The sequence below is a fragment of the Urocitellus parryii genome, chromosome X, assembly GCF_045843805.1.
Source record: "Urocitellus parryii isolate mUroPar1 chromosome X, mUroPar1.hap1, whole genome shotgun sequence".
In the NCBI taxonomy this organism is placed as follows: domain Eukaryota; kingdom Metazoa; phylum Chordata; class Mammalia; order Rodentia; family Sciuridae; genus Urocitellus; species Urocitellus parryii.
Genome location: NC_135547.1, coordinates 17,032,652 through 17,104,740, shown reverse-complemented (window position 1 = coordinate 17,104,740; position 72,089 = coordinate 17,032,652). Strand labels below are relative to the sequence as shown.

Here is a 72,089-nt window from a genome sequence, read left to right as displayed (position 1 = left end):
TTTGTGTAAATTTTAGATCTTTATTTTATCTGTGGATCTATTTCCTTGTGTTTTTTCTATGTGAAATTCATTCTGCTACCAAATAAGTAGAGGCCTCCATATGACCTGAAGAGCCTGGATGGCTTTGTGTGTGATAGACATAATGTTTGTTTCTTGTGCCTATTTGCTGCATGCCCTCCAGTGACACAGATTTCTTGTTTTGTAATACTTGAAATTTTTCTTGGGATGTGAAATCTTTTTTTTTTTCAAGAAATCACTTAGAATCATCAGTGTGTTCCTTCCTGGATATGCACATTAATGTTTTTCAATGTTTGAGATCATTTTTTCTTGTAATATATTTTGCTGCCCTAATATCTATCATTCCAGAGAGACTGTGCATAGCTAAGGATGTGCTCCAGGAAGAGTGATGTCAGGTTAATATTGCTTAATAATACTTAGTATTGCAGGGGGATAGACTTCACTAAAATTACCCAGTCATTTGATAATAAATAAGCAAATAACAATGAAAGACCTTGGGGAGTGGTATAGAGTTGCTACAGTATATTATATAAAATGTCCAGTACCAACAAAAATTTATGAGACATGCATGTTGATACAAAACTATTGGGGCAGGGGAAATCAGGCAACAGAGTCCATTTATGAGAGTGACTAGAGATCATATTTATCAGAAAAACACTTCAAAGTAACCATTATGACTGTATTCTAAGAACTTGAGAAAACCACAATTAAATAAAGGAAGTTATGATGACAATATTATATCTCATAGAGATTAGCAATAAAGAGATAGAAATTAGAAAAATCAAATGGAAATTTTAGAGTTGAAAAATATAAAAGCTGTATTTGTTGGCTTTCCATTACTGTAACAAATACCTGAGATAATCAACTTTTTGGAGATTTCAGCATGATCAAAGCTTTTGGGCCTATGGCCAGGCAGCACATATGGTGCAGAATACATGGTGGAACAACTGTTCACTTCATGGCCAGGAATAAAAAAGAAAGGGGAAGAGACCAGGGTTCCACAATTCCTCTCAAGGGCACACCTCCCAATAACTTAAAATTTCCTACTGGGTCCTGCACCTTTAATTTCTACCACCTCCCAACAGCATCTAGCTGGGGACCAAACCTTTAACACATGGACCTCTTGGAGACACATATAAAATCTCAGAAAAAAAAAAAAAAAGCTCGGGGATGTAACTCAGTGGTAAAGTGCCCCTGGATTCAATTCCTGGTTACTGCTCCTCCACCAAAAAATAGACATAGAAGTAATTTAGTGCACTGATGTCAGCACACAGATTGTTCATTTACCTCCCATAGATTAGAGAACCTCCTTGAAGTGAGCACAAAAGAATGTTTCCATTTTTCTTTTGTTCTTATCATAAAAAAAAAAAAAACTTCCTATGACTCCAGATGAAGTAGTCTTAACCGAGGAGGAAGTAGATATCAAGAGGCCCTGTGTCCAAGAAATCAGCCCAAATTCTGGAACAACCAATGATGAATCAAACTATCATGCTTTCCTTCTTTGACCAGGATATCCATTACCAAAGCTTGATGTGACCTTCCCACTGGAGCATAGAGAAGAGCCATGGGTGAAAGAATTACAGGATTCCAAAGAAATGAAACAATTACTTGATTCTAAGATAGGTAAGTAAATGTTCATTAATGTACTAGGGAAGAAGGGAAAGAAAATTTCAACTTAATTGGGGTAAAGAGCTAGGAATTCTATTTAGGAATTTCTGTATTTCTGTTAATGGTTTAATATGACTCTTTTTTTTTTAAGAGAGAGAGAGGAGAGAGAGAGAATTTTGTAATATTTATTTTTTAGTTCTCGGTGGACACAACATCCTTGTTTGTATGTGGGGCTGAGGATTGAACCTGGGCCGCACACATGCCAGGCGAGCGGGCTACCACTTGAGCCACATCCCCAGCCCAACTATTTTCCTTCAGTTTTTTTCCCTCTCTTGGAACACGATAACATTGGCAATTTTCCATCTCTTCTCTTAGGTTTTGAGATTGGGTTAGAAAATGAAGAAGATGCTTCAAAACAGAAAAAAATGGAGAATATGTATCCATTTGTTGTAACATTAGAGGGGAATGCTCTACATGGTCCCATTTTGCAAAAAGACTATGTACAGTTAGAAAATCAGTGGGAACCACCCCCAGAGGATTTACAGACAGATTTAGCAAAACTTGTAGAACATCAGAACCCCACTCTAGGAGAGACACCCGAGAGTTCCAACCTGGAAGAACCTCTCAACCCTAGGCCTCAGAAGAAAAAGAGTCCAGGAGAGAAACCTCACCGATGTCCGCAGTGTGGAAAATGTTTTGCTCGGAAGTCACAACTTACTGGACACCAGCGAATTCATTCAGGAGAGGAACCTCACAAATGTCCTGAATGTGGCAAAAGATTCCTCCGTAGTTCAGACCTTTATAGGCACCAACGGCTTCATACAGGAGAGAGACCTTATGAATGTACTGTATGTAAGAAGCGGTTCACTCGGCGGTCACACCTTATCGGGCACCAGAGAACACATTCTGAAGAAGAAACATATAAATGCCTGGAGTGTGGAAAAAGTTTCTGTCATGGATCAAGTCTCAAAAGACATCTGAAAACTCACACAGGTGAAAAACCTCATAGATGTCATAGCTGTGGGAAGAGTTTTAGTCGACTGACAGCACTTACTTTGCACCAGAGAACGCATACTGAAGAGAGACCTTTTAAATGTAATTATTGTGGAAAAAGCTTTAGACAGAGACCAAGCCTCGTTATTCATTTAAGAATTCATACAGGGGAGAAGCCATACAAATGTAGTCATTGTTCTAAAAGCTTCAGACAGAGAGCAGGTCTTATTATGCACCAAGTTACTCACTTTAGAGGACTTCTTTAAGAATTGTTAAGAGAAATAGGTCCTGTAGAGATTAATATTAGCTCAAAAAAGTCATAATTTGGAAGAAGCTCTTTGAACTTATAAGAACAGCATTTTTTTTTTTTTTGCGGGGGGTCGAGGAGGCTATTTTTTAAACCCATCTTCCAAGGCATATAAGTTCTAGAGTATCCACCTATTCTTGCAGCTATCCTAGATTTGATTTATTCTGTCTTTTTTAAATTACAATGGAAAACTTTGTGTTCTGCCGGGGCAACCATATCATAAGTGTAAGCATATAAAGGATGATTATCCTTTTAGGGGTAGGGTCAATATAATGGATAACCATGTGTAGATGACATATCTGTAATAGAATACTTATTCTGCTGTGTAATTATTAAAGTTGACTACATAAGCTCAGAGCTTTAGATATGCCCCAGGTGCAAGAAGGGAGACAATGGATTTTGTCAAACAATAAAAAGTGTAAGGAACACAAGGATGAAGGGGAATATTATTTGCCTCATAAAAATAGGGTTACTTCTATTGAAATTTCTATGTTTAAGAAAATCAAGATTGTAATCTTTACTTTTGAATTTGCCAAGTTTACTGGTTTGCTTAGTTGGAAGTCTATGGTGATGGTGCTTAGAGAGGATTATTGATTTGGTAATTAAGCTATAGATCTGGAAGAATTAACTTGACAGGTGAAGTTGTACAAGTAGAATGGATTTTCTTTCATTTGACTAGAGAACCAATATTAATGGATTTTTTGCTCTCCTTTGATATTCACTTATGTGTCTTTCAGTGCTTTTGAAATTTTACCCATTTTTAAAATTCAGTGTCTCCATAAGTATGTGTCATGGCACACTTAATTCTGCAAGATATGTTGCAAGTAAGTTTGGAAACTGCTTCCTGCTGTTTCTCCTTCTTAGATTCATAATGCATATCAGCATATGAAAATCTCAGAGAGGTCCTCTACTAAAGGAGGATAAAGCACCTCTTTGGGCTTAACATTTTCTAAACTTATTGACCCCAGAACCTTTTTCATATACACCTAGTAATAACTTTTGAACCAGTATTTTGCAAATATCCCTTGGAACACACTGCCTTAAATAACTATTTCTATAGCTATCAGTGTAGTCCTGTTGATCCCAAGTTAGTAATCTCCATTTATTTCAAGGGTATTATGGAAATTTCTTCAAAGATATACATCTTTTGTATAATATACAAAACATACAGCACATCATTTTAAGGAGGTGGGGATCACTAATTCGGATAATTGCCCAGTGATTCTAAACCTCTTTGAATTTTACTCATAATTACACACACACACACACACACACACACACACCACAGTAGCATATACACACAGACCCACACACACATCAAATTAAGGAATTGAGGGTCACTCATTCAGATTAATTGTGAATTGCCCAGTGATTCTCAACCTCCTTGAATTTTACTTATAATCTTATAATTACACATACACACACAGTTATTACTTATATAAACATTTTCATATAATCATGGTAACAACGCCAATTCTCATAGCGAGGGAAGAAATCTTATCAGTTAAAGCTTATCATTGAGCCTAATTCCTTGTTATCAGATACAAGAAATAGGACATTCAAGCATTGTCCCTTTATGAAGATATCCAGTCATCCTTTCCTTAAACTATAACTAGGGAAAGTATATCTCTTCTATTGCATTGAAATTCTTGGAAGTGATAAGTATTTGGGGGGTATCTACTATGTGCCTAACTAGTCCTGTTCTAGGCTTAATGGAGCTAGTAAAGAAATATAATTCATGGATCAGGCTCATAAAGAGTTTATAATATCTGTAATTAAACAAGTGTTGGGAAATAAATGGACAACAATGCAAGAGAGTCTATAATTAAGTGCCAAATCATATTAAGTGCCAGAGCCAGGATGTCTTTAATTCTTAACATCCAGGTCCCTGTATGATGCTGCTATAAGTCTGGGGTTAAATTGAGATCCCAGTAGCAATAAACATGTAACATGGGAGGAGTATGAATGTAGAGATGAAAAATTCAGAATGTAATGGCTTCTTTTTTCTCTCTTGTGGAATTGCATTCAAACCAGAACAGTGCCTTAGAATGGATGTGCCCAACTGCTCTGTATTTATACGCTATTTTAATAAAGTGGAAACGTATATGCTCTCCCTGCTTCTCTTGCATCAAGTAATTGTTTGAACAACCTAGAGCTGCTTCTCTGAATAGTGGAAACAAGCACCACTATCCCCATCCCAAGCTGGATTAATTTTTCTCTTCACAAAGTGCTATAATTATGCATTCTTTTTAGCATTTAATACAGTCAATTTTAGCTGGTAGGCTTAGTTGCAATCATAGTATGATATGCCTCTTATCCCTCATATATATCAGAAACACAAATTACTTGATTTTTACAGGGTAGAGAACACCTTTGAACATCTCTTTGTTACAGTGCCCTGTTTACAGTAAGCATTAGTATTTGTGGCATTGAATTGAGAAGCTTGTGAAATAGTTCTTGGAAGCAGATTACACAGTTAGATGTGCTTAATTAGGGCACATACAGTACCTACCTCCTAACTGTTATGAAGGACAAAAATCAGTACCCACTTCATAAGTACTATAAAGATTAAAGGAAATATATTTTGTTCAAGTCTTAAAAGTATAAGCTTTTAATAAATATCCAGCATATTGTATTTGCATTCTTTGTTGTTTAATAATAAAAGCATTTCACTCTATGGATTTTCTTCTTAAGTGTGGCTTTGGTCATATTCCATCATTTTAAAAGATTTTTAAATTTTGATATTGGGGATTGAATCCAGGGGCATGCTACACTGAGCTATGTCCTCAGCTATTTTTATTTTTAGATGGGGTCTTTCCAAATTGCCAAGCCTGGCCTTGAACTTGTAATCCTCCTGCCTCAGCCTCCCAAGTCACTGAGATTACAGGCTTGTGGCACCACCTTACCCAGCTTCAAATAGAATGTTTTGATTGATGATTTCAAAGTTGTTGTTTCAATTTTTATTATAATTCCCTTTAACCCAAGAGCTATACAGTGTTGTCATTTTCCTTTTGCTTTTTGGTTTGATTGTATTATGACTAGAAAACATATTTCATTCCATTTCTTCTTTCATTTTGTTGTTGCTTTTGGTTTTGAACCTGGAGATTGGACCCAGGGTGTCCCTAAATTGCTGAAACTGACCTTGAACTTGCAATCCTCCTGCCTGGTATTACAAGTGTGTGCCACAGCACCTGGCTCATATAATTTTTTTAAAGACATATGTTTTAAAATATGTCAAGTATCCTAAAGACTCTACAAAATAAGAATTCTATTTGTGGATACAAATTTGGAATACAGTCTTTGGCTTCTCAATTACTTTAATATCTTTAGGATTATTTTTGTGAAGGAGCAGCAACATGGAGATTGGGAAACTCCCTTGTCTGTGTCCCTGTACTTTTATACTCTCTTTTCCCTTGAATATAATTTTTTTTTCAAAAAATTTTTGGTGGGTAGGTACCAGGGATTGCCCAGAGATGCTTAACCACTGAGCCACATTCCCAGCTGGTTTTATATTTTATTTTGAGACAAGGTCTTGCTAAGTTGCTGAGGTTGGCTTTGAACTTGTGATCCTCATGCTTCAGCCTTCCAGGTTGCTGCGATTACAGGCATGCACCACTATGCCCAGCAAGGAGTCTTATTTTGTGGCATGTTCCATGGATGTTCTATGGCAATTGATAATAGCTGCCTGAGTATTGAGGCTACCAGTAAATACAGGAGGCTAAAGGACCTAGGAGAGACCTAGCTTCTTCAAACCAGGCTGAGAACATTCTCCTAAGGAGTCCATAACTTTGTCCTCCTGAAGGCAGAGAGAAACTTGAAGGGAGCACCTTGAAACTTCTGTAACTGGACCTCGTGAATCAGCAGGGGTTGTTTCACAGTGTGCCAAGGAGGTTAATCCAGGACAATAGGAACATACATGGGAGTGGGTGCCCAAGAGTCTCACCACTAGGTGGCAGAGGAGAGTTGTTGCTCTTTGCCCCCTACATCTGAGGTCCCCAGGCCTTCTGAAAGGACAGTCTCTTGCACCTCCAGGAAACTGTGTGGGCCTTGGTCCTCAACCCTCTCTCTGTTCCAGCCTCTGACATGGGCAGAATCTTCTCCAAAATTACCAGAGCTCACCCTTAAGGCTGGGCCCAGCCTCAGGTCCTGTGCAGTACAGACAGCAGGTGTGCAATGGGATGGGAAGAAAATTCCTCTCTTAGTCTCTTCTTGTTATTAATAATCAGTTTGCTTACCCCAGATTCTGGGACTTCATCCACTGAGATTGAGGAGGGTGGGTAAATTCTCTTCTCCCCTGAGTAATGTACAAATTAGCCCTTATCAAGTTTTTCCAGCATCATTGTCAAACTTGATTTCTCTGTGATCTAGAAAGACCTAAGTTCACATTTTCTAAGGATCCTAAGATAGTAAAATATACAATTTTTCGTATATTTCAAGTATTTACACTTAGTAAACATCTTTATCACCTAGTACAAGAATATGAATGTATTAATTATTGCAAATAACTTCAAAAATCAAAAATTTGAGGTCTTCTCTAAAGATCAGACCATACCCTCTTGGCCATGGGAGAGGCCTATTTGCCCCTACTTTGAAATATATTCTATAATACTTCTTTCTTTCTTTTTTGCACCAGGGATTGAACCCAGGAACACTTAAGCACTGAGCCACATCCCCATCCCTTTTTAATATTTTATTTAAAGAAAGGGTCTTGCTGAGTTGTTAGGGCCTCACTAAGTTGCTGAGGCTGGGTTTGAACTTCAATCCTCCTGCCTCAGCCTCCAGAGCCACTGGGATTACAGGTGTGCGCCACCACTCTATAATATGTGTTTTTTAGCCACATCTCCCCAGTTAGGTTGCCCTTTTTAAAAGGTAATATAGTAGAGGAAAAACAGGTGAAGAAGTAGCAGCCCCACACCTTGTCCTGGAGTGCAGGGAAACAGTTCATCTTGGGAAAAGTGGAATCCCCGTTCTAAGATGTTTCTTAGATGGTGCTTTCCAATCTCCCCACAGACACACCAAGGGAAGAGAGATGGAGATTTGTAATGCTTACTTCAATTCTCCAATTCCTTCACTTCAAGCTGAGAATAGTATAATTCACAATGAGAAGTTCTATGATTACAAAAAAAATAGACCTTGGCAATGTCTCCAAGTTTAATTTCTTTACCTGTTGTGACAGGTTTAAGTCAGGTGTGCAAATTATTTGCCCCTGTTTTTGTCAAAAGGTAGTGTGTGTATGTCCCTACAACTAACAATACAGCCCTAAAATACATGAAGCCAAACTGACAGAATTGAAGTGAGAAATGGACAACTCAATAACAGCAGTTGGAGACTTCAGTATTCCTCTTTCAATTATGAATAGAACAACTAGGCAAAAGATCAACAAGTAAATAGAAAACTGAAACAGCATATCACTCAACAACAGTAAGAAAGCACATTCCTCTCAAATGCACATGAAATATTTTCCAGAATAGATCATATGCTAAGCCATGAAATAAGCCTCAATAAATTCGAAGAAATGAAATCATATAAAGTATGTTTGCTGACTCCAATGGAATGAAATAAGAAATCAGTAAGAGAAAGAAATTTAGAAAATTTACATCTACATAGAAATTAAATGTATATAATTATTTAATAATTATTGCCTCAAAATTATATTACAAAAATCAATAAGAAAATATTCAATGATAGCTAGGCATGGTGGCTCGTACCTGTAATCCCAGTGCCCTGAGAGCCTGAGGCAGTTTCATTTTTGTTTCTCTTTGAGTATTTTCTTTTCTAAAAAAATTTATTTATTCTAATTTGTTATACAGGATAGAAGAATGCATTTCTATTTATAGTACACATATAGAGCACAATTTCAATTCATAATACACATATAGAGCATAGAATCACAAGTTGAAAGCCAACCTCAGCAACTTAGTAAGGCCCTAAGCAACTTAGAATGAGGCCCAACTTAGTAGTGAGGCCCTAAACAACCCTGTCTCAAAATAAAATATAAAAAAGGACTGAGGACGTGGTTCAGTGTTTGGGTTCAATCCCTGGTACAAAAATATTTATATATTTATATTTACAAAAATATTTATATAGAAATACTCAAAGATAGGGAAGTGGAAGGGGTTAGGAAAGACTGTGGAATGAGATGGACATCATTACCCTAAGTACATGCATGAAGACACGAATGGTGGGACTCTACTTTGTGTACAACCAGAGACATGAAAAATTGTGCTCTCTACATGTACTATGAGTTGAAATTCATTCTGCTGTCACTTATTTATTCTAACTTGTAAATAAGATTTACAAGTTAGAATAAATAAGTAAATTTTAAAAAAGAAAATACTCAAAGATAAACAAAAATGAAAACTGAATGTACTAAAACTTATGGGATTTTATCCACCCTCCCCATTGGGGGCTTTTTTTTTTCACTTCAAAGGAAACTGGTACTTACATACAAATTCTTCCAATTACTACGTGTATCTCTTTTCCTGGGGCCCAGCCATATGGAGGCCAAAGGGATCAGCCCAAGCCAGCAGTTGAGATTTTGTGTCCATGAGACATACTTCCCAGAGACCAAAAAAGAGAGTGGTTTCCATGCCTACTCTGCCCTCTGTGGTTCTGGGATCCAGGGCATCTCTATCTCTTCACTGCATATCAGGGACAGGTTCTGTTGTTTGCCTTACCCAGGGCACTGAGGGCTCAGCAGCTGGGTGGTTCCCAATTGGAGGTGTTGGTGTCCTCAGGCTCCAAGGGGACTGGTTACTTGAGTTGCACCTTCCAAGGGTTTCCAACCTAGGTCTCTGGCTCTTATGCCTGGAGAAGATGAGTCCTGAGAAGCTAGAGTGAGACTGAGGATGCTCCAGTGTGTCAAATTACACAAGGCCTGACACTGGCAGTCAGAAACTCAGGGTCACTGGTGGTTTGGGAACTTCAAGGACAAGAAATGCGGGAAAGTCACGCAAAGGGACTACAGCAGGGTGTGAAGAAGGTTCACCCTGGTATGCTAAGCTCCCTGGCTGACTCTACCTCATGGGGATCCTGTTGCAAACAGGGGTCATATCTAAGGATTTGTGGCCAGTTCTGAGGCCTCCACTTTATCACCCCACCCCCTGGCACCTGCCTGTCTAATCAGGTGGGGAAGAGGTGGTTTCTAGGTATGATCCCCATTGAGTGGCATGTAACTAACTCCTTGCATGGGCCCTTTGGTTCAAACCAGACCTGAGGAGAGTGTTATCTACACTAGAGGTCACACTTCTTCTCTTGGAAGAATCACCTTCCCCTCTCAGTCCTGGGAGGACCCTCCTCAAGTCTCTCCCCTTCACCCTTAGGAGACTCCTGTGAGTTTGACATATTCTATTATGCTCACCCTTGACTGGATGTGAGTCTAAGGACAGAGACATGGGAACCAGTGTTTCCTTCCAAGTTAACAACCCAAGGGAGGAAGACAGTAGGGAGGGAGGACATAGCAGATTACCCAAGTGGTGGGAAGTATTCTGGGAGGTCTCTCTGGAGGAGACAGGCCAAGGTAGAGTTGAGGGCAAGTGGCCTAAGGCTGGCTATCTCTTCTTATTCTTCCTTTTCCTTGTCTCCACTTTCCTTCCTGCCTCTTCTTTTGATCTCCAGATATAGCCAGTTATAGGCATCTAGACCAGAGTTCTCAGGCACCAGGCTGTACAAACTTTTACTCCATCTCTGCTTTTTGCTCTGTTTGAACTCACTTTCCAGGTGAGGGGAGTTTTTGGTTCCATTTTTCTGGGTAGACAAGGCTACTAGGGTCTTTTTTTAATATTTATTTTTTAGTTCTTGGGCGACACAACATCTTTGTTTGTATGTGGTGCTGAGGATTGAACCCAGGCTGCACGCATGCCAGGTGAGCACACTACCACTTGAGCCACATCCCCAGCCCCATAGGGTCTTGATTCTAGATAACAGACACCACTAATGCCTGTTTCTCCAAGGGCTACTATTGGCTTCATAAAGTCAATCATCAGTTCTTTAAAGTAGACTGGTCAAAACTGAAGATATGAAATTCCAAGCACATTCTTGGTAAAATAACCATTGTTGCTAATTGCACAGACCAGTTTAGTCAGGGTCCAGGGTCCCCAGCCGTAGCCTCTGAAATGAGCAATGATTTTTATCATCCCATCTGGGTCACCAAAATTGTAGGGAATTTGTTTTGTTTTGTTTTGGGGTGGTGCTAAGGAGTGGATGCAGGACCTCATGCATGATAGGGAAATGTTCTACCACTGAGCTACACCTCCAGCCTGAAAGTTTTAAATTTACCTTTTCCCTCTGAAAGTTTGATAATTTCAGTCTATGAAATAAACTGAAAATAGATGGATAAAATGAAAAAGAACACAGAAATGGGAGTATTAGACTCAAAGAGGGGCATGATAGTTGATTCTTATGTACAACTTAAAGGGACAGGAACTTGGGCTTCTGGAACCAAGGTAGGTAGTCTAGTCTATGGAAAGTTTCTAAAGCAGTTGTTAGAGGGAAATTTAAAGTTATAAAAACATGTATTTAAGAGGAAGAAAGGCTGGTGGTGTCCACCTCTACTCCCAGTGACTCAAAAGGCTGAAGCTGGAGAATCACAAGTTGGAGGCCAGCCTTAGCAGCTTAGTCCAGTTCAAACAAAAAAATTAAAAATTAAAAAGGTCTGGAGATGTAGATAAGTGGTGGAGCGCCCCCTAGGCGCAAAATCCAGAACTGAAAGTTTAAATAAGAAAGGGAAGAAATTGAAAATCTGAATAGATACTGGAACTTTATCAAAATTTAAAAGTTTTACTGTGTGTGGTGGTACAGACCTGAAATCCCAGTGACTCGGGAGGCTGAGGCAGGAGGATCTAAAGTCTGAGGCCAGCCTGAGCAACTTAGTAAAGCCTTGTCTCAAAAAATAAAAAGATCCGGGGATATAGTTTAGTGATAGAACTCCCCTGAGTTTAGTCATTGTTAACACACACACACACACACACACACACACAGACACACACATATAAAACACACACACACAGACATACACACATATAAAACACATATACACACACACACACACACACTTTTGTATCCCAAAGTACTGATAAAAAAAAAGTGAAAAGATGATCCACAGAATGTCCAAGGGTGGGCTGGGGTTGTGGCTCAGTGATAGAGTGCTTGCTTAGCATGTGTGAGGCACTAGGTTTGATTCTCAGCACCACATATAAATAAACAGATAAAATAAAAGGTCCATCAAAGGTTATAATTAAAGCAATGCCCTGAGGTTTCATAAATTGATTTCCAGACCACTCATGTATAATCCAATCAAGCCTTTATTGAAGCACACGGGTGGTAGCTGATCAGGGAACATTGCCAGTCAGTCGCCACTGGTGTGCTTCAATAGAGGCTTGATTGGATTATATGTGAGTGGTCTGGAAGTCAATTTATGAAAACCTGGGATGTTTCCTTAAGTATAAAACAACAACTAAAATAATTTTAAAAAGAAAGAATGTCCAAGGGTTGTACAGCCCAAGAAGACACAGAGCAAAACTTTGATCAGCATGAGCTGCAAATATCCACTCTTGCCCAATCATTTGAGCACTTTGACAGACAGGAAATTTTTATTTTTTATTAATACCTTTTTTGTTGTTACTGTTTTGTTTATTTGTTTTCTTCTCTGTTTTTTTCTCTTTTAAATAATCATATTTTCTTTCTTCCTTTTTCCTTGTTTCCTTTCTCTTATTTTTTACTTTCCTCCTGCTATCATTTTTCTTTTATTATTATTATTTTTTCTCTTTTATTTTTATTATTTTATCTTTTTATTTTTATCTTATTTTATTTTATTTTTTAGTACTGGGGATTTAACCCAAGGGTGCTTAACCACTGAGCCACATCCCCAGTCCTTTTCTATTTCTATTTTAAAGACAGGGTCTCACTAAGTTGCTAAGTTTGGCCTCAAACTTATGATCCTCCTGTCTCAGGCTTCTGAATCACTGGGAATTATAGGGGTGTACCACCGTGCTTGTCTCACAAAAATTATCTTGAAATAGGTATGTATCTTAGTGCATTTTTCTTCAGCTATTACAGAATATCAAAGGCTGCGTAATTTATGAACAATAGAAGGTTATTTGACACATAGTTCTGGAGGCTAGGAAGTCCAAGAATATAACATTGGCATCTAGTGAGGGCCTTTGTGCTGTGTCATGATGTGACAAAAAGGACAAGAAAGCATGTACAAGATAGAAAGAGGAATTCAGGCCAATATCAAGAACCCACTCCCATGATAATGGCATTAATACATTTAAAAGGGTGACCCTCTGTGACACAATCACCTCTTAAAGGTGCCACCTTTCAATACTCTTATAATAGCAACCAAATTTCAACACAAACTTTCTAGAGAATGCTAAAACCACAGCAAAAACAGGCCAAACTATAAAACTAAAGCCATAATATTTCTATGATAAAACACAGGAGATTTTGGTAACTTTGGGACAGGCATAGGTATCTTACACAGAATCAAAAAACATGAACCAACTGGTTGTGGTGGTGCACACCTGTAATCCCAGAAACTTGGGAGGCTGAGGCAGAAGAATAGTGAGTTCAAAGCCAGCCTTAGCAATGGCGAGGCCCTAAGCAATGCAGTGAGACCCTGTCTCTAAATAAAATACAACATAGGACTGGGGATGTGGCTCAGTAGTTGAGTGCCCCTGAGTTCAATCCCAGCCACCAAAACAAAAACCCATGAACCAAAAAGAAAATACTGATAGCTGGGCACAGTGGTGCTCACCTGTAGTCACAGCAACTGGGGAGATTGAATCAGGAGAATCACAAGTGAGAAGACAGCCTTGGCAATTTAGGAAGATTCTGTCTCAAAATAAGAAATTAAAAACAAAACAAAACAAACAGTTGGGCCAGGGATGTGGCTCAGTGGTAAAGTGCCGCTAGGTTCAATCCCTAGTAAAAAATAAATACTGAATTTTACTCAGCCATAAAGAAAGAATGAAATTATGGGATTTGCCAGTAAATGGATGGAACTGGAAACTGTCATGGTAAGTGAAATAAGCCAGTCCCCAAATAACCAAAGGCTGAATGTTCTCTCTGATATGTAGATGGTAATACACAATAAGGGAGAGGGAGGGAAAGTAGTTCATTGGATTACACAAAGGGGAATGAAGGGAAAAGAGGGCGATGGGAATAGGAAAGACAGTGGAATGAATCTGACATAACTTTCCTATGTTCATATATGAATACATGACCACTGTAACTCCACATCATGTACAACCACAAGATTGAAAGTTAGACTCCACGTATGTATAATATGTTAAAATACACTCTACTGGCATGTATATCTAAAAAGAAAAAAAATGAAAATATACTGCTAATTTAAACTTTATCAAAGTTAAAAAGGTCTACTCTGAAATATAACATCACCATAATTAAAAGGCAAGCTACAGACTGGGTATTTGCAAAATGTATATCCAACAAGTGCTTTGTACATAAAATATGTAAAGGCCTCTTATAATAATAGACAGAAAAACTGATTTTTAAAAATATTATTACTTGTAGGTGGACACATACTTTTATTTTATTTTTATGTGGTGCTGAGGATGGGACCAAGTGCATCACATGTGCTAGGTGAGTGCTCTACTGCTAAGTTTCAACCCAGCCAAAACTTGACTTTTAAGGGAGTAAAAGATTTAAATGGACTCTGTGTGTGTGTGTGTGTGTGTGTGTGTGTGTATGATTGTGTGTGTGTGTGTTACCACATGCCCAGCCTTAAGAAAATACATGTTGACTGGCAAAAAAGCATATAAGAAGATATTCAGCAGCAATCATAAGTGAAATGTGAACGAAAATCACAATGAGTTACCACAAAATACCCATTAAGGTGGTTAAATGTAAAAAGACTCACAATACCAAGTGTGCTATTAAATGTCTCATATTAGTTGGTACTAAGTCATTTAGTTCAGTTTACACTCAGTGCTGGGAATTGCCCAAAGGAGTGAATACCAAGACGTGTATATCGCTGGGGCCATCTTAAAGGCTACCCACCACAACAATAGAATGTGTAAACAATTTGTGGTATATCCAGACAATAGAATACTATTTATCAGTAGACACTGAAGTAAATATTCATATGTGCAATAGTATATAGATTAATTTCAAAAATGTTATCCTTAGCCAAAGAGGCCAGGCAGAAATGAATTCATATGATTCCACTTATGTGATCCCCATGAAAAACAAATCATACTACAGTGACAGAAAATAAATCAGGGGATCAGGGGTGGCCTGGGCCTGGGTGTGGAAGGAAGGTGTTGACTGGGAGGGACACAGAAAACTTTGTTGTGATGAAAATATTCAATAAATTGACTGTAGTGGTGACTACACAGATATATAAATTTAACAGAAGCCATTAAAATGTACCCTCTATATGGTTGCATTTTATTGTATTGTTCCCTCAATAATAGGAAAACACTGAAAAATGTGGTAAAGCTAAGTAAACAGGAGGCTATTGACCCAAGGTTGTCTCTATAACTAGAGCTCTTCTATAAGCAAACCAGATTTTAACTTAGAAACATTTATTGCAAATGACTTAAAACAAAACAACCCTCAGCCAATCACAAATGACCAACCAGCTGATTGGTTTATACAACTAGGAACTTCCTGTCTGACCATACCCAAATAAGGTAACACCTTGCTATAGCCAATAGGATCATCTCTCTACTTTGCTTCCATGGTCAGCCTATAAAGTGTTACTGCTCACACAGCTGGGGAGAACTGTCTGGTTTTGAGCACTGCTTGATTCATAAATAATTCTTTGCTCAAATAAACTCTGTTATATTTAATATAACTAGCTGGGGTTACACATATAATCTCTATGGCTTGGGAAGCTGAGGTAGGAGGATATGATTTCAAAGCCAGCCTCAGTGATTTAGTAAGGCCCTAAGCAATTTAGTGAGACTCTGTAAATAAAATACACAAAAAGGGCTGGGGATGTGGCTCAGTGGTTGAGTGCCCCTAGGTCCAATCCCTGGTATCAAAATAAAAATATGATGAGATATCAATATCACTAAAATTAAAAAAAAGTGCTAATACCAAATGCTGGCAAAGAAGCTGGGTGCTATGTTTTAGCTAAGTGTCCCCTAAAGGTCCATGTATTAAAGGTTTGGTCCCTCAGCCTATAGAACTATTAGAAGCTGGAACCTTTAACAGATGGGGCCTAGTGAGAGATCTAGGGGAAAGTCATTGGGGGCATGCCCTTGAAGGGGACTGTGGGAGTCCAGTGCCCTCCTTGCTCTCTTTCACTTCCTGGCCATAAGGTGAATGGTTTTGTTCTGCCTTGTATTCCCGCCATCATGTGCTTCCACAGGCCCAAAACAACCCAGTCAATTGGTCACAAGACAAAACTATGAGACAAAATAAAAGTTTTAATATGTTGATCATATCATGTATACATTGTAGTACTGAAAGAAAAAAATTGTCTTTATAAGTTTATTATATTAAGTAATCATTATAGTTCCGAGAAGCAGACTAAGATACAGAGAAAATGGATATACTCATAAATTGCTGATGGGAATGTAAAATGTTATTGCCATTCTCAAAAACAGATTGCCAGTCTTGTTGTCAGTGACAACCAAGTTCTATTTCCACAGATGTGAAGACTGAACACCCAAGAAACACTGAGGCAAATGACAAGTGCAAGTTTTTATTTAAAGAATAGAAACAGACTTCTCCTGGGAGGAAGAAGGGGACCCAGAATTGGTATCCAGAGAAGTGGGAGTGTCCTGCCCCTTTTATACATTTTAGATTGTCTTTGTTCTCATACCCTCCTTTCTCTTATCTTGCTTCTCTCCTCTCCCCATCCTGTGTACTTGACTGTTGCCAGGAGATGAGCCAAAAGGTGAGAAGCAAATGGACAGGGGAAAGGCCACCCAGGAGGTGCTTCACTAACAGCCTTTTGGGAGGAACAGTTCCCTATTAGCAGTAACCTTGGCAATAGGTGGAGGAGGAGGAGGGAAGGGCTCTTGAGACTTTTTGTTTTTTGTTGGGTTTTTTTTTTTTTTTTGGTACCAAGGATTGAACTCAGGGGCACTAGACGACTGAGCCACATCCCCAGCCCTATTTTGTATTTTATTTAGAGACAGGGTCTCACTGAGTTGCTTGAGCCACTGTTCCCTATAGGTGTTAGCATTTCAATCCCTCAGAGACAGCCTGTACCTTCCCAGACCCAAATCAGCTTTCATCTTCCAGATCCCACACAAACACCTATGGACAATAACTGCCTGTCCTTTATTCTTGCTTCAGTCTTATAAAACTAAACATGCACTTACGTTTTGACCCAGCAGTCTCACTCTTAGGTATTTATCCTAGGGAAATGGAAATTTATGTTCACACAATAACCTGTAAATGAATATTTATAGCAGTTTTTATTCCTGATAGCTCCAAACTAGAAACAACCCTGATATACTCACAGGTGAACATTTAACAAAGTGTTGTACAAGCAAACTGAGGAATATTACCTAGCAACAAAAAGATATAAAACATTGCCATTTGACACTTCCAATAAATTGGGAGAAAAAAGTCAATTACAAAAAGTTATAATCTGTTTCCATTTGTAAAACATTATCAAAATGGCAAAATTATAGAAATAGACCACAGATACCATCCAATTACATTATATGCATGTATGAAATTGTCACAATGAAATCCACTGTTTTGTACAATTAATACACACTAATAATTATAGTTAGAAAAGACAAGGAAAAAAAAAGATTTGGGCATGGTGGTGTGCACCTCTAATCCCAGTGGTTTGGTAGGCTGAGGCAGGAGGATTGAGAGTTCAAAGCCAGCCTCAGCAATTTAGCAAGGCCCTAAGCAACTTAGCAAGAGCCTGTCTCTATATAAAATATGAAAAAGGGCTGAGGGTGTGGATCAGAGTTTAAGCATCCCTGAGTTCAATCCCTGGTACTAAAAACAAAAAGCACTTTCTCGGGCAAAAATGCCATGCGTCATCCCAAATTGGCTGTGGCCCTCAACAAAAACCCACTGGGAAAACTTAAAATCCTCAATTTCAGCTCCGCGTCCCTCCCGACCCAAAGCCGCGGAATGCGACTGCCAGGGATCCCGCGCTTCTTGGAATTACATGATTCTGTCTTGCAAGTGGGCAACTGTAAAAGGGCATTAGGATCTAAGGATGAGGTCTTTACCCATTGATCGCACACCAGCAGGGGGCTCTTTGCTGGTTCCCTAAGGAGGAACACACACACCTTCTTTGTGCCTCTGGAGATTATCCCTCGCTCTCCCATTTGGGAAGCTTGAGGCCAAGAGTGGAGGAGCCTTCCTGAAGCTTGATTAAAGAAACCTACACAGGAACAACCAGATCAAACAGATCTAAAGCTACTCTCTGCAGGGCCTCAAGAGTCTCCCTCCAGGGAAAATTAAAAAACACAACAGTTTCACCAAGCAGAAAGAAATGCGAGCAGTATGAAAAGACAAGGAAAGAAAGGACCACAAGCAATGCAGGTCAACTCAACTTTAGAAGAGGTAATAGCTGCAGCAGATGGAATGTCAGATAAAGAATTCACGATATACATGCTTCAGATGATCTGGAGTCTCAAGAAGACATTAGACAGCAAAATCAGACAATGAAAGATCACTTTGACAATGAATTACATAAACAAATCCAAGAAGCAAAAGATTAACTATACAGGGAGATAGAGGTTATAAAAAACAAACAAACAGAAATCCTAGAAATGCAGGAAGCAATAAACCAACTTAAAAACTCAATTGAGAATACTACCAGCAGAGTAGAACACTTAGAAGATAGAACATCAGACAATGAAGACAAAGTATTTCAACTGGAAAAGAACATAGACAGCTCAGCAAGAGTGTTAAGAAACCATGAGCAGAACATCCAAGAAATAAGGGATAATATAAAGAGACCAAACCTAAGAGTCATTGGGATACAGGAAGGTATAGAGGTCCAAACCAAAGGAATGACCAATCTATTCAATGAAATAATATGAGAAAACTTCCCAGACATGAAGAATGAGACAGAATCCCAAATCCTAGAAGCCTACAGGACGCCGAATGTGCAAAATCATAAGAGATCCACACCTAGACACATTATAATGAAGATGCCCAACACACAGAATAAGGAGAGAATTTTAAAAGCTACAAGAGAAAGGAAGCAGATTACATTTAGGGGTAAACCAATCAGGATAACAGCTGATCTTTCAACACAGACTCTGAAAGCTAGAAGATCCTGGAATAACATATTTCAAACACTGAAAGAAAATGGGTTCCAACCAAGAATTGTGTATCCAGCGTAATTAAGCTTCAGGATGGAAGATGAAATTAAAACCTTCCACGATAAACAAAAGTTAAAAGAATATGCAGCTAGAAAACCATCTCTTCAAAACATCCTTGGCAAAACATTACAGGAAGAGGAAATGGAAAATATCAATGAAAAACAACAGCGGGAGGTAGTACAGTAAAGGGGGGAAATAATCAAAGAGGAAAACAAACCATGTTTAGTAACATAAATAAACAAATATGGCTGGAAGAACAACCCATATCTCAATAATAACCCTAAATGTTAATGGCTTAAACTCACCAATTAAGAGACACAGGCTAGTAGAATGGATCACAAAACAAGACCCAACAATATGCTCCCTACAGGAGACGCATTTGATAGGAAAAGATATATATAGACTGAAGGTGAAAGGTTGGGAAAAATCATATCACTCATATGGACTTCGGAAACAAGCAGGAGTGTCCATACTCATATCAAATAAAATAGATTTCAAGCCAAAATTAATCAAAAGGGATAAAGAGGGACACTACATACTGCTCAAGGGAACCATACACCAACAAGACATAACAATCATAAATATATATATGCCCCAAACAATGGTGCAGCTATGTTCATCAAACAAACTCTTCTCAAGTTCAAGAGTCTAATAGACCACCATACAATAATCATGGGAGACTTCAACACACCTCTCTCACCACTGGACAGATCTTCCAAACAAAAGTTGAATAAGGAAACTATAGAACTCAATAACACAATTAATAACCTAGACTTAATTGACATATATAGAATATTCCACCCAACATCAAGCAGTTACACTTTTTTCTCAGCAGCACATGGATCCTTCTCAAAAATAGATCATATATTATGTCACAGGGCAACTCTTAGACAATATAAAGGAGTAGAGATAATACCATGCATCTTATCTGATCATAATGGAATGAAACTGAAAATCAACGATAAAAGAAGGAAGGAAAAATCATGCATCACTTGGAGAATGAACAATAGGTTACTGAATGCTCAATGGGTTTTTGAAGACATCAAGGAGGAAATTAAAAAATTCTTAGAGTTAAATGAAAACACAGACACAACATATCGGAATCTATGGGACACATTGAAAGCAGTTCTAAGAGGAAAATTCATTGCTTGGAGTTCATTCCTCAAAAAAAGAAAAAACCAACAAATAAATGATCTCATACTTCATCTCCAAATCCTAGAAAAAGAAGAGCAAAACAACAGCAAAAGAAGTAGAAGGCAAGAAATAATTAAAATCAGAGCTGAAATTAATGAAATCGAAACAAAAGAAACAATTGAAAAAATTGACAAAACTAAAAGTTGGTTCTGTGAAAAAATAAATAAGATCGACAGACCCTTAGCCATGCTAACGAAGAGAAGAAGAGAGAGAACTCAAATTACTAGCATACGGGATGAAAGGGGCAATATCACAACAGACACTTCAGAAATACAGAAGGTAATCAGAAATTATTTTGAATCCTTATACTCCAATAAAATAGAAGATAGTGAAGGCATAGATAAATTTCTTAAGTCATATAATCTGCCCAGATAGAGTCAGGAGGATATAGACAACCTAAACAGACCAATATCAATGGAGGAAATAGAAGAAACCATCAAAAGATTACCATCTAAGAAAAGCCCAGGACCGGATGGGTATACAGCAGAGTTTTACAAAACCTTTAAAGAGGAACTAATACCAATACTTTTCAAGCTATTTCAGGAAATAGAAAAAGAGGGAGAACTTCCAAATTCATTCTACGAGGCCAACATCACCCTGATTCCGAAACCAGACAAAGACACTTCAAAGAAAGAAAACTACAGACCAATATCTTTAATGAACCTAGATGCAAAAATCCTCAATAAAATTCTGGCGAATCGGATTCAAAAACATATCAAAAAAATTGTGCACCATGATCAAGTAGGATTCATCCCTGGTATGCAAGGCTGGTTCAATATACGGAAATCAATAAATGTTATTCACCACATCAACAGACTTAAAAATAAGAACCATATGATCATCTCGATAGATGCGGAAAAAGCATTCGACAAAGTACAGCATCCCTTTATGTTCAAAACTCTAGAAAAACTAGGGATAACAGGAACATACCTCAACATTGTAAAAGCAATCTATGCTAAGCCTCAGGCTAGCATCATTCTGAATGGAGGAAAATTGAAGGCATTCCCTCTAAAATCTGGAACAAGACAGGGATGCCCTCTCTCACCACTTCTGTTCAACATAGTTCTCGAAACACTGGCCAGAGCAATTAGACAGATGAAAGAAATTAAAGGCATAAAAATAGGAAAAGAAGAACTCAAATTATCACTATTTGCAGATGACATGATTCTATACCTAGCAGAACCAAAAGGGTCTACAAAGAAACTATTAGAGCTAATAAATGAATTCAGCAAAGTGGCAGGATATAAAATCAACACGCATAAATCAAAGGCATTCCTGTATATCAGTGACAAATCCTCTGAAATGGAAATGAGGACAACCACTCCATTCACAATATCCTCAAAAATAATAAAATACTTAGGAATCAACCTAACAAAAGAGGTGAAAGACTTATACAATGAAAACTACAGAACCCTAAAGAGAGAAATAGAAGAAGATCTTAGAAGATGGAAAAATATACCCTGTTCATGGATAGGCAAAACTAACATCATCAAAATGGCGATATTACCAAAAGTTCTCTATAGGTTTAATGCAATGCCAATCAAAATCCCAATGGCATTTCTTGTAGAAATAGAGAAAGCAATCATGAAATTCATATGAAAAAATAAAAGACCCAGAATAGCAAAAACAATGCTAAGCAGGAAGTGTGAATCAGGTGGTATAGCGATACCAGACTTCAAACTATACTACAGAGCAATAGTAACAAAAACAGCATGGTCCTGGTACTAAAACAGGCAGGTGAACCAATGGTACAGAATAGAGGACACAGAAACCAATCCAGAAAACTACAACTATCTTATATTTGATAAAGGGGCTAAAAGCATGCAATGGAGGAAGGATAGCATCTTCAACAAATGGTGTTGGGAAAACTGGAAATCCATATGCAACAAAATGAAACTGAATCCCTTTCTCTCGCCATGCACAAAAGTTAACTCAAAATGGATCAAGGAGCTTGATATCAAATCAGAGACATGGTGTCTGATAGAAGAAAAAGTTGGCTACGACCTACATACTGTGGGGTCGGGCTCCAAATTCCTCAATAGGACACCCATAGCACAAGAGTTAATAACTAGAATCAACAAAAGGGACTTACTCAAACTAAAAAGTTTTTTCTCAGCAAAAGAAACAATAAGAGAGGTAAATAGGGAGCCTACATCCTGGGAACAAATCTTTACCCCTCACACTTCAGATAGAGCCCTAATATCCAGAGTATACAAAGAACTCAAAAAATTAGACAATAAGAAAACAAATAACCCAATCAACAAATGGGCCAAGGACCTGAACAGACACTTCTCAGAGGAGGACATACAATCAATCAACAAGCACATGAAAAAATGCTCACCATCTCTAGCAGTCAGAGAAATGCAAATCAAAACCACCCTAAGATACCATCTCACTCCAGTAAGACTGGCAGCCATTATGAAGTCAAACAACAACAAGTGCTGGCAAGGATGTGGAGAAAAGGGTACTCTTGTACATTGCTGGTGGGACTGCAAATTGGTGCGGCCAATTTGGAAAGCAGTATGGAGATTTCTTGGAAAGCTGGGAATGGAACCACCATTTGACCCAGATATTCCCCTTCTCAGTCTATTCCCTAAAGACCTAAAAAGAGCATACTACAGGGACACTGCTACATCGATGTTCATAGCAGCTCAATTCACAATAGCAAGACTGTGGAACCAACCTAGATGTCCTTCAATAGACGAATGGATAAAAAAAAATGTGGCATTTATACACAATGGAGTATTACTCTGCATTAAAAAATGACAAAATCATAGAATTTGCAGGGAAATGCATGGCATTAGAGCAGATTATGCTAAGTGAAGCTAGCCAATCCCTAAAAAACAGATGCCAAATGTCTTCTTTGATATAAGGAGAGTAACTAAGAACAGAGTAGGGACGAAGAGCATGAGAAGATTAACATTAAACAGGGATGAGAGGTGGGAGGGAAAGGGAGAGAGAAGGGAAATTGCATGGAAATGGAAGGAGACCCTCAGGGTTATACAAAATTACATACAAGAGGAAGTGAGGGGAAAGGGGAAAAAATACAAGGGGGAGAAATGAATTACAGTAGAGGGGGTAGAGAGAGAAGAGGGGAGGGGAGGGGGGATAGTAGAAGATAGGAAAGGCAGCAGAATACAACAGACACGAGTATGGCAATATGTAAATCAGTGGATGTGTAACCGATGTGATTCTGCAATCTGTATACGGGGTAAAAATGGGAGTTCATAACCCACTTGAATCAAAGTGTGAAATATGATATATCAAGAACTATGTAATGTTTTGAATAACCAACAATAAAAATTTAAAGAAAAGCACTTTCTCTATATAACCTGGCCCTGTTCGATTTTGGTGAGGTTTGACAAGTGACTCCATACAAACCTCTCCCATCTCTCTAAATGATTCCTCCAAAGACATTGCTGATTATTCATCCAAGTGGTTCAGTCCCATATTGCAGGAGCTCTGTCCTGTTCTTTGATCTGATTGATCCTATGTCAGAGAGGAAGTGAGAGACAGGCATGAGTTACTTAGTGTCAAAATGTTAATCAGAGGAGTTTCCATGAAGGAGGACCTCAATTGGGGATAAGTAGGATCTTTGGCATAAGTGATGGAAAATAATTTCAGCAGATACCTTTCAGAGACACACACACAGATTACTTTAGGAAAGCAGATGTTCATTCAAGAGAGAATGTGGGCTAAATCAAGAGAGACTTTTGGGGAGTAAGAAGTATATTGGAGTGAGAATGTAGCCATCTCCAGGGGAAAAGACAGCAATCCTCCAGTGTGTTGTGTTAATATTTATAAAGGGAAAGTAGATACAAGCTGGACTGAAGGTGAAATCAGGGCAGAGTTACACAATTTCCCAGCCACTTTTCCCTGCATTTGCATATTGCCTGCATCTCGGTACACTTTGTAGGCAGAAGCATGGGACAAGGGCATGGGTCAAGGGTACAGACCAAAGGTGGGGGCTGGGTTACTTAGGAATGCTTGTTTTGCATTTCAAAGGTTCATGGGCACTTCCTGCACTCCAATGATCTGTGGACACTTCTCTTATGAGGCTTAGTTTCTTTTTCTGTATTCTTAAATAGCTATCTCAAAAAGACCCCCTTTTGGGGCTGGGGCTGTGGCTCAGTGTTAAAGCACTTGCCTAGCATGTGTGAGGCACTGTATTTGATTCTCAGCACCACATATAAATAAGTAAATAAAATAAGGCGTACTTTCCATGTACAAGGACCAAAAACATTATTTTAAAAAGATAATTTTAAAAAATCAAATGTAAGGAAAGAGGTTTAGAAAGAGTAGTCCTTAGACTAGGGTTACCTAGAAGTCCATTGTTAAGAATTTTCACAGGCAAGAAAAATACAAAACACTCAAAAGGGCAAAACAGCTGGGGATTGTGGTGAACATGTGTAATCCCAGTGATTGGGAGGCTGAGGAGGAAGGATCCAAATTTCAAGGCTAGCCAGCCTGAGCAATTTAATGAGGCCCTGGTGAGACAGAGACTACCAAAGGGACAAAGGGCAAATGCATCCCTGAGCTTTAATGTATCCCTTACTCATGACTTGACTGCCATTAAAAGATAGTACAAACTGGGTGTGGTGGCACATGCTTGTAATCCCAGTGAGTCAGGAGGCTGAGGAAGGAGGATCAAACTGTTTGAGACCAGCCTCAGCAATTTAGCAGGACCCTGTCTCAAAACAAACCAACCAACAAATAAATAAATAAGATAAAAAGGACTGGGGATGTTGGAGACATAGCTCAGAGGTAAAGCCCTCCTGAGTTCAATCTACAGTACCAAAAAAGAAAGAAAGAAAGAAAGAAAGAAAGAAAGAAAGAAAGAAAGAAAGAAAGAAAGAAAGAAAGAAAGAAAGATAGTACAAGTTTTATTTATCTGCTATTCTTAACTCATGGTTGTTAGGTATTAAAAGCTTGATATATGATTAACCCCCCTTTAAAAAACCTTATCAGCTTCAGAAAGCAGATGCATCTTTAGGACCAGGATGTTCTTGCCTTGACTCTCAAGATTGTAACAGTGGTTCACTTTATGCTTTGACTATATACCTTGTTGCTCTAAAACTGACATTTTTTTTCTTTTTCCCAACCTTCTCTTTCCTGACCTTCTCCTTCCTAATCTCTCCTCCCTAATCTCATTTCTCTGAATCACCTCTTTGAAAAATCTCTGCTCTCCTTAATGGGGAGAATCACAGACTTTGGGACAGAAATCCCATTTCTCCTTTGCTAGAAAAGCAATAAAACTTCTTTTTCCTTTTTCTCAAAAACCTTGTCTTTACTGCATTGGCATTGCAGATGAGGACAAAGCTTCCAGTAACAGGACACACAATATAAAGGGTAAAAACGGTTGAGTAGCCATTAAAATGGCAAATCCCCAGGGCCCTTAACTTGTTATTTGCCATATTGGGTCTCTTCCATTCCCCACCTATGTGTTCTCTGAACAGTTTACAGCATCTCATCCTCTGCACAAGACAGAGATGTTTATACAGAATACAGCATCAATAATAAAAACTAACATCTGGTGCCAGGATCACCAGCTGACCATGCCTTCCCCAGAGTTAAATGCCCTTTTAGGAACCCTCTCCCCCCCATACACCTTTAAAATTGTACCTAAAGCCAATTAACATTCCTAAACCTTACTCCTTTTCTGCCTTGGAAACAGTGTTTTCTTTTCTTTTTTTTTTTTAAAGAGAGAGTGAGAGAGGAGAGAGAGAGAATTTTTAATATTTATTTTTTAGTTATTGACGGACACAACATCTTTGTTGGTATGTGGTGCTTAGGATCGAACCCGGGCCGCACGCATGCCAGGCGAGCACGCTACCACTTGAGCCACATGCCCAGCCCCCTGGAAACAGTGTTTTCACATGAATAAAACACACACTCCCTTTGTTCAGGGGCCAACCTGACACTCAAGATCAGTGCCACCTCCCCCTGGTCTTAGGAGAAGCCCTCACAAAAGCCTATCTGTATGTTCTCTCACCTGGATGTTTATTTTTGGTGTTGTTGTTGTTTCTACAGTCAGCAAGTCAAAGCTCCCATGTCCAGCATCACCAGCTGAAAATAACAAAAAAGGATGGGAGAGGAACTCAGTGTAAAAATGCTTGCCTAGCATGTGCAAGGCCTTGGCTTCAATAAATACTGTAACTGCGAAAAAAAAAAAAAAAAGAAGAAGCAGCAGCAGCAGCAGCAGCAAAGCAAATTGAGCCAACTTGAACTAATAAACAGAATCTATTTAGTCCTATTGCTTTTGTTACCAAAAGCTTGGTCCTTGTCCCTGATGCCAATCCAATAACAAGAGCAAAAGGAGAAAGAAGTTTTATTGCTTTGCTAGGAAAGGAGAAACACAGGGGATTCTTGTCCAGAGGCTTTGATTCTGCCCATCAGGGGGAACAGAACACGGGGATTTTTAAAGAGGTGATTCAAAAGCTACATTCCATGTGTCCTCTGTCTGAGTTATAATTCACTTGTTTATTTGGGAGGTAGTCATTTCTAAGATCTTCCGGTACCATCCCCTAAATCTGAATTACTTGGTTTCTGTGGCGGGTGTTCGCTCAAGGAGAAATAACTCTGCCTAGGATGGGGAAGAAAGGTAATCCTGTTTCTACTGAGATTAGGGAGGGGAAGAGATTATGGAGGAGTAGAGAGAGAAGCATGTTCATTTAAAAAATAAATTGCATTGATAGAGTAGCAAGAGATATGTTCAAGCATAAAGCGGGCTGCTGTTACACATTTATCTCAAGGAAAACCAACTTTCAGGGCTGGGGATATGACTCAGTGGTAGAGTGTTTGCCTAGTAAATGCAAGGCCCTACCTGGGTTTAGTCCCCAGTATTGAGATAGGGATTTAGAATAAAGAGAGAAATGCTGAATCTTACAGAAAATGCCCACAAGCCCTTGTCAATCTTGGCCCATGTCCTTGAAGTATGAAGGGAAATACACAAGTGCAGGGAAAATTGACCTAAAATTGTGCGGTTCCACCTGGATTCACCTCCAGGCTGGCCCCTGATGGAGCCCTTCTATAATTACTGCACCCCCAGCCGAAGGCAGACCTTCTCATTCTCTAGATAGCCCACATTCTCCCTTGAATGCATATTTAGCTTCCTAGATAAACTTCAGTCTATGCCTTTTTCTAACTTGTGCTAAATTCTTTTCTATCACATATGCCAAGAACCCTGTTAGCCCTGAGTTAAACTGAACTAATAAACAGAATCTCTTTAGTTCTATTGCTTTTGTTAACAAAAGCCCTTGTCCCTGATGACAATCCAATAACAAGAGAAAAAGGACAAAGAAGTTTTATTGCTTTGCTAGCAAAGGAGAAACACAGAGGAGTTTTCTAGAAACTCCTCAAAGAATTCTCTGGAGACATCTCTTTTATGAAAGTACCTCAAAACAAAACAAAAAAAACAAAACAAAACAAAAAAAACCCCACCAAATCAACTTATATGTAACATTAGTTCTATTAAAGATTTGCATTAAGGTGTGTCCCTTAGCTAGTCATTCTAACATAAGTCAAGGTTATTGACCTTTTGATTTGAAAACTTATTTCAAGAATTACATTTTAAAACAACATTAGGGCTGGGGATATAGATCACTTGGTAGAGTACTTCAGACTTGCATGCACAAGGCCCTGGGTTTGATCCCCAGAACCACAAAAAATAAATAATAAATAAAATCTTTTAAAAACTTAGAATTTTTAGGTACACTCCACAGAATGGTAAAAATTTTGAATATAGACTATAAGAGTTGTCTATTTACCAATTAAGGACACATATATGTATATAGTATATCTTAAATATATTTTGCAAACCAAGTCACATTACCAACAGCATAATTAAGAAAACTTTAAAAGTCAGACTTATGTCATATTAAATATTTAATTTAGAAATTTTCATAAGATGGAAGATAAATAAAGCAAGATTGCCACTTGCTAACTACAGGGACATGGCTCATGACATCTAAATGATCAGTAAAATATACAAGATATTACTACTATATAGAGAGCTTAATAACAATTTAGTAACCTTTGTAGCATGCTAAGACATCAAGCATTATATCAGAACTATCAAAGTTCTAGAACTTTTTAGTTTGTTTTAATAAAACATTTGAGTCAGGCAGGGTGGCACATGCCTGTAATCTTAACTTCTCTGGAGGCTGAGGAAAAAGGATTCCAAGTTCAGGGTAAGGCCTAGGCTACTTAGTCTGACCCTATATCAAAATTTAAAGACACTATAAAGGACTAGGGATATAGCTCAGTGGTACAGTGCCCCTGGGTTCAATCCCCAGTGCCACACAACAAGCAAACAACACCCATGTCATTATAAAAGTAGTTCATTTAGCTAGCCTTATAAATCAAAAAGAGCCTTTAGAACAATTAAAGGTATAAATAAATCCTAACACTCTTAAGACTTAATTTTCTGAAGCAATTAAAACCTAAACACAGCAAAAATCATAAAATCTTTGTTCATTAGGCCAGTATATCGTAAACTTTGTGAAGAGCAGATCAATAGTATAATGGATTCTTTATGTTATTCTACAACTTAAACATGATTAAAGAAAACAAGAAAGGCAAAATACATACATATATCTGTATGCATATGTATGGATATACATGTTTGTGTGTGTATGTACAAATTTTACCTTAATAAATATCTAGTCTACTTCCTCAATTTGGTTCTCCAGAAATTTCCTTCCCAAATATGTTAATTCATAACAAAATAACTATGAAGAACAGACCGTGTGAGAAAGGTACTGTTGCTAGAAGCTTAGTCCCTGTCCCTGATGCCAATCTAATAAGGAGAAAAAGGAAAAAAGGTTTATTGCTTTGCTAGCAAAGGAGAAAGACAGGGGTCTCCTGTACCAAAGGCTGTGATTCTGCCCATCAGCAGAAACAGGGTACTTTTAAAGAGGTGATTCAAAGGCTACATTCCATGTGTTCTCTATCTGGAGTTGTAATTCACTTGTTAATTTGGGAGACAGTCATTTCTGAGATCTTCTGCTGCCATCCCCAAAGTCTGGATTACTTCATTCCCACAGTGGGTTTGTACTCAGGGACAGGAAAAAAGGTAATCCTGTTTCCCCTGAGATTAGAGAGGGGGATAAATTAGGGAGGAGCAGGGAAAGAGGAAGAGAAATAAACATGTCCATTTAAAAAATCAGTTGCAGTGGCAGAGCATATAGTGAATCACTGTTGTAGTTCCAGGAAACATTTAACTGAAGCATACTAGACTATTGACATCAGGTATAGCACAAGGTCCATTTCACATAATATTGTCATGGGAGCAGATCCCAGAGAGAGGGACCTCTATTTAGAACAAGTGGAGTCCTTGTGGTACGTAATGAATAAGAATTTTGGCATGCATCAGAGATGCTAACATTTATTTAGGAAAGAAGATACAAGCCAGGAGTGGTGGTGCACACCTGTAATCCCAGTGGCTTGGGAGGCTGAGGCAGGAGGATCATGAGTTCAAAGCCAGCCTCAGCAAAAGTGAGGTGCTAAGCAACTCAGTGAGACCCTGTCTCTAAATAAAATACAAATTAGGGCTGGGGATATGGCTCAGTGGTCAAGTGCCCCTGAGATCGATTCCAGGTACCAAAAAAAAAAAAAAAAAAAGAAAGAAAGAAAGAAAGAAAAAGAAAAGAAAAGAAAGAAAGAAAGCAGATACATATCCTCCTACCGCCCTTACCCAGAAATGAACAATGTTGAACAATTTTCACACAAAAAAATCATGTTACACAAAAGCCTGGTGGCTCTGGAGCTGCCTTTCTCCCCTCCCCCCGCAACTTGAACATGTAGGTAGGCAATTGCCCAAGTGTATGTGAATCTTTTGGGTTCCCTAAACAGTTGTATAGGATGCAATAGAAATGTTCAACTGTGACAGGGAACAGGCATTTTGAGAGGGTATAAATACTCAGGGAAGTTTTGTAAAATTGGAATGGGGTCATGGTGAGTGCTTTTAAAGTCTTAAACGTAAGGAAACATAAGCATTTCCTCATTTCACTAACTACTCTGTAAAAACATCCTCAAATTTGCAATGGGTTTGCTTTAGCTTATGTAAAGATTAGATGAAACCAGGAAAGGGCTTTTAAGCACACCAGCAAGAAAATGCCATAACCCAGGACAAATGAAAACCAACCTTGTGCAGGAACCAGGGCCAACAATGGGCCACCCCTTGGGTCCGGGCTCCTGTAGGTCAGCAGGTCAGCGGGGCCTGCAGAGGCCCTGGGCCATGGCAGGGTGCTTAGATGAGTGCTGAGAAAGGGACAAGAAAAAGATTCCCCAATAACCAAGTACACAGGACCAGTGAATAGACAAAAATCAGAAAAACGCTCTAGTCTGTTTGGTGGCACTTGCTGGTACAGTTCCTGCACAATGTGTATTAAAGAAAGAGAAATGCAAAATAAAGAAAGGTACAGTGGGTTGTCTGGCCAGGTTTCCTGGGGACACTGTGGGCGAAGGCTGGTGCTGTGAATGCACAGGGCCTTCTGGGTGAGCTTCTGTATGGACTCCCGCCATCCTGCACTCCCACTACACTCTAGAGGATTCTGCAAGAGCAAATCCTGGCAGCAGGGCCTTCCGGTCCTTTCAGGCTTCTGCCTTGGCTCTGAGGGACTTGAGGAGGCTACGCGGTAGAGGTGGGGCGGGCCCCATGGGCGGGGCTGTGCCGGTGAGGTGCGACTTTGTGGGCGGGGCCTCGCGAGTAGGGGCCCCTCTGTAGATGGTGGATGTGGGCGGGACCACTGTGTGGGCGGAGCTACGCTGGAGGCTGCCGCGGGAAGGGGCGGGGCTGTGCGACCAGCGGGTCCCTGGAGCCGGAGGGGGGCCGGAGGCGGAGGCTGCAGGATGGCCTGAGCCGGGTGTGGGCGGGGAGATCTGGAGGGCAGGGCTCGGAGAGGTTAGGGGCGCTCCACACCTCTCATCCGCCTCGCCCTGGGTCCGCGCTCCTGTAGGTCAGCGGGTCAGCGGGGCCTGCGGCGGCCCTGGCCCATGGCAGCGTCGGCAGCTCTGTCCACGGCGGCGGCTGCAGCGGCTCTGTCGGGCCTGGCGGTGCGGCTGTCGCGCTCCGCCGCGGTGCGCGGCTCCTACAGCGCCTTCTGCAAGGGGCTCACCCGCACTCTGATCACCTTCTTCGACCTGGCCTGGCGACTGCGCACGAACTTCCCCTACTTCTACGTGTTGGCCTCGGTGATGCTCAACGTCCGCCTGCAGGTGCGGATTGAGTGAGCTCCAGCCGCGGTGGTGGCCGGGTCAGAGTCGCCTGCCCACCAGCGCCAAGCCTGGACACCTTGTGAAGGACAGCGGGGCCGCCAGACGCTTTGGGGTGCAGAGTGGCCTGGGTCCCTGCAACTGTAGACACCCGCGTCTGGGGAACTACTACCCGACCCCCGTCACCACCGCAAGAAAACTCACGCAACGGGTCCTTTGCTTTGGGCTCGAAAAAATTACGAGTCCAGCTGACCTGTTGCCTCACACTGGCCAAACCCGGGAAATCGGAAAGAAGGAATTTTACTGCAGCGAATTCATTTGCCAAGTCTGACCAAAAAGGTAGGAGAAAGGGTGGGATGGGGGTGGGGGTTTAGCTGCTAAGCCACGTAGATATCGAGGACCCTTAGAGGTTTGGGGCAGTAGAGAGGACACCCGGACAAAACAGCCCGAAATGATGCCAAGGCAAGCTGGGGAAAGGCAAGGCCCCTCTGCTCCCCTGTTGTGATTCCTCAAGGGGGTTAGGGGCAGCCTGAGCTTCTGGGAGAGTCAGGATATCACCACGGGACAGATAAGAAGCCCCCTCCCATACACAGTGCAGATCCCCTCTCCCTTTACAGAGACTGGGGTGGTGTCACCTGAACGCTGGGGAATGGGTCAGTAAGGTCCCAGGAAGTCCCTGGAGCACAAAAGATGTGCCCACCCTTCTCCACCCACCTTGGAGGATTCATGGCAAGGATGGTTGCCTTATAGCCAAGCCCCAGGTCTGTCCCCTTTTCAGATCTCAGGACCCTGGGCCTCTCTTCATCTCCACACAGCCATTTGCAAATCTGCCTCTTTCCCTATATTTGGGGCCAAAGGACTGGTCTGTACCCTCTGCTGAAATCCCTCTTTCTCCCCTAGTCCCATCTGGGGTCATTCTCATTTGCAGACCTGGAGGAGTAGGGAAGAGATGATCCTGCCTCTCCCCTTCCCCCACAGGCTTGCTCTGTGACCAACAGCTCAGGCTCCCTGCAGAGCCAGCCACTGCCCTCTCAAAGCCACAGAAGCCCATCCTCTAACCCAGAAAGCCCACTGGGTGCTCAGGGAATTTGGGAAAATGGAAGGATCTCTCTGAGCAGGCAGCAGCTCTCAGTCTGGGTACATGGGGAGGGCAGAAGGAGAAGGGGGGTTGCAGAGAAGGCTACACAGGAAACAAGGCCCTCCATCTGTGGCCAGGCAAATCTGAGGTCTCCATCTTTTTCTTTTTCAGGCATTGGTCTTTATAGGTGCCTCCTTTGGTTTGTGAAGAGCCTGATCCCTGCCTGGAAGTGCCTCTGTTCCTGCAGCCACCTGGGAGCAACTGAGTGAAATGCCCAGGAGGAAGGGAAGGGCCTTCTTGGTAGAGGCCCAGCATGGACAGAGGCCTTGAAGGGTGGGTGGCCCAGGGATTGGGCCCTGGCATAGGAAGGAGGGTCATGTTTCCTTGGGAACAGAGATCTCCTAGCAACACTGTGAGGGAGATATATTCTCCCCACTAATGGGGCTCCAGGGAAGGGGCTGGGATTTGCCCTTGTCACACAGGTGGGAGGGTGGAGCTGAGTCTGCTGTTGGACCTGCAATCTCCCACTCCCTCCACAGACTTCCTTAAGATCTGGCAGCCTGTGGAACAGGGAAGGAGTACAGAGCTCTGAGGCACCTAGGAGGAGAGGGGTCCAGGGGTAGGAAATCTGGGGTATGGCTTTCCTTGGAGTGGTATGGAAGGTCCCAGGGAAGACAAAACAGTGAGCTGAGATGGGGCACAAGAGAGATGGGTCTCTGAACCCTCTCTCTGTCCCTGGACTCAGGCTCCATCCCCAGGATCACACAGGAGAATCTCATCCAGATGACCTGGGATTGACTCTGGAGGCCCCAGGCATGCTGCTATTTGGGATCCCAAAATAGCCAGAAGCTGTCCAATGGGAGTCCTCACCACCCATGCCTATTCCCTCAGCTCCTCTGGCACTGGTAGCTCAAGTCCCATGTACTGGGTTCCTGGGACCAAAACCTGCAGAAGCCTGGCCAGTCCCAGGGACAGAGTGGCCCAGCCTCCTACCTGCTGCCCTTCTCAGCTGCCCACTGGATCTAGGGTCTCCAATGAAGATCTCAGTTTGCTCCACTGCAAGGATGGAGGCTTTAACACGGCTGCCATGTGCGCCTGTGGTTTCCCAAAGTCTAGGCCTGGTAGCTTCCTTCCTTGTGCCAAGTCCCTATGGAGCCCTGCATCCGGCTGACCCTTCTCATCTTGTCCACTCAGGACCACTTCTGGAGACCTGTCAGCCTCTGACCTCATCCACAGGTCTCTGGGCCACCTCTATGGGACAAGAGACACAGGGTAGAAGAAGAAAGCAGGAGCCAAGGGGCCTCCTTGGGTTGGCTACCCAGTTTTGGCCCTTTCAGACCCTGGTCCCACCCTCTGGGTGACAGGATCCCCAGCTCAAGCTTCTTCCTCAGTCAGCCGGGAAGGAAGGAGGATGGCCCCTCACTCCTCACTGAGTGTGTGTGCATGTGTGAGTACGCATGTGTGTGTGAGTGAGCCAGCAAGCTTGTGGGTGTGTGATGGAGGGGATGGAGCTGTTGAGTATGAAGAGCTGCTCTGGCTGCCCAGCCCTCTCTGCAAAGGGCTCCACTTGGGGCCTAGGAGCCCTTTTCTATAGGGAGAAAAGTAAGTGGAGCCTCAGGGCCACCCTCAGACCTCCACTCCAGGGAAACCCGACCCTGCCCAGCACCCTGGCTTGGTCTTTTGCCGCCTCTGCCAAAAGGGATTGGCCCCAGGCCCCACCCAGCCTTGTGTTCCTCCACTGTTGGGGCCTTGACCCATGGGTGAGCTTCTGCTTTCCTGCCTCCCCTCTTGCCCGCTTTCTCTCCCTCAAGGGCCCTTGCTGCGTGATGGGGTCTCCATGCACTTTATTTATTTGCAGTCTGTGTTCCAGGTGGCGGAGCTTCTACATATTCAGAGACCCAGCCTGGATGACCTTACATTTCTGTGTGATGATCTCTGCGCTGGCCAGCACTGTCTGGTCAGGGATATGTTCTTGTTTCTGATATTGTCACATGTTGTTGTCCCCGTATGTTAAAAAGAAAGTCCTTGAGTTCAGAACACTACAATACTGACTGGAGTCCTCTTTTTGCTGGGTTTGGTGCATTTGCCAAGGGCAGGTGGGGAGGAAGTTCCCAGGGCCAGGGGCTGGGGAAGCCTCAGAGGGCCAGGTCCAGGCTGTGTCAGGACCTGCTCCTTCATCAGAAGCTGTTCCAGGACCAGACTTGGCAGGACCACCGTCCTCCTCCCCAAGGAGCGAATGGCAGCAGAGCCTGGCCCAGGAGAGGGTGGCTGGTCCCATTCACAACCTTTGTTCAAAGGACCTGAAATGAGTCTTGTCTTCCATTATAGAGCTGGGGGTTCAAAGTGCTTAATGCAGCTGAACCTTTAGGATAAAGAGAAGCAGGCAGACCATCTGCAGGTCCCATTGTGTGTCCCAGAGACCCCCTGAGCAGCAGGGGAAGGACCTCACTGCATTTCTGCAAGCAGCTTGCTGGGGACACTTGGAGAAGATCAACCACCCAGGAAGCCTGCACCTGGATGTCTGCTTCCCACCATAGACCTAATCTCAGTCCCCTGAGAACCCCATTCCCAGAAGCTCCCCCAGAGAAGCTAGGAATTGGGGTGGGGGTGGGCAAGGCAGGAGAAGGTTGTGGGGAGTGCAGGACGCTGGAGGCAGGGAGGCATCCTGGGTCAGAAGGTTTTGCTCAGGAGAGCACAGTGTGGACTTTGGGACCCTGATTGCACTCTGCCCATCATCAGGAGTTCCTCATGGCTGAGTGCAGTGGCACATGCCTGTACTCCCAGCAACTTGTGTGGCCGAGGCAGGAGGATTGTGAGTTCAAAGCCAGCCTCAGCAAAGGCCTGTTGGAGTCTAGCCTGGAGCAGCCTTGTTGCTGTGAGGACGGGGCAAGAGACAGGAACTGATGTCAGGGGAGAGTGCTGTGTGCCATGCACTCTGCTAGGTGCTCTGCATTCCTAGCCTCAGCGTATCCCACACCCACCCAACCCTCCTCCCACTTGAGAGAAACCGAGGATGGGAGCCTGTTCTGAAATAGATCCCTCAGCAGAGGCTTTTTTCCTGAGCTCCCTTTCCCTACAGAGGGACAGGGAATCGGGCAAAAAGGGTGGTGGGATGACAAAGGGGGAAAGTGACCCTGCCTTTTTGGGGTGGGGTTCACGACACAGAGAAGAGAACCTGGGCTTTGGGGGAGCAGGCCTGGGGGGTCATCTCAAAATGGAGCTGCCTACTGGGAGCAGCTGGGGCCACTGCCCATGTGGACCACCTGCCTTCTCCCCTTTTCCCATTTCCAGAGACTTGTTGAAATTTAAGCAACTGAGCCAGGAGAGAGGAAGAGAGCAGGAAGCAGACAGTTCCAGGAGGCAGAGAGAGCGAGGGCTTGAAGAAAAATGTGCAGGGCCCATTCCACTCCCCCCACCCAAGGGAAGCTGCTGGGTTTGGGATGAACTGTGCTGCCTGAGCACAGGTGTGCCGGGAGGACATCCTGCTTTGGATCCTGCTCATGGATGGGTACAGTCCTTACTGAAGTCACAGAGGTGTGCACAATGTGCCAGGGGCCTCTTGGAACTAAGCAAAAGAGCTGGGCTCAGGGTGGCCTGGGTGTTCTTTGCAGCTGCAGACTGAGCCTGTCTCCTTCGCCTGTAGCATGGGTGATCCTCCTTATCACCACACCAGAACCCAGGCTCTGGGCTGAGCCTCTCCCATCTTGGTGCTCCCTGCTTATTTTTCTAAAGCTGCCTAATAGTCCCTGCGTGGAACGAAGATATCATCGTGCATTTGCCAACATTTCTTGATTGTTTCTCTTTCTTGTATGGGGAGTGTGTGTGTGTGTGTGTGTGTGTGTGTGTGTGTGTGTGTGTGTCTGAGTAGTTGTGGTTCATGCATTGACAGATGTCATTAAGGATAGTATAGTTGTTCATGCATTGACAGATGTCATTAAGGATAGTCATGATCAATTCCTTTTTATAGATTCCTGGAAGTGGGCCAAAAGACATGCACTGTTTGGGCTTTTTTCTTTCTTAGTTTGGGTAACAGGGATTGAACTCAGGGGTATTCGACCACTGAGCCACATCCCCAGCCCTACTTTGTATTTTATTTAGAGACAGGGTCTCACTGAGTTGCTTAGCACCTCACTTTTGCTGAGGCCGACTTTGATCCTCCTGTCTCAGCTTCCTGAGCTGCTGGAATTATAGGCATGTGGCACACTGTATCCAGCGGTTTGGGGATTTTGATACCTCCAGCATTGGGTCACCAAGTTACTCACTTTAGTCAGGAATGAGTTATTTGAGAGAAGGGTGACAATTCTGCATCACAACAGATTTTTTAAAATTTGTTACTGTCTTTCTTTGATTCATGTTGGGTGCATTTCTCTCCAAGAACAATATAATGTGGAATTGGACCCATCACTTTCCTGAAACTAGTCCTTTCCTATCATCTCCAATTTATGCCTAGGATTACCTGTTCCTAGGATTCACATCAGATTTGTAAATCTCTCAATTTCATATGTTAAAATAGTTTATTTGGACATTTTGCTGTGCATTCCTTGGAATACCTGATCAGGATGAGATACTTCCATACGCCTTTGGCCATCTGTGCTTCTCTTTGCAGCTCTGGGGCGTCACTTGTTTTTTAAAGGAAATGAGATTTGCCTTTCATCATTGCGTGATGGGAAATGACTTTGCATCAGGACTGAGCTTGAACTCAGTCTGTATACAGCCCTCACCCATTCCTCCCCTCCCTCTTTTGCTAGTATTTAAAAAATATGGCCAATCTCAAAAGTGAAAGCAGAAATCTTAAGGATCAGAAGTGGCAGGAATGTAGGCAACAGGTGGGGCCTGGAGCTGCACAGCCCTTGGAGGCAGCACCCAGAATAGGTCTGAGAAGCTAGGAGAGCTCACTCTGTAGGTAGGAGCCAGAACTAGGTGCTTGGTGTGGCTCTACCAGGTGAAACGTGCTGTCTGCCTTGAATGGGAACCAGGATTTCTTGACCTGCCCACCTGGGGTCTCTTGAAAGTAAATCCCCTGCCCAAACAATGGGTTGAAACAGCCACCATTAAGACTCTTAATCCTCAGGTCTGCCCTGTGCTTAGTACAGGGTCTGGATTTTCCATGAGAAAATACCCATGCTGAGAGTTGAATAAAATACAGATGCACTCAAAATATTCTCCTAGGCCCATTTCTGTGAAGCTGAAGCATATTTAAGACAAAGGGAAGAGCCTAAAAGCTACTAGAGAGGAGAAACACACTATTATTATTATTATTATTATTATTAACCAAAAAAAAAAAGCATAACAGCCATATTGACACCGAATATCATCCCCAACCCCCAGCGTGGAAGACAATGTATCAGTGAGGAGTCAGAGGCAGCACAGAAGCCGCAGTCAGTAGCCATCCTAAACCAAACTTCAATTCAGCCAGGGACCAGGTGCTTGCAAACTTATTTCAAGGTCCGAAAGAGTCCAAAACACTCCTGGACACCACAACAGAACTGCCCCCCCAAGGGCAAAAACACCAGTCCTCAGTCAGGGTGCTAGGAAATCAGGAAGCTTGCCTTGGAGCTGTTGACTTCAAGAACACACTCCTGAGCTATAGCTATAGCTAAGGCTGCTGCCACCACCACAGTAAACATTTGTGTGTGTGTGTGTGGGGGGGGGTGCTGGGGGTTGAATCCAGCGTTTTGTGCACATGAGGCAAGCATTCTACCAACTGAGTTATATCCTCAGCCCTACTACCAACTTTCTGACACTCATAAAGCCAGTAACTAGACAAAGGACACTGCAGAAAACAAATACATAGGCTGTATGATCAGACTCACCACCACAAGAGTTGACAAAGCAGGAAGATGGCCACTTATTGGCCCACCAGGAGTCTCACTCAAGTGCACCTAACTGGTGGGATCTAATTCACATCCTGGGCAAGCCAGCACATACAGATGTTCACTTTTATGACTATGCAGTAGAGCAAGGTACATTAGGAAATTGGGACATGTATTGAATCTCAATTCACCACACGTGTCCCAAGCAATGTCTTCAAAATGTTGAGAGAAAACTTCTGTTGGCTTAGAATTTATGCATGAATTTAGAATCAACACATTCTGACACACAGGAGACATAGAAATGTACTATTTATCAAATCTTTTTTTTTTTAAATGCCCATCTGTTGGCCTCATGTGCAGACATTTGCACTAGGCCTGAATATCAACATACTTAAGGTCAGGGGTATTTATCAAATCATGCTCAAAGAATTACCAAAGGGTGTGTGTTAGCAAGAAGATGTGGATATCAAGAAACAGTAGCAAGTACATAGTTGTTAATGGGCTTAAAAACCTCAATATATATTGATGATTAAGGAAAGAAGGTAAAGGAGAAAAAAATAACAATATTTTTGGGGAGCTTACTTTGTGTCAGGCACTGCTCTAAGCACATTACATAGACTAATGCAATACTCACAAGGGTCCCAAAACAAATTCATATTATCTCTCTTTATGAAGATGGGGTAACTGGGGCTCAGAGAGGCTAATAGCCTGCCCAAGGTCACAGCTGTGGTGGAGTGAGGATTTGAGACCTTGCAGTTTTCCTTATAGTCCTGTAGCTCCAAGAGCCTGGTGCTGGAATCAACTTTTTGAAAGAGCTCATGGGATCACATGACACATGAACATGTGAAACAGAGAGAAGTTTGTAAAGGGACACAGAGACCCAGAATGAGCTGGCTCACTCTGTTATAGCAATCCACTCCAAGGGAACTAATCCTCTCCTGTGAGACCTAACCCACTCCTTGAGATCAGCATTAATCCCTTCATGAGGGTGGTCCTGACCCAGTTACCTCTCCTCAGGCCACACCTATTAAAGGGCCCACCATCTATTAATACCATTTTATGGGGATCAAGCTTTCAACATATGAACCTTTGGGGTACATACAACATCTAAAGCATGGCAAAGCTCTCCGGAACACTGGAGCCACATGATCTTGTTGTGGCAGGCCCTGTATTTGCTTGACATTTCTTTCCTGTCTACAGAAAATTTTCTAACAAAGCCTATGAACTTCATGCTCCCCAATCCTAGAACCATAAAGACATCCATTTAGGGACACCAGTGTGACACACTGACAAGTGTGAGATGATGGGGACTTGCCTCCCAAATTATGGCAAACAGCCTTAAAATTAACATATCTCTGAGGCAAAAGGTTTAAAGGGCATCTGTGCTGGGCCTGCCTATGAAAGCAAGTGCATTCTGGGCTGTGCCATTTACAAAGGTGAAGGGAACATATCCACCCCCACAACTGATGCTCCCCAGGGGCTGAAGTGATTCCCTCTGTCCAGAGAGGAGTCTGGAATCAGGGCTGTGACTGATTCACAACCTGACTGGGCTGACCAAATCCACTGTTGCTCTCAGGGAACATGTTTCCATGTTGGTCAAAATGGAGAATCAAATGAGAGGTGGCAGAATCCATGGCCCACACATCTCTCACATCAAACAGTGACTTCTGTGTGATTCCCACGAGTGTGAAGCTGCTTTGGAATGATGACTTTCCCAGGGAACTACAGCTGCCACAGCTCCTGCTGACCCTTTCTCTCCTGGGAGTTCCTGCTCCATGGGTCAGGAAGCCCAGGGGGCAGTGACAGAAGCCAAGTTCCATTAGGGCCTGGGATTTGGTCCTGTTGGCTTCACTCCAGTGCCTGGCATGTAAAATGGGATCGACAAGAATTTGTGAGTGGAAACACAGCCTCCACAAGCTATTCCTGACTACCCCACTCCCTTCAAATGGAGAAGTAACCACTGGATGGTTGGGAGGTCCCACTAGACCTGTAAAACAAACCCAGAAGCAAACCCTGTTTATTCCGGGGGCCAGGGAGTTATGGTGGAATTAGGAATCCCAGGACTGGGGCTGAGCTCACAGCCACTTCTCTGTGATGCTGAAAGCTTTGAAGTAGCTCTTTCCAGAGAACATTTCCCTGGTTAAATGTGTTGTTTGAGGAAGGAATGAGAACTTTTCATGAAGGATACTTGTGGGATTTTTAGTACCATCATACCCACAATAATCAAATTCCTCTTCCTTTATGGGGCTGTAATTTCACTCTCTGATTCATGTATGGAGCTGGACTACACCTTTTTAACAAAGATCTTTACCCACTTTGAGATTTTATGCATCGAATCTGGGGGAATGATTCTGTAAGAAATCAACTGACGTCTTAATGAGTTGCTTAATGAGTTATTCCTAGAAAACAAATGATGGGTTAGCCACAAGTAAGCATTAGTTCTGCTCAGATAATTCTTTTATTGCATTTATTAACATGTAATCTGCCATTTTTTTTGGACCCTATTCTAAATGCTTGGTGATGTATTAATGGAAAGAACAACCCCCCCAAAAAAAAAATGCCTACCATTGAGGAGTTTACATTCTAATGTGGGGAAGGGATATAGGTAAACAATAAATATAACAAATTGAGTAGGTGTTAGGAGATGAAAATGCTACAGAATAATGGATACTGAACATTTAGCCTAGGGGAACTTAAAATTGAAAGCAATCTATAATTTTAATTATTTATTTGTTTATTTGGTACTGGGCATTGATCCCAGCGGAGGTGGGGGGACTTGGTCACTGAGCCACATCCCTAGCCCTTTCTATTTTTCTAATTTTGATACAGGGTCTTACTAAGTTGCTTAGGGCTTCGCTAAGTTGCTAAGGCTGGCCCTGAATTTATAATCCTCCTGAGTCAGCCTCCTGAATCACTGGGAGTATAGGCATATGCCACCATGCCCTTTTATTCATTTTTATTCATTTATTTATTTATTTTTCAATCTATAACTTTAAATCCTGCCCATTAACATGGTGGCCCTGCTGTCTCTGGAATTAAATACTTTGTCTCTGAAGGTTAGTTACTTCAGGGCCATACTAGGTCTCTACCATCACAAAATCCACTCCTGCCTGTGGAAAACAAAGAATTTAAATTTAATTGAGTTTTACTTCTTTCTTACAGGCCAGTTTCAAATACTTTTGAATTAAAGCCCTCCCCTAAAGTGAACTGGTCCCAAGAGAATGAGCCAGCATGTTTTTTTTTTTTTTTGTTGATGTTTTTGTTTTTGTTTTGTTTTGTTTTGTTTTTGGTACTAGGGATTTAACATAGGGGTGCTTAACTAGTGAGTAACATCCCAAGCCCTTTTTGAAATATTTTTCAAAATGTTGAGACAGGGTCTTGCTAAATTGCTTAGGGTCTTGTAAATTTGCTGAGGCTGGCTTTGAACTTATAATCCTCCTGCCACAACCTCCTGAGTCACTGGGATTACAGGTGTGTGACACTGAGCCCAGTTGAGCCAGTATCTTAATTGGATTTATCTAAGAATCAAACTTCAAATACTGTTTATGCTTACTAAGTTTTTCAATTAAACCTGACAATTTCCTGCCATTGAATAAAAGATGAGCAGAGAATAAAATGTTTTGTTATGATGACCTTTGCACTGGAGTCATAGAAACTGCTCTCCAAACACAGCACAGCTGAACACTCTCCACTATTACCACATTGACAACATCATATGGTTGAGGTACATATCCATCAGGAAGTTTCAGAGAATCCAAGGTGAAAAAGATAGTATAATCTATCATCCCATGTCTTTCCTGCAGGCTAGTAATGCAGACCTGTATGGAAATGATGGAAATATTTATGTAGAGTTTATTATACTGTAACAGGCACAGTACACTATCACTCTTGGTCTAACCTGCTAGTCACTCCAACTCCATAAATGATTTTCATCTTGGTGGCACACTGGCAACACCAGGTATGCTTTGAAAACACACCTGTGCCCAAATCCCACCTCACACCAATTAAAGCCAAATCTCTGGAGATGGTACTTAGGTATACAGTGAGAAATTCTGTTCTAAATATTGCTCACCATGATCATTATTCTCTATAAGTAAGGTTTAGAGAGTGAAAGGATTGAGCAAGAATTTTATCTGTACCTTTGTTCAAACAAAATTTCCTTCTCATTTTTAATCTCCACTCCCCAAATCATACCTAGTTTTGACTGATAAATACCACAGCCAACTCCATTCAACCTTTCCCAATGCTTTTCTTTCATAGACAAAAGTTATTCTTTCTGTTGTTCTCAGAACATTCTAATAACATTCTAACACCTAATCAACTATATAACTTAGAACTTAATTATATGTGTTCTACATTGTTTTCAAATCATTTCCTTTTGGAAATCCTGAGATTTCCATAAGGAAATAGGCTCATTTTTTGTTAAAGAATATATTTTCTCATATTTTCAGATTTCCCAGTGCACCCAATAGATTTCTGGCCATGAAAATTCTCATTGAAGGGAAGATTGGTGGAAACTAATGACAAATGCAACATGGACAAAAATTACCTCATCCACATGCTTACAGTTCATCGGCTTCACAGAGTGTGCCTTGATGTTTGAGGTGCCTGGCTGTGTGGAATATTCAACTTCTAACCAGTCACCCTTATAAGGCACAAAACCTAAAACAGCCATGGAGAAAAATTCATAAGTTCTCAATAGATGTAAAGCCTATTTTGCACAGATTTAAATAGATATCTTGTAAATCTTTGTCAGAAAGTAAATGTTTAATCCTTTAGCCATTGAGTTTCCTCTACTGATTTAACAAAGGAAAGTATCAACTATTCTTTAAGAATAGCACAGAATTTATTACACAGTTGGTCACATTCAATGCCCCTTCAAGAGAGACAGTCAAGTGTATAAGTAAAACATATGTCTGAACTTGATAACTGCATTACCAGTTTTGTAACTGACACTTTGCAGCCTTAGTAAAGGTCCTTAATCTTCCTATGCCTCTGCTTCTTTATCTAAAAGCGAGAAGGACAATCATAGTTCATATTACATAGAGATGTTGTGACAATTAGTCACTATTGGTAAAACACACAGAATAATATCTGGCATGTGGTAACCACCAAGTAAATGTTGATTGCTATTAGGGGTAGCAGAAGCACTAGGAAATATTGTGATTGTAAGCATGAATTAATTTCCTCAGGTGTTTTGGTCAGCTAATGAACTCAAATATTTATCTTAAATATTTATGGTTATAAACATATAGTTTCAAAAAGAATTTTACAGTAAGTAAAAAGTAAGTCACAGGATAACAAAGGTGCCTGGAGTAAATGGAAATATCAAACATTGCAGGTGAAAGAATCAATTGGCTCAATGACTCCAGTAAACTGGCAATAGCAACAAGATTAAACATTTCTTTATCCTGGGACCCCAGCAATATGGAATGACGCAAAACAGGTCTTGAACCACTTCTCTCTCTCTCTCTCTCTCTCTCTCTCTCTCTCTCTCTCTCTCTCTCTCTCATCTGTATTCATTTCTTTATTGGGCCTTTATATAATATCCATGGAATGATAACTTCAAAATGTATATACCTTCAGATCTAACCAACCTCAGATTCAATTATCCACATGCTTATGCAAGTGTAGCATGTTTAAGCTGAGTTATTGCTGTTCTTCTCATGCACCCAATTTTCCTCCTTTCAGTCTTGCACATCTTAAATTGGCAACTCCATCCACCCTATTGCTCAAATAAAAAACTTTGAAGTTACTCGTAGGAATAGAGTGACATTGGCAAAATACCAGAGTAGAAGATTCAAGCCTTCTTTCCTCCCACAAACAACAATTGGACAACTATCCATCAAAAAATAGCTCTAAAAGAGATTGGTTGGGTTGGGTGAAGGATTTAGCTCAGTGGCAGAGTGCTTGCCTAGCACATGCAAGGCCCCAAGTTCAGTCCTCAATCCTGACAAAACAAAACAAAAGCACAGAAAAAATAAATAAATAAAAGAGTTCGGCAATCCACTTTAAAAACTACACAATAACCAGGCATAGTGGCACATGCCTATAATCCCAGAGGCTCAGGAGGCTGAGGCAGAAGGATTGCAGGTTCAAATTCAGCCTCAGCAATTTAGCAAGGCCCTAAGCAACTCAGTGAGATGCTGCCTCTGAATGAAATATATATATATATATATATATATATATATATATATATATATATTTAAAAAAGGGCTGGAGATGTGGCTCAGTGGTTAAGCACACATGAGTTTAATCCCCAGTGCCTAAAAGAACAAACCAACCGAGAGAGAGAGAGAGAGAGAGAGAGAGAGAGAGAGAGAGAGAGAGAATTGCACCAAAAAGGCAAGAAGAATAACTTCATTTTCCTGAATCACCCAATGTCTCATGCAGACACTCCTCACCATGAAGAGGGAATTCTTTTCTCATGAGTTCCCCTAGAAGGGAAAGAAGAGAGGGGTGAACAGCCAGCTTACACAGCATTAAAGGGCACTGCCTGAAAGACCTGCTCCAGCTTCATTCACCCCACCCACCCAGAATGCTGGGAAACTGCCAGTTGAGAAGTCTGGAGATGGTTAGGAACAAAGAAAAAGGGTCAGCCATCAGTATCTGCCATGTAGTGGAAGCCACTGTTGTTTCCAGTGGCCTGCCCTGCACAGGACTCCAGAGGTTTCCTCTGTTTTTTTTTTTTTTTTTTTTAAAGAGAGAGTGAGAGAGGAGAGAGAGAGAGAGAATTTTTAATATTTATTTTTTAGTTCTCGGCGGACACAACATCTTTGTTGGTATGTGGTGCTGAGGATCGAAGGGACCCTGACAGCCTGTAGAACGGTAGTTACTAGAAACTGGGCAGTGGCGGGTAGGGAAAGAGAGAAAAAGGTCAAAGAATAGAATCTACCAGTTATAAACCCTGGAGACCTAATGAGCACCATGGTGACTATAGTTAATAATGTATTATATACTTGAACTTGGCTAAAAGAATAGATCAGGTATTCTCACCACACACTTACACACATGTGCACACACACACACACACACACACACATGAGGTAATTCTGTGAGGCTGTGGGTATGTTAATTAACTTGATTGTGGAAATCATTTACAATGTATACATATATAAAAATATTGAGCTCTGTACCCTAGGGTATACAATATCAGATTGCATATCCTAAATATACACAAATTTCATCAATCACACCTCAATAAAGCTAGAAAGGGACACATTTTAAAAAATATTGGAATTAACTTTGACTCCCATTTTCTTCACCCAGAGGTCCAAATTCATTAGTCAATACTTCATCTCTAATTTCAAAATAAACCAGAATCAAATTGATCCTTAGAGCCTCTGCTTCTACAACCTCATCCAAGTCTCCAACATCTCTTGTCAGGATTATCACAACTTGCTACTAACAAATTTTCTGACTCCACATTTGCCTCCACATAGTCCCTTCTAAACAAAGCAGACAGAACATTTCATAACAAAATTCAGGTAAGAGTCTTGGCTTTACAACCACATAAATCAAAATAGCAAGCTGCCTGGTGGGGCTAAACTAATATCCCCTTTCACACCCAAGCTACATGACAACTGCATTAAACTGAAAGCACATGAACCAAAGTATAACTCTGGGTATAAACAAAATCTCAGAACATCTGCTAATTACTAATAGAATTCAACAGTGGACACACACACACATACACACACACACACACACACACACACACAGAAAGGTATAGTTCTGTCTCCAACCTTATTTTGAAGCACTTGAATATTTTAAAAATAGTGTCTTTATATAGAAGTTATTTAATTAATGAAGATAATTAAATAATTAATGAATGAAAAATTATCCAGACATTACTGATTGCATTCAACTAATGAACATAAATGATAGTTTGACTTTTTAGAAATACGACCTGCTTACATCCTTATATTGTATATTATTTTCAATTCCAAAATTCCATCTCAAATATTAAAGAGTCACTGATTAGAGCCAAGTACACTGCAGAAATAGTTCCAGGTCCTCTCAAAATATTTAGCACTACATGTTTTGTTTTTTTAAAGAGAGAGTGAGAGAGAGAATTTTTAATATTTATTTTTTAGTTCTCAGTGGACACAACATCTTTGTTGGTATGTGGTGCTGAGGATCGTACCCGGGCCGCACGCATGCCAGGCGAGCGCGCTACCACTTGAGCCACATCCCCAGCCCAGCACTACATGTTTTAAAAAGGTAAATCATACCTTCAGAAACAATGTCTATAGAGAAGTAAGTTTTTTTATCAATGTAGACAGTATCTTTCTTTATACAGGTAACATAACCAACTAAAACTCTGATTTTGGAGTCCAGTGGTTTAGTGACATCAAAATTATCAGGGATGACATCCACCTATAAGATAAGGAAACAATTACTTAAAGTATAACAGAAATTTTAAAAGGGGAATTTTATGCTTAAAACATTGTCATTCAAGAAATATTTTATTGCTGGGCAAGGTGGCACATGCCTGTAATCTTAGTGGCTCAGGAAGCTGAGGCAGGAGTATTGCAAGTTCAAAGCCAGCCTAAGCAACTCAGTGAGAGTTGTCTTTAAATAAAATACAAAATAGGGCTGAGGATGTGGTTTAGTGGTCAAGTGCTTCTGTGATCAATCTGGGGTACCAAGATAAATAAACAAAGAAAATTTAAAAATATTTAATTAATTAATTGATTTATCTTGCAGTGCTAGGGACTGAACCCAGGGATGCTTTATTGCTGAGTTACATTACCAACCATTTATATTTTTAATTTTGAGCCAAGTCTTGATAAATTTCCCAGTCTGACCTAGAACTTTCAATCCTCCTGCCTTTTCTTCCCCAGTAGCTAGAATTATAAGTGTACACCACCACACCCAGCTCAAGAAATATATTAAACATCTATTGTTCAATACTAGTGAATATGTTCACATGACAACCAGATCATAGACATGATATGATAAAAATAATGCCGTGCTTCATGTATTCATCAATATACTCCCAGATTTTAATTGCTCACCCCAGTTTAATGCATCAATAGTGTTAAATTCAAAGATAAAAAGTACTATTCTTGCTGGGCACGGTTGCACATGCCTGTAATCCCAGTGGCTGGGGAGGCTGAGATGGGAGGATCACAAGTTCAAAGCCAGCCTCAGAAATGGTGAAGTGCTAAGCAACTCAGTGAGACCCTGTCTCTAAATAAATTCAAAATAGGGCGGGGGATGTGGGTCAGTGGCCGAGTGCCCCTGAGTTCAATCCTTGGTACCAATATATATATATATATTATCCTTGCCCTCTAGGAATTCACAATTTAATGGAGGTGGGGACAAGTTCTAAGGAAGTTGTGATATAGGATATAAAATAAGTCCAAAAATTGCTTTCAGGAATTTCCAGGAGGGAGAAAAATTCAGACTAGGATACTTCCTCTACTTGGAGGAAGTCAGATTTGAGTGTGGTTGAGAAAAAAATAGAGAGTATACCTGGTAAATGGGGATGGGGGTGGGGGCGAGTCAGGGAGATAGAGACAAAACAAACACAAGTTAGGGAAATATAGAGGAAAACTATAATATTCAAGATCCAGTTCTTTTTTTTTAAATTTTTTTTAAGAGAGAGTGAGAGAGGAGAGAGAGAATTTTTAATATTTTATTTTTTAGTTCTCGGCGGACACAACATCTTTGTTGGTATGTGGTGCTGAGGATCGAACCCGGGCTGCACGCATGCCAGGCGAGCGCGCTACCGCTTGAGCCACATCCCCAGCCCCAAGATCCAGTTCTTAAGAAGTATAAAATACAGTTGGAAAAGTAACTTCAAATGAGAAAGGGTTGTAATACAACCATATCAAATTAGGGCTTACTTTGTCTATGACAGAAAAGCATGCAACTATTTTTGTTTATTGTGAGTGTAAGAGTTTTTATATTAATTTTTTAAAATTAAAGAAATAATTCATGTCCATTACAGAAAAAAAAAGTAGAAAAAAACAGAGAAGCACAATGCAGTAAGTGATTGCCCCTAGTATGTAATTCCATTGCTTAAAGAAAACTACCGGCCAGATTTTTTCTACACAAATGTATATATGCCCCACTTTAAAATAAAAAGTTAGCATTGTATATAGTGTTAAAATAACACATAATGGTCACAAACAATTTTTGGGGGGTCCTTGGGATTGAATTCAGGGGTACTTTATCACCAAGCTTTGGTCCTTATTACTTTCTACTTTGAGACAGAGTTCAGCTAAATTTCCCAGGCTGGCCTTGAAATGGAAATCCTCCTTCTTTAGCCTCCCAGGTCACTGGGATTACAAGCATGCACCACCATGCCCAACCTGATTGCAAACATTTTTATAGAACATGAGGTTATTGTAAAGAAAATAAGGCATCTCAAAGAGTGGGTGGACCATAATTTATGGATCTAATTCCACTTTGGACATTTAACTTGTATCCTAATACATTGCCACTAGCCTGATTTATTTCTGTACAATAAACTATAATCAGTAGAATTTCTTGTTCAGAGGTTTCTAATGGAAACAAACCATTGAGTTGTAAGTTATTTTTTGTGCTTTTAAAACGGCCAAGTTAACTGGTATATTTCTAGCTCCCCATACCAATCTCATGATCTTTTGGCCCAGATTCATTTTCATTGAGGAATAAAGCACCAGGTCCCTCTCTATCTACTGCCATCCTGTTAGTACCCTAAAGGATAATTCGCTACATCTTCTCATCACTCTGTGCCCTGATTCCACACTAGCTCACAGTCATACCACACATTAAATTTTCCTCCAAGTTTCATGTAAACTCTTGCTATCCAAATTCTGTTTCTTTAGCTCAATAAGGAGTGCAGACAGATTCAAATGCTTGTGAGTATGAAAGAGGTGTAGAATGAACCCAAAATTGGAAAGGAGACCTCAGGAATTAAGAGAGACCAAGAAAGTGAAATGTCTGCTGAGGAAAGCTACAGGAAGCAAGCAGAGCCAGGTCAAGAGAAGGTCATGTGGGGTGCAACTGACAAGACCATAGGGACAGGGTTGCACAAGCCCTTTGGCAATTACATGCTGTCATGTGCCCTGGATGATAAATGCCATATGTGGAGCTATAGGACTTGTTTGCCCAGCTGGGTTTAAATCTTATTTTGGTGTCATCCCTTCTTTCTATTCCCTATTCCTCTCTTTTGGAATGGGAAAATTTCTGTGTCACTGTTTATTGGGTGTAACTGACTTGCTTTTGATTTTTACAAGGGCTCACAGCTAAGTGTTTGCCTTGAGTCTTGGAGGAGACTAAATCTAGACTTTTGAGCAATGTGGAATTATTAAGGCTCTGGGGACTCTTGGAGATGGACTAAATGCATTTTGCATTATGAAATGGACATGAGCTTTTGGGGGCTGAGGCAGAATGTTATGGTTTAGATCTAAAAAATGTCCCCTAAAAGCTCATGTGTTAGTCAATGTAGCAATGTTCAGAGGTTAAATGAATAGATTGTGAGAGTTGTAACTTAACAAGTCCATCCTAGTTTGAATGAACTGACTGGGTGATAACTATAGGCAGATGGGTGTGGCTAGAGGAAGTAGGTCACTGGGAGCATGGCCTGGACTATATCTGTCCATGATATCTTCTTCTCTCTCATTCTGTTTCCTGGCTGCCATAAGCTGAGAAGCTTTCTCCCACCATTCCCCTCTGCCATGGCATTCTGCTTCACCTCAGAATCAGCAAGGGAATCAACTGACCATGGACTTAGCCTCTGAAACTTTTCCTCCTCTGAATTATATTTAGGTATTTTGGCCACAGCAACAAAAAGTTAACACAAGGGTCAAAGTGGACTATCCAATTTATCATAAGGTACAATTGGGTAGCAATTAGCAAAACAAGATATGAATCCTTCTTTCAGTTTGCACACACAAATCAAGCCAGGCTTGCTGAATGTTTATATGTAAATAGATAAAAATCACAGGAGAGACTATTTGGTGAATTATGAATTGCAGTATGCTTTTCTAAGAATTTTTACTGAACTCAAAAGCCTCATAGAGAATATGGAGATCATAATGGTACATAAAAAATGAGCACTCTATTGGCTGGGGTTGTGGCTCAGCAGTAGAGCACTCACCTAGAATGTGTGAGGCCCTGGGTTCAATTCTCAGCACCACATAAAAATAAAAATAAAAAATAAATAAAATAAAGGTATTAAAAATGAACACTCTAGGGCTGGGGCTGGGGCTCATTGGTAGAGCACTTGCCTATCATGTGTGAGGCACTGGGTTTGATTCTCGGCACCATATATAAGTGAATAAAATAAAGGTCTGTCAACATATAAAAATATATATTTAAAAAATGAACATTTTAGAAGTCAAAAGATGGTACTGTGAAAGTAATTGCAAAACCTTTGAATCCAAATTTTCATAATGTACTTTATTTTTTTGACAGAAATATCTATAATGTCTCTAATATAAAAATAGTTCTGAGAAAATAAAAGTTGCCATAGTCTCATTAAGGCTTAGAGAAATTCTAAATAAAATTATGAGACTGCATTTCACTTCTAAGAATGGCAAAGACTTCACATTGATTATATTCTCATCTTTGCCAGTACTGACAAACAGGTCATCTTATAGCCTGCTGGTAACAGTGTCAATTAGTACAATGAAGCAAAAAGATGATTTGTTAATATGAATCAAAATGTTAAATATCTGAATTGTGGTGATAGTTACATGCCTCTGTAAATCTACAAATAAGTCATTGAATTGTACTCTTAAAATGGGAGAATTTATGGTATGTAAATTATTCCTCATTAAAGCTATTTTTAAAAGTTTCAAATATTTGTCATTTGAGACAGCAATTCTACTTACATGAATTCATACTATAGAAAATGATTTTGGGGGGATGGCTTTGGTTGGGGGTTTTTGTTTTTTACTTTTACCTTTTTTTCATGCTGGGAATCAAAGCCAGAACTTTGTTCATACTAGACAAGCACTATGCCACTGAGTCATAGCCCCAGAAAATGTGAAACAATGGAAACTATGGCAAGAGTATAGCCTGAGCCCAGGAGTTCAAGATCAATCTGGGAAACAGAGTGAGATCTTGTCTCAAAAATTTAAAATATAAGAAGTGCCAAAGCAGATATGGCAGAGTCAGCAGGATGGCTTAATAACCAGGCCCTGTCTCAAACAAATAAAAAACAAAAAACAGAAATCACTACAAATATTAGAACACCCATTACAAAAGAATGTACAGCTTCAGGGGAGTGAGACTTCAAATTCCACTCTACATCCACTGTAAAGGTCACATTACAGAGTTGGGATTAAAAGAAGAAAGTGCCAGGTGTAGTGACATATGCCAGTGACTCAGAAGGCTGAGGCAGGAGGATAGCAGGTTTGAGGCCAGCCTCAGCAATTTAGTGAGGCTCTAAGCAACTTAGCATGACCGTGTCTCAAAATAAAATATAAAAAGGGACGGGGATGTGGCTCCGTGATTAAGCACCTCTGGGTTCAATTCCTGGCACCAAAAAAAGCAAGATTGAAAATCCACTAGGAGCTGGGTGTGGTGGCTGGTGCATGCCTATAATCCCAGGGGCTTGGGAGGTTGAGGCAGGAGAATCACAAGTTCAAAGGTAGCCTTGGCAATTTAGTGTGGCTGTAAATAACTTAGCAAGACCCTGTCTCAAAATAAAAAATACAAAGGACTGGGACTCTGTCTCAGTGGTTAAGTGCCCCTGGGTTCAATTCCTAGTGCCCCCCCTTCAAAAAAAAAAGCCCACTAGAAAAGAGACCATTCCCAAACTCATGAAAATCTTACTTTGGTTGCTTTCAATTCAACAGATGTTTTATCTTCTTCCACAACTGCAGTAACTTTCTGTCCAATTTTCAGAGGCATGTTTTCAGTCACTATATTAGTACTGAAGTAGATGGACTCATCAATCAAGCCATAATCGTCACATAAACTTGTCACAACTCCCTGCACAGTTTTCAATTTGGTGTCACCTATGGGATGGGTAAACAACAGGTTCTATTAATTAATTTCAAAAGCAAACACACATTACAAAAGAGTCCTACCAGAGGAAGATACAGATCTACTTCTAGAAATTAAATGGCTGAGTTTTGAGATACTGATGACACAGTCCTAGAGCATAATGGTGACTTGTGCAAGCATCTGGAGGCAGAGGGCCAAGTTCAAATCCTGGCTGCCTTATTTCTCTGTACAGCATAGTGCCTTATTTCTCATGTACTGCCTCCTACCACAGGCAGCGTAGGGCCATCATTAGGACTGTACTGTCCAGATGAAGATTGCCTGGTTTTTAACCATAGCTCCTACACTGACCAACTTTGTAGCTCTGAGCACATTTCTTAATCTCTCTGATCTTGATTTGTCAAACAAGAACAATCCCAATGTTTACCTAATTTCTGTTGCACATGCATGTCACTGCTTAGAACCCTGAGTATCTTGCACATGTTAGAGTGCAAATGTTGTTGTTGTCATCATATCTGTACATAGAGAGCCTTAATTGACCATTATTATATAAATTTATTATATATTATTAAGTGGTTTAACTTTATTAACATATGATTTAATTAACACTAATATACAATTGTATTATATATTAGTATATAACTTTATTATATAAATTTATAATGATGTATTATTATATAACTTTATCATTTTCATATCCATAATGAGAAGCAACATATGGGGATCTTTAAACATCTCACCAGAGCAATAAAAGATATCAGGGATTAAGTCTAGTTGAAAAGTGCAACTGAATCACCAGGGGGGTTTGTTTTTTCTAAACAAGCCTAGCTGGTAAGTGGTATTTTGGGATCTGACCTGGGACAATTTGCCTGCAGCACTGGAGCTCTGAATCACAACGCCAAAGCTGCTGACCTAATGACTTGGGTGGATAGAAAGAAAGGCTGGGAAATTTTGGATTATACTAGATTATGAAAATAAAAGTCAAGAAAATCTGGCAAACTGGAAAAGAAACCAGATTAAATGTATTACATCATATCCCAGAATAAAAATGAAGGACAAAGAAGACAACTGTCACTCAGGCACATGGAAAACTTGTTATACCCTTCTATGGATCCCTGTTGATAAAAGTAGAGGTAATAAGTGGCCAGGCATGGGAGGCTAAAGCAGTAGGATTGCAAATTCAAAGCCAGCCTCAGAAACTTAGCGAGGCACTAAGCAACTCAGTAAGACCCTGTCTCTAAATAAAATACAAAATAGGGCTGGGGATGTGGCTCAGTGGTTGAGTGCCTCTGGGTTTAATCCCCAGCACCTGCCTGCCGCCCCCATCCCCCCAAAACAAAGTAGAGGTAACAATGGATGCCATGGTAAGTGACGTCATCTAAGCATAGAGAAATTACCTTCTCTAGCAAGATTTGCTGTGACCCACCCACCTCTCCTGGGGGTTCACACTCTACTGGCAAAGAAGCCTCAGAAGATCCCAGGCCAGGAAGACAGGGCCCTTCCCAGGGAGTCTCTTCCACCACCCTCCTAAGACACTGAATTTGTTCATGGGGAAACACCCTCAGGGTGGAGCACAGGATGAGAGATACTGCTGGATCTGAGTGTGGGGTGTGAATTCTGGGGGACTGCACAGTAACTGTGTGCCCTTGCTTTCCTGTTCGCATCCCTAACTGACCCATAGATGGACAATACTAAGACTTCTCTCATGGGGGGTTTGTAGGTATTAATGACATGCAGCCCTTAAAGCCAGATAAGTGCTGGACACAAACTAGAATCAATGTAATTCAGAGCACGGATGCCATCCATACAGCGAACCTTCCCATGTTTGATTGGACTTGCACCCACCACACGCCACACCTCAATCAGTGCTTCCGCATTCCCCCATCACACCCCTTTCTCCCCGAATGCCCACTTGGTGCCAGAGCTGGCAGGAGCTTAGGATACAAAGTGAACATATTAAATGCGGCTCCTGCTTTCACACGTGTGACTGACTTGGCTTCAAGTTCATGGTGTGGACAGGAAACCAAATTCACCCTCAAATCAGGGTGGTTCACATCCCCAAAAGTGTAAAATGGCTTCACACCAAGGGAAACGCGGGGATGGTGGAGCTGGACACTCTTCTCCGTCACTTCTCAGTGTTGATCCAAACACCTTCCCACTTTGGATCAACAGGACAGTTAAAGGCATTAGTCGATGTTGGCCTAATTCTGGGGGACTTAGTGACAATCTCTCCACCCCCCACACACATAAGGTTATACACATCCCTAGCGTTTTGAGGCCAGCCTCAGCAACTTAGTGAAGACTTATCTCAAAATAAAAAGGGCTGGAGATGTATCTCAGTGGTAAAGCCCCATGGTTCCCGATCAGGGGTGAGAAGATCCCTCTGAGGAGACTTCTCACATAGTGGACAAGGGGACTCAGATAACTACCTTGTGGGAGCCCCAGATGTCTATTAGGGTTTTCCCTCCTCTGAAAGAAGGCCATAAACCTTCTCAGAATTCCGAGCATGGTGCTGTCACCAGAGGCCTGGCTGCCGCCCTCGCCACACAGACCAAATACCAGGCCTTCTCTCTGGGCACGCCCTATGATCACACAGCGACTCTTCAGGGACCCCTGTTTCTTTTCCTCAGACTCTGTGAGAAGGGATCGCCAAATGGTTAGGATGCCTGAGAGGGCCAGGGATATGGCGCCCCTACGGAAGCTCTCAGGTGTGCCTCAGCCTCTTTATCCTGAGAGGGCTCATGCAGGGCCGCCTCTTTTCACCTTCCAGCCAATGGGGATGTAGCTGGTGATCATGTGTGTGTCTGTGACCAATAAAAAGTGGGGGGTGGGGGAAGTCATAGCTCCACCCATCCAAGCTGTGGGTTCATTAGGAATGTCCCAGGAGTGTGCCCAGGGTAAAGGAGATATGTTCCATGGGGTTCCCTGGAAGGACCAGAGGTCTGGCTTGAGAGGTATGGCAGAAACTTGCCCCCAGGCTGTTCAAACAAAAAATCCAGAATGATGCTTAGTATATAAGGATTGGTGATCAGTAATTACTCTTCACTAGGGATCCTTTGAAGGCCAGTGGGTATATAAACCATTTTAGGGATGCTTTGTGCCTGTCTTCTATGTTAGAACTCCCTTGATGAACCTGGCAGTGCTTTATCATGGAATTCTTTGATGATCATTACCACCACTTATTCATTGCTCATCCAATGATGCCTGTTACTTAACCATATGTATTAGATTTATTCTTTCATTTAGTATTTGTTGAGTACTGACCACGAGTCAGGCACTGCTCTGAGCACTTGGAATTAACCATTAAAAAAATGGGCAAGTTATCTTGGCCCTGTGTTGGTAATTTCTCACAACAGGAAGATAAAGGAGAAAAAATGAAAGAGATAGTAACTGGTCTTGGTGTTGCAGGCCTGTTTCTCGCCTGTAATCCCAGCCATTCAGGAAGTTGAGGAAAGAGGATCACAAGTTTTGAGGCCAGCCTCAGCAACTTAGTGAAGACTTATCTCAAAATAAAAAGGGCTGGAGATGTATCTCAGTGGTAAAGCACCTCTGGGTTCAATCTCCAGTACCACACCCACACAAAAACCAAAACAAACAAAACAAAACAAAAATAGTAAAATACTTGATATGTTGAAAGGTAATAAATGCAATGAGAAAATATAGCAGGGTGAGAGCATTCCAGAGGGGCTGGAGAGAAGGGTTGGATTGCATTTTAGAAGAGACTAGCTAGAATAGGCATCATTATAAAGCAACAGGTAAGCAACACATTGAAAGAGGTCCTGGCTTTAGCCAGGCACCTATTTGGAGGAGCTCTCTAGACAGAGAGGACACCCTGTGGACAGATTGTGAGGTAAGACTGTACCTGATATGTTCATGGAAAAGCTGTATTTGGTGTGGAGGAAATCAGAGCTAGAATACTGGGAAATGTGAAGAGAGTGGTCACAGAGTCAGGTTGTGTAGCTAAGAACTTATAGTTCTCAGCTATTCCTGTGCATGATGTGTGAAGTGCCTGAAGGGTTTGGAGCCTTGGGGAATCCCTCTGGCTTCTTGGTTGTGAATAGGCTCTAGGGGGCCAAAGCATGGAGCAATAAGCTATTAGGAAGGTACTGGATGTGTTCAATCTCAGGGCTGCAAGATAAAAGTTATTGCTATTCAATCCTAAAGAAAGAACTTGGAGGATTCAATGAAGAAAGTTTGGACATTTTATTTATCCATGTGTTCCTTGGCAACAGTAGGCAGGGACAAAATGTTAGACTTCACCATACCTACAAGCAGGAGAAATATATAGGAAATGGACAGCTTCCCTTGTCTGTTTCCTTTGTTATCACATTTCTCATCTTGAATATTGTGACTGCCTTGAAATTTCCTCCACCAGATTAATTGGTCCATTATCTTTAAATTCAGCCTCATAGAAACTCTCAAGACATGGGCAAAATGTAGACAAGTGTTGAGAGCCACAGCCGAGTCGGCGATGATGCATGGCATTTTTGCCAGAAGTAGTGGTTGAGAGGTGAGGCTAGCGAGCCATTAAGATGATGACTTTTGAGTTCTGGCGGAGTTCCCGTTGAGTTCCGCTTGAGCTCTCACGGGATTCCCGGAGAGCTCCCATTGGTTGGGGAAGTGCCAGAGGTGGGATATTTCCCGTTGGTGGTTCCTGGAGGAGGCACGCGGCATTCGAGAATTCCCGGGGAGCGTGTGTGGAGTGTGCTGGTGGAGTTCAGAAATAGTTTGTTCCTGCTTCAGTGGCTCATAATTTGTGCCCAGCCAGACTGCGGCAGACAAGCTCTTTGCCAAGATATAACACAAATGGCCTCTGGTTCAGTTCCCAGTAGCGTCCTCATTCTCTGAAATCTCTTGTGCCCAGTCTTTACTGTCTACATTCCTATTAATATCCTAGTCTTCTGAGCTCCCACTAGAATTGCCCATTTAGCTTACAACATTCTAAAGCTTTTCCAGCTTGCATCTCTGAACTTCTCAAAGTTCATGAAAAATCAACTCCAAAGGCTTCTGAACCACATGGCCAGTTAACTTGCAGCAATCACCCAACTTCTTGGTACCAATTTCTGTGTTAGGTATTTTGGTCACAGTGACAAAAAGTTGGTGATGAAATACCTGAAAACTTAGAGGAAATGTTTACCTTGTGCTCATGGTTTTAGAGGTTCAGTTTATGGGAGGGCCCACTCCATTGCTCTCAGCCTGAGGTGAGGAAGAACATTGCGGTAGAGGAAAGCTGCTGAACTCTTAGTACCAGGAAGTGTGTGTGTGTGTGTGTGTGTGTGTGTGTGTGTGTGTGTATGTATATGTATGTATGTATATGTATATATATATATATATATTTCCATCCTTTAAACCCTCAGGGACTTCACACATCATGCACAGGAAAAGCTGAGAACTATAAGTTCTTAGCTACACAACCTGACTCTGTGACCACTCTCTTCACATTTCCCAGTATTCTAGCCCTGATTTCCTCCACACCAAACACAGCTTTTCCATGAACATATCAGGTACAGTCTTACCTCACAATCTGTCCACAGGGTGTTCCCTCTGTCTAGAGAGCTCCTCCAAATAGGTGCCTGGCTAAAGCCAGGACTTTCGCGTGCGCGCGCGCACACACACACACACACACACACACACACACACACACACATATATATATATATATATATATATAAATGCAGAGAGAGAGAGAGAGAGAGAGAGAGAGAGAGAGAGAATATGTGCATGCTAGGAGTCAGAGAGAAGATATATAATTCCTAAGAGCACACCTCCAATGATCTATTTCCTCCAGCCATGTCCCACCTGCTTACAGTTATACCCAATAGTCCATTCAAATTGTTAATTCATCAAATGGAATAATCCACCAATGAGGTTATAGCTCTCATCATTGATTAAAGACCCACCTCTGAACTTTCCTGCAATGGGGATCATGCTTTTAAACATGAGCATTTTGGGGGGAGCATTTGTAGATATAAACCATAACAGAGGTCATTTATGAAGGGTAGGAACTGTCCATATTACTATTGGGCATTTGTAACAAATCCCACCTAGATCACATTTCTAGGTCCAAACTGCTGTGGAAGAATAGCTGTGTATCCACATTCCTCCAAATCCACATGTGGAAACATCAGCACCTCAATCTCATGCACCTCCAGAACTCAGAAGAAAGCTTTGAGCCTTAGGCTGGTTACTTAGTTGTTGTGGTGAGTCCCATGAGGGTGACAATAGGAACAGTCACACAGCAAATCTATTCCCAACCAGCTAGCAGGACTTCTCCATCCACATACACAAATACCAATTCATGTCACAAGCACCCAGTGTTCCTCAAAGTCAAAAGGGATCCATGACCAGGACTGCCTCAAGACACTCTGAAAGTGGGCTCATGACTTACCCCCTGGTCCCTTTCCACAAGTGACCCTATGGTAGGCCTTGAGCACAGATTGCCCAGTGAGCCACTTAGAGGAGGAGCTCACAGGGCACATGGGGGTGAGGAGCAGGTGCCAGAGGTTTTGAGAGGGTTCAGGGAATGGGAATGCCCCCCGTTGTCCCCAAGGAAGTAGTCTGTGGTAAGGGTTGTGTGGCTATTACGGGGGCAAGGTGAATCAGAAGGACCTTACCGCCAGATCAGGGGAGCTGCAACATGGCCTCCCAGTTCCAGAGACCAGTGCCCAAAGGTTTCTTTCTTTCTTTCTCTTTCCTTCCTTCCTTCCTTCCTTCCTTCCTTCCTTCCTTCCTTCCTTCCTTCCTTCCTTCTTTCTTTCTTTTTTTAAATCATAGTATTAAAAAGAAACATCAGGGTGCATGCAATAAGGGCCCCAGTGGGTTCACGGGCACTCTGGAAGGTCATTCCTTTGGGATACCAAAAGTGTGCCCAGGGGAATTCCCAAAGGCCTTTCCAGGTGACCCCAGCAGATCTGAGCACTTGTGAAAGCCATCTCTCTGGAGATGTGACCCCAGCGCTGTGTGGCGCCTCCTGCGCTACTTTTCCTACTTCCCTCCAAGCCAGGCTTTTGCTCTTGCGAGAGCAAAGGACAGAGAGCGGCCCAAGAGCTCAAAGGCTGGCTGGGGGTGCAGCTCCTGCTCTGCAGGACCGGGGTTATCCCTGCTCCTTCTGTGCCTGGCTCTCTGTGTGGCATCCGGGTGCAGCGATGCAGCGGTGCAGCAGCAGGAGCCCTGAGCACAGCTCCTGACCATGCTTCAAGCCTCAGACTCATCCCTCTTCCCTTTCCTACTTCCTCCCTTTCTGTGGCGGTTCAAAGTGACAGCAGCTCGCGCCACCTGGGGATGACTGCAGTTTCTCCCTGGGTTCGATTTTCCCTGATGTCCAATTTAATAAACTTGCAGACCACCCTGGGAATTGCAGCAAAATGGTCAAAGCTGAGGCTCTCCTTTCCTGTGCCCCAAGGCCTTGTGGCCTTTCCTCTCCTGCCCTATCAAATCCTGTGGTGCAGCAGTGACCAGGTGACCCGCTGTCTCCCTGAAGCCCTAGCCACACCCTCCCAAGGGCTTTCAAGTGAAGTTCAAGGGACTCACCAATAGATGGCGGTACTCTCGTTGGCGCAGGACTGACATGGGCAGGAATAAGGAGCAACAGCTCAGACAAAGTGATCTTTCTGTAAATGAATAAACCATGAGGGTGAGACACAGAGGTTTTCCAAATGAGCCCGATGTGCAAGACCTTAAGCAAATACCCTGGGAGGTGGTTGTGTGCTTTTGGTTTTGATTTCTCCACACGCTCCAACAGTGCTTTGAAATATAGCTGGGGAGCAGAACACCCCTGGCCAGCCCCCAGGGTCTTTTCAGAGCACCAGTAAATAGGGGAGAGGTCAACCCAAGTGTTAAACCAGGCGCGGCGCAGGTCGAGCAGGCTTTGCGGGAGGAAACCAGCTGGGTTTGAATCCTGGCTCTTCAGGTCATGAGCTGGGTGCCTTTGGTCAGGTGTCTCACATTCTGTGGCTTTCACTTCCTTCATCTGCAAAATGATTACCAATTCACAGGTTCTGCGAGGAACAACGGAAGAATGCAGACAAACAAACGGTGCCTGGGTTAGATTGTTAGGGCTGTGGTAATAAGTCACTGCAAACCAGGTGACCTAACAATGGAAACTGAGTACTGGAAGCCACAGGTCTGAATGGAGGTGTCTGGAGGTGAGCACCTCCAGGAGGCCTTGCCTACTGGGGTTTCTGGTGTTGGCCTGCAAAGTTCTGCTCCCATTGTCACAAGGACTTCTCCCTGTGTGTCTGTTACTGCTATTCTTAAAAGGTCATCGGTCATATTGGATTTAGGGCTCACCCCGATCCAGCCTGAGCTCATTTTAACTTAACTCCTTATGTTTACAAAGACTTTATTTCCAATAGGTGATATCCTCAGGTTCCGGGGGGGGGGGGGGACGTTATTCAGCCCAGTGCAGGGCATGTGTCAGGACACATGGAGGCAGAATGAGTGCTGGTCTTTGCTAGTTACTCGCTTTATTTGCAGCTATTCATGCAGAGGGTGGAGGATGTGGAAAGGGCAGCACTGTGGCTGTGCTCAAGAGCACAAGCCTTAGCAGCTCTGCCACTCAATAAGGGAGCATGGGAGCATCACCCAACCTCTCTGAGCCTCAACTCATGACTGAAGCAATCAGAATGTCTGCCAGCCTCCTGCAGGCTGCTGTGAGATTAAATGAGGCTGTGCATGTAAAAGCGCTGGCCCCTGGGAAGGGCTGGAGAACGGGAAGCTGCTGTGGTCATGGGCAAAGCAAAAGGGCCACCTCAGTGCTCTTGTTCTTGGGAACAATTAACACTGGGTCCCCTTGTCTGTACCTTCTCCTATCTCACCTGCTACACTAAGATGTAGACCCTGAAGTTGCCAAAAAATAAAGATACGTGAAATGGGGGAAATTCTATCCACCAACATTTTTTTCTGCTTTTGGCAAAGAGCTATACATCCTCTTGATGACTGTACTGCAGATTAAGTTAACAGGCAGCCTCCCTAATGTCTCCAGTCAGCCTCTGCTGGTTCACAGCTCTGCTGTGTCCTTCTTTGCCTGAACCTTTGGATTCCTGCAACCACCAGAGGAAGCCTCAGAGCTGGGCCTCCTTACAAATCCTCTTGGAGAAAAACTTAAGGAGAAGAGCTCAGCCACACTCCTGCCCCCCTCCATTCCTTTCTGTGACTTGGCCTTTCACCCAGCCAGGGAGAAGCAGGCCTTGGAATGCTTTGTGCTGTTTCCTTCCTGTCACTGTTTCCTGACAACTCTACTAATTGGGCCCATTTATTCCCCATTTGTATGTTCAGGCCAGCCAGTGAGGTTCTGGAGCCAGGCTTGTTTTCAGTGAGAAGAATTCTGAGTCCCAGCATTTTAACACCCAAAGATAATCTCCATGCTTTGTTTCTTTGAGTTCTTATTAGTTGAATATGAAATATATACAAAGTGGTGGTAGTTGTTAATGCTGGGTAGTGGGCACATGTAAGTTTGTTATGTTTTCCTTTTGAATATGGCATATATTTGAAAGTTTCTGTAATAAACAAGGTTAGTCAGGCATAGTGGTGTTCTTGTAATCCTGCCTCAGGGGGCTGACAAAGGAGGATCACAAGTTCAAGGACAGCCTCAGCAAAGTAGCCAGACCCTAAGCAACTTAGTGAGATCCTGTATCAAAATAAAAAATAAAAAGATCTGCAGGATGGGCTGGGGCTGGGGCTCAGTGGTAGAGCGCTTGCCTAGGATGTGTGAGGCACTGGGTTCAATCCTTAGCACCACATAAAAAAATAAACAAATAAAATAAAGGCATGCTTTCCATCTACAACTACAAAAAAATTTTTTAAAAAAGATCTGGAGACATGACTCAGTGGTTAAGCACTCCTGGGTTCAATCCCCAGTACCAAAAAGAAAAGTTTAAAAGAAACCCTCACACACATAAAGAACTGTAATCCAGTGGTTTTCAAGCTCTTTTAAACAAAACAAGAACAAAAAACAAAAGTGCTCTCTCAGGGCTGAGGATGAAACCCAGAGCCTCATGCATGCTAGAGTTACATTTCCACAAAATAACTTTCTATTTTTCAAATAAAATTTTAGGTGGAACACTAATTGCTACAACAGAGGCAAGCTGCTCCTTCTGAAGCTAGGGAGGAGTTGGTGACTGGACTCCTGTCTTCTAGTTTTCCACTGCTAACAGCAGAGGGAGCCCCAAGTCACTCCAGTGGTTTTGTAATGCTTGCTTGCTACTAAAAGCAACAGCATCACATGGCAGCTTATAGGAAATGCAGGCACTGAGGTCCCCACCTCAGACCTATTGAATCAGGACCTGCATTTTATAAGATTCCCCAGTGATTGAAGTGCACATTAGAGTATGAGATGTTCAGCTCTGTGGTAGCAGGGGGCTCCGAAGTCTGAAACTTATTGTCATTGGAATGCAGTTTGTCCTCTCAGAAAACTCATGTTTATCTACATTGTGAGGTGTTGAGAGAGTGAAAACTTAATCTGATCATTACAAAGTAGGGCCTTTGGGAGGTTCTTGGGATTAGATAAGGTCATCGGGCTGAGGGTCCCCATGATTGAATACTTAGTGGCTTTGTAAGATGGAGAGACCAGAACAAACACATATGTATGCTTCCCATCTCTTGCCATATATTGCCCTGCACCACCTCAGGACTCTGCAAACATGAAGGCCATTACAAGATGTGACCCCTCAAACTTGGATCAAAATGAACTTCTTTGCCTTTTAATTTACCCAGCTTGTGATATCATGTTACTAGTAACAGAACATGGCCTAATAAATTGATTAAGGCTTACAATGATGTGTATAAAGCCATACAACTATTGAGCAGGAGCACCAAAGTTAGTAACCAGGTTCCTTGACTTTCAATTCAAGGATTTGTGCATTATTCTTGTCAATTGTACCCCATGACAGATTCCCCTCTGATCCTAAAGTTCAGACTCATACTTTGTTTCTGGGACCTAGCCTTGACTTTATGCCTGCTTGGTACCAATAACAGGCCCCTGTCTCTTGTTCCTGTAGCTAAAATGTAGGACATTTCTTTGTTGTCTTAGTCAACTCTGGCTGCTATAACAAACTACCAGAGACTTGGTGGCTTATCAACACTTCTCATATTTCTGGAAGCTTCAAATACCAGAACATAGTGCCAGTATAGTTAGTCTTGTGTCAGAGTCCTCCTTCTGGCTCCTGGATGGCTGCCCTTTTGCTGTCTGAGGGGGGGGGGAGGGAGGGAGGGGGAGAGACCAGGGGAGGGAGGGAGAGAGAGAAACTCTTACAATAAGGCAAATAATCTCATTAATGAAGGGTTCACCCTCACGATACAATTACCTGCCAAAGTCCCCACCAAATAATAATATGCCATTGGGGATTGGAGTATCAGGATATAAATTTTGGGGAGATATAATATTCAGACTTTATCACTTACTAACACCAAGATTCTCCAGAACTAGGGCCATACTTTGTCCTCACTACTTTCCCCCTAGCCCCAACATATTCCTCATCCTAGGTCTTGCTTTTGATGAGTCTGAAAGCCTAATGGGGAAAGGTCTACAAGGATAGGCATATGACATTAGGAAGTTCCAAGGCTAGTTGGAGTTCAAGGCTGGGATTCCAGTTTCTGGTAAGGACTCAGATGAACAAAGTGGAGACTGATATCTATTTTTCCTGCTTCTTGGTCCTTCCCATAAACTAGAATTTCAGATGTTCCTATGAGGTTTCAACACAGAAAGTAGAATGTGATTTGGGACATAGGCTGTGTAGAGTTGTTTGTGTCCCTTGATTTCTGTTTGAATTTATTAGAATAACATAGAGGTGGCTGATGAAATCTTTACAGTCCCTGGGTGAGGCTGAGGAACAATGATTTCTTAACAAGAGTAATTTCTTCAAGTTCTGTACATTATGTGGAGCAACTAGTATCCTAGAGTAAAATTGAGGAGTATGTTATATTCTGGAAAAAATTAGTTCCTTACCAATGGCCACTTCCCCAGAACTACCAGGAATGAATGACTTCTTTTGATTCCTACAGATCCTTAAAAAAAAAGTTGTGAAAACTGACTTTATTATTGCAAAGTCCCTTAAATGTCTTGGGTTATAGGGATCAGTTCTGAACTGGGGCCTTTGTAGGGAAAGGGGCATGCCAAGAAGGACAAGTGTTGGGAGTCAGGAACAAGTTAGTTCAGCCCTTTGTTCTGGGTCTAAACCTGGCTGAAATCAAGTTATTTGCCATACTACAATTTTTATCTGTGGCTCAAGGTCCTCTTCATTTTTAAAAGTTTTTATTTGTTCTTTTTAGATATACATGATAGTAGAGTATATTTTGACATACCATAAATACATGGAATATAACTGCCCATTCTTGTGGTTGTACATGATGTGGAGTTACACTGGTCGTGTATTCATATGTGAACACAGGAAAGTTATGTCTGATTCATTCCACTGTCTTTCCTATTCCCATCCCCTTCCCTTCCCTTCATTCCCCTTTGTCTAATCCAATGAATTTATATTCTCCCCGAAACCTGCCCCCCTTGTTTTAGGTTAGCTTCACGTATCAGAAAGAACATCTGACCTTTGGTTTTTTGGGATTGGCTTTTTTTACCTAGCCTGATAATCCCAGATCCATTAATTTACTGACAAATGTGATAAAACCATTCTTTTTATGGCTGAGAAATATTCCATTGTGTATACATACCACATTTTCTTTATCCATTCATCTGTTGAAGGGCATTTAGGTTGGTTCCATAGCTTTGCTACTGTGAATTGAGATTCTATAAACATTGATGTGGCTGCATCACTGTAGTATGCTGATTTTAAATCCTTTGGGTGATATACCAAGGAGTGGGATAGCTGGGTCAAATGGTGGTTCCATTCCTAGTTTTTTGAAGACTCTCCATACTGCTTTCCAGAGTGGTTGCATCAATTTGCAGTCCCACCAGCAATGTAGAAGAGTACCCTTTCCCCCACATCCTCACCAACATTTATTGTTGCTTGTATTCTTGATGATTGCCATTCTGACTGGAGTGAGGACTCAGTATAGTTTTAATTTGCATTTCTATGTTTGCTAGAGATGTTGAAGTTTTTTAATGTATTTGTTGACTGATCATATTTCTTCTTTTGAGAAGTATCTGTTCATTTCCTTTGCCCATTTATTGATTGGTTTTGTTGTTGTTGTTAAGCTTTTTCAGTTATTTGTATATTCTGGAAACTAACGTCAAGGTCCTCTTCTAAACTCACTGATTGTTGACAGAATTCATTTCCTTGTGGTTTTAGGAGTGAAGTCCCTGTTTTCTTGCTAGCTGTCAACCAGGGTTCACTCTCAGTTCCTAGAGGCCACCCACAGTTTTTGGCCACATGTCTCCCTTAGGTATTTACAGCAGGGCTGTGTCCTTTCTTCTAGATTAGTGGGGGCAAGTCTCTCTGAGCTTCTCCTTCTCTTAACGATGACTCTGACTAGCATTAACTAGAGTGAGCAAGCATGGATCCTCTGTCTTCAGAAACATTCAATTATAAGCATCTATGGGTATATACACCTCTACACCACCACTTTAACATCCTCAGTAATCTCTTAAAGAAAATATTCAGAAAGACATTTGTTCTCTTTTTTAAAAAAATATTTTTAGTTGTAGATGGACAAAATACCTTTGTTTTATTTATTTTTATGTGGTACTGAGGATCAAACCCAGCACCTCACACATGCTACGCAAGCACTTTACCACTGAGCCACAACCCCAGCCCCAGAAAGACATTTGTTCTTTATAGGAGTGGAAAGCCCTGGGGTCTTCTTGTTATTGTGGTAGTCTACATGTATATAATATAAAATTTACCACTTTAACTATTTGGAGGAGGGGGGTTACTGGGGATTGAACTCAGGGGCACTTGACCACTGAGCCACATCTCCAGCCCTATTTTGTATTTTATTTAGAGACATGGTCTAAGTTTCTTAGGGCTTCATTAAGTTGCTGAGGCTGGCTTTGAACTAGCAATCCTCCTGTCTCAGCCTCCCAAGGAACTGGGATTACAGGTGTGTGCTACTGTGCCCAGTCCATTTTAACTATTTTAAAGTGTCATGCAATGGTACAAAGTACATTCCCAATGTGGTACAAACATCACTAGTTCCAGAAATATTTTCATCACTCTGTATCCATTAAGCACTCATTTCACTTCCCCCTTCCTATCCCTGACAACCAGTAATCTGTTTTTTCTTCTCTATGAATTTGCTTGTTCTGGATATTTCATAAAAATTGAAGCATGAAATATGTAGTATTTTGTGTCTGGATTTTTTCACTTAGGATTATATTCTCAAGGATCATCCACATCATAACGTGTCAGTATTCCATTCCTTTTCATGACAGAATAATATTCCATTGAATGGATACTATATTTATTTAGGTATCTGTTAATTTGTTTATAGACATTAGAATTGTTTCCACCTTTTGTCTGTGGTAAACAGTATTGCTATGTATTATGTATGTAAAAATGTACATATATCTGACACCAATTTCTAATTCTTCTGGGTCTATGCTAATGAGTGGAAATGCTGGACCATATGGTAATTCTATACATGGCTGAAGAAATACCAGTTTTCCACAGCAGCTTCAAAATTTTATACTTCCACCCATGAGTGTTCTAATTTTTTCCAGATGTTCTACAATGCTTGTTATTTTCCTTTTTTTTGGTTAAACCCAGGGAATGTGATGTGATATCTCCTTTTCTTTTTGATTCACATTTCCTTAATAACTAATGACATTAATCATATTTTCATATGCTGTTGGCTATTTACATATCTTCTTCGGAGAAATGTCTATTCAAGTTGTTCACCCATCTTTTAATAAGTTGTTTTTTAGTCCTTTACATATTCTGGATACTAGACCCTTCTCAAATATACATTTTACAAATATTTTGCCTTATTCTGTGAACCTGCTTATTCATACTAGCAGGTTTACAATTTCTTCAAATAGAGATATAATATTTTAAAAGTTTTTTTGGTAGTAAAAAAAGACATTTATCATCTTAATTGTACAAATCAGTAGTGTTAAGTATATTCACATTGTGAAACAGATCTCCAAAACTTTTTCATGTTGAAAATCTGAAACTTTATGCTCATTAAACAACTCTCCTTTTCCCCAAGCCCATGGTAACTACCTGTGTTATTGAGCTTTTTATCACTTTGAAGAAAATACGTGACAAGAACAACTTGGAGAAAAAGTTCATTTTGATCTCTCAGTTTCAGCGGTCTCAATCACTGGTTGGCTGACTCCATTGCTCTGGGCCTAAGGTGAGGCAGAACATCATAGCAGAAGGGCATGGAGGAAGAAAGTTGCTCATCTCATGGCCACTAGGAAGAAGGTGGGGGGAGAGGGCGAGAACTGAGAGCCAGAGACAAAATACAATCCTAGGAGCACCCCCTACTTACCTACTTCCTCTAGCCATGCCACATCTGCTTATAGTAATCACCCAGTACTCCATTCAAATTATTCGTTCATCAACTGAATTAATCCACTGAAGAGGTTATAGCACTCATTATTGCCTTAAAGCCTTAAGTCTGAACCTTCCTGCATTAGAAGTCATGCTTTCAAACCACGAGCTTTTCAGGGACATTTCTAAATACAAACAATAACTCTACCATTCTATTTTCTGTTTCTATGAATTTAACTAAACACCTCATGCAGATGGATTCATATAGCATTATCTTTTGAGAATGATTTATTTTACTTAGATTAATGTCCTGAAGCTTTATGAATGTTGTAGCATATGACAATATTTCCTTTTATTTTTATTTATTTTTCCTTCCCTTTTAAAGCTGTGTAGCATTCCATTGCATGTAGTCATGGACTGCATAATGACATTTTGGTCAATGATGAACTGTGTATACAATGGTGGTTCCATAAGATTATAATGGATCTGAAAAGTTCTTATTGCCTAGTGACATTATAGCTGTATCATGACATAAAAGCACATTACTCACATCTATGGTAATGCTGGTGTAAACACACCTACTGGGGCTGGGGATGTGGCTCAAGCGGTAGTGCGCTCGCCTGGCATGCGTGCGGCCCGGGTTCGATCCTCAGCACCACATACCAACAAAGATGTTGTGTCCGCCGAGAACTAAAAGAAGAAATAAATATTAAAAAAAAAATTATCTCTCTCTCTCTCCTCTCTCTCTTAAAAAATAAAATAAAATAAACACACCTACTGTGCATCCAGTCAGACAAAAGCATAGTACATGCAATTATGGACAATATATAATACTTGATAATGATAATAAATGTTACCATTTAATGCATTTACTATACTATGTTTTCATCATTACTTTAGAGTATACTCCTACTTGTGAAGAAAGATTTATTGTAAAACATGCCATATTACACTGGCAGAAGCCTCATACATCTCATATTTACTATGTATCTTGATTGCATCAAGAGGTCACATTGAGTGATTGATCTATATTATATAGGTTTGTGTAAGTAAACCGTATGATGTTCCCACAACAAGATCACCTAAAAATGTATTTATCAGAACATATCCACGTTGTTAAGTGACACATGACTGTATATACCACATTTTGTTTATCCATTCATCTGTCCATGTAGATGTAGGTTCCTTTCATGTCTTGTGGAAGGACATGAGAGAATTTCTTGTCATTTCAAGGCTGCATATTATTCCTTTGCATGTACAGTCATATGCTACATGACTGAAACCTAAAATAGAGTAATATAATTATTTATCAAATATTATACACTGTACACAATTGTGTGCATTATTCTTTTATGTGTGGCAATTGTGAATAGTGCTGCTATGAACATGGGACTACAAATATCTATTGGAGGTCTTGTTCCATAGTAAAATGTATCCCCCCAAATTCATATGTTCAAACTTAATCACCAAAATGAGAGTTTAAGAGATGGGACCTGTAAGATGTGATTAAATGATTAAGGTGGAACCCACATGGGCATACAGCCTTTATACAAAGGATTCAAGAGAGTTGGTTCCCCCCTTCCATACCTTCTGCCACCCAATGACTCAGCATTTGTTGACCTCAGGCTTTAATCAGACACCAAATATTGGCACATTGTTGATCTTGGAGTTCCCAACCTCAACAACTGTGAGAAATAAATTTCTATTTCTTATAAAATTACTCCATTTCGAGTATTTGATACAGCAGCCAAATGAACTGAGACATCCTGCTTTCAATTATTTTGGATATATATCCAGAAGTGGGATTGCTGGATCATATAATTTTATTTTTAAGTTTTTGAGGAACTTCCATAATGTTTTCCATAGTGCTTGCCCTATTTTTCAATCCCAGAAACAGTGCATAAATGTTCCAATATTTCCACATCCTTGCCAACACTGGTTATTTTCCATTTTTTAGTATCCGTCTTAGTATGAGTCTAGTAATTCATTTTTGAAGTTGTTTGCAAAACTATTTGTTCAGACTGGTTTGAAAAATTAAAAGCCTGACTTTTTACCACAGGTAGTTTGTGGAAGAGCATTGCTATTGAAGTCTGGTACTAAGGAATCTAGGAAGGGACACTGTTATTTTAGGCATGGAAGGACTTAAGCAAAAGCAGAACTCAATCTTTGAATCCCAACACTTTAATGTTCTTTTCCATCCTAGTAAATACTGTATTACCACCTTTTAATGGCTACATTTCTTGAAATGATGACTTTGGAATCCATTGTACATTCACGTGCTTCCCTAAGCCCAAACCTCAGGTTCTTGATCTTAACTGGATATCAGAATTGTTCAGGTTGTCATTCCACCATCTTTGAGGGTTTATGTATCCTTGTAACTCAATCACTGAGACTCCTCACCATGACTTTTCTATGCATGCCAACACTATCCTCTCCCTTTCTGTCCCAGACAGGAAATCCCAAGGAAATTTAAAAAGACAACAAGAACTTTCTAATCTAAAATACTTTTACATTTGGACTTATAAGTTTGAGATCATTAATAGAATTAGATAATGGTATTTGATTCTTCAGCTAATGGGACAGTGTTAGTGACCTCTGTAGTTGTGGGAGCCTGTGTCCTTTACACAATCTCTGGTATTCTCAATACTGGGTGATGGTAGTAGTGAAACTGGAGTTTTGAGATAAAACTTGATTCTCTGCTTCTGTTTGCACGTGAGGTCTGGGCAAGGCCTGCACCTTGCACAGACCTCTGCAGTTGACAAGTGTTCTAGCTCTAAATGGCAGGCTATGCTCTCCAGTGTTGCAGCAGACCCCAGCAGCTCATCTTCAATTTCTAGGTTTTTTTTTTTTTGAGGAGGGGGGTACTGGGATTGAACCAAGAGGCACTCAACCACTGAGCTACATCCCCAGCCCTTTTTTGTATTTTATTTAGAGACAGGGTCTCACTGAGTTGCTTAGGGCCTCACTAAGTTGTTGAGGCTGAGTTTGAACTCGTGATCCTCCTGCATCAGCTTCCCAAGCCACTGGGATTATAGGTGTGTGCCATAGCACTTGGCATTCTTTCTAGGTTCTTTTTTCACGGATTCAAAGAACGAAATCCACAGATCAGAATGAACAAATAAAAGGGTAGGATTTTTCGAGAAATAAAAACAGGAACAGAACTCTTGCAGCACAACAGGGGACTCAGCAGGTTTTCTCCATCTATGTGTGCTAGCCTAGGGGTTTATTTAGTACTTGGTTCAATGCTATTGTTCCAAACTTATGCTAATTAGGGTTTGAAAACTTACTAGCTCCTTTGCTCCACATTTATGCTAATTAGGGTGTACTAACTGGCTGTAGGTCAATTCTTGAGTCCTAACTCTCAGATCTACCCCATTTCCATTTTCTCTTAGAAGGTCAGGAAGTGGGAGGCTGTGGTCATGGGATGGGGCTGCAGGGCTTCTTAGAGCAGGCTTCTGCAGCAGATGTCCATACTGTGCCCAGGCTGAGCCACCAAAGGCTGACAGGCCAGCAGGTCTTGGCTCCCCTTAGTGCTGACTTGCCAAGCCTTAGACCAGCTGCACCTGTATGGTGGGCTCCACTCAGTCTTGGGCCATCCGTGTTTGCCACCAGGCATTCCAAACCACCCAGGCTGCCACTTGCCAGCTCTATCACTCCACTGTGGGGTGGACAGCTTGGCAGCTGGGGAACCATGTCAGTAGCAGCAGTAGTTGTCAACACCAGGAGATATGGATGACCATAGGGAGTGGGAACTGAAGCTGAGGAGGAAAACTCTTCTTGAAAGCACACGTGAGAAGTCCTTGAGGTATACCAAAAGCACTTAGAGGGGCTAGGAATGTGGCTCAGTGGTAGAGCACATGCCAGCATGTGTGAGTTCCATCCCCAGAACTGCAAAAAATAAAAGAGTACTTAGGGGGGCTCTGAGGAGGGGATCTAGGGCATCAAAGTGGGTGGCAGTTCAGATAGAAAACTACTTCATTGAGTTTATTATTACAATGACCCTATTTTTATCTCTACGCTGGTGTCCTGAGGAATGCAGGTTACAATTTAGGAGCCTAACTGGGTTGAAGTATTTTAAGAACATTGTGTTTCTTTCCATGCTTGCTCAACTGCTAAATTACCAGAATGGTGCCCTGAGAAACATATTTACATCTCACAAATTTGAAGGCATTTGAGGCATCATGAAGAAGAAAGTTTGAGATGACTTTGCTATTAATACTTATCCCTTTGACTGGTGCCTTGTTTATGTAC

The 72,089-nt window shown here is 41.4% G+C and overlaps 3 protein-coding genes across 4 annotated transcripts in view; 2 read left to right on the top strand and 1 right to left on the bottom strand.

Annotated features, from left to right (window-relative positions):
* Znf449 (zinc finger protein 449) overlaps positions 1 to 5,607 on the top strand; it is an 18,740-nt gene extending 13,133 nt beyond the window's left edge. The window contains exons 4-5 of the mRNA XM_026382319.2: positions 1,528 to 1,641; positions 2,002 to 5,607. Of these exons, the coding sequence (XP_026238104.1) occupies positions 1,528 to 1,641; positions 2,002 to 2,885 (998 nt within the window). The 3' untranslated portion in view covers positions 2,886 to 5,607. The remainder of the gene's footprint in view (positions 1 to 1,527; positions 1,642 to 2,001) is intronic.
* Positions 5,608 to 31,237: 25,630 nt separating this feature from the next.
* Positions 31,238 to 34,721, top strand: Smim10l2a (small integral membrane protein 10 like 2A). 2 transcript variants are annotated; one of them, XM_026392209.2, is made up of 3 exons: positions 31,238 to 31,953; positions 32,864 to 33,025; positions 34,563 to 34,721. In XM_026392209.2, exon 1 carries the CDS (start codon positions 31,396 to 31,398, stop codon positions 31,630 to 31,632), a length of 237 nt encoding a protein of 78 aa, XP_026247994.2. In that variant the 5' UTR covers positions 31,238 to 31,395; the 3' UTR covers positions 31,633 to 31,953; positions 32,864 to 33,025; positions 34,563 to 34,721. The 2 variants fall into 2 exon arrangements, with proteins under 2 accessions (XP_026247994.2, XP_077649998.1); XM_077793872.1 differs by having other exon boundaries at positions 32,864 to 34,721.
* A 7,407-nt stretch (positions 34,722 to 42,128) lies between these two features.
* On the bottom strand, positions 42,129 to 60,021 carry Ct55 (cancer/testis antigen 55). The gene is made up of 5 exons (XM_077794016.1): positions 59,983 to 60,021; positions 52,282 to 52,491; positions 46,740 to 46,884; positions 43,055 to 43,167; positions 42,129 to 42,323 (listed from the first exon to the last, which is right to left on the bottom strand). The coding sequence occupies exons 1-5, from the start codon at positions 60,019 to 60,021 to the stop codon at positions 42,129 to 42,131; spliced, it is 702 nt and encodes a 233-aa protein (XP_077650142.1).
* Between the last annotated feature and the right edge of the window lie 12,068 nt (positions 60,022 to 72,089).

What these genes read in the sequence shown, in the direction of transcription:
- Smim10l2a (XM_026392209.2), top strand. Translation starts at nt 31,396, where the DNA reads ATGGCAGCGTCGGCAGCTCTGTCCACGGCGGCGGCTGCAGCGGCTCTG.
- Ct55 (XM_077794016.1), bottom strand. Translation starts at nt 60,021, where the DNA reads ATGTCAGTCCTGCGCCAACGAGAGTACCGCCATCTATTG. An exon ending in GAGAGTACCGCCATCTATTG is followed by an intron (nt 52,492 to 59,982) that starts GTGAGTCCCTTG and finishes ATTAATTAATAG; the next exon opens with AACCTGTTGTTTACCCATCC. An exon ending in TTGAATTGAAAGCAACCAAA is followed by an intron (nt 46,885 to 52,281) that starts GTAAGATTTTCA and finishes CTTATCTTATAG; the next exon opens with GTGGATGTCATCCCTGATAA.